General features: G+C 37.3%; 7 protein-coding genes and 4 long non-coding RNA genes across 22 annotated transcripts in view; 5 read left to right on the top strand and 6 right to left on the bottom strand.

Moving 5' to 3' along the window:
* Positions 1-938: 938 nt before the first annotated feature.
* LOC148766947 (uncharacterized) lies at positions 939-2,523 on the bottom strand. The gene is made up of 2 exons (XM_088825871.1): positions 1,201-2,523; positions 939-1,043 (listed from the first exon to the last, which is right to left on the bottom strand). Exons 1-2 carry the CDS (start codon positions 2,521-2,523, stop codon positions 939-941), a joined length of 1,428 nt encoding a protein of 475 aa, XP_088681997.1.
* Positions 2,524-3,010: 487 nt separating this feature from the next.
* LOC148766948 (uncharacterized) lies at positions 3,011-5,494 on the bottom strand. The gene is made up of 2 exons (XR_016034436.1): positions 5,049-5,494; positions 3,011-3,241 (listed from the first exon to the last, which is right to left on the bottom strand). It is a non-coding gene; the product is annotated as an uncharacterized LOC148766948 (long non-coding RNA).
* A 12,416-nt stretch (positions 5,495-17,910) lies between these two features.
* LOC105973371 (uncharacterized) lies at positions 17,911-18,321 on the top strand. Its single transcript, XR_016034305.1, has 3 exons — positions 17,911-17,943; positions 18,031-18,112; positions 18,208-18,321. It is a non-coding gene; the product is annotated as an uncharacterized LOC105973371 (long non-coding RNA).
* A 1,027-nt stretch (positions 18,322-19,348) lies between these two features.
* Positions 19,349-20,769, bottom strand: LOC105973567 (uncharacterized). 4 transcript variants are annotated; one of them, XM_088825692.1, is made up of 3 exons: positions 20,151-20,755; positions 19,962-20,000; positions 19,349-19,731 (listed from the first exon to the last, which is right to left on the bottom strand). In XM_088825692.1, the coding sequence occupies exons 1-2, from the start codon at positions 20,589-20,591 to the stop codon at positions 19,962-19,964; spliced, it is 480 nt and encodes a 159-aa protein (XP_088681818.1). In that variant the 5' UTR covers positions 20,592-20,755; the 3' UTR covers positions 19,349-19,731. The 4 variants fall into 4 exon arrangements, 2 of the variants coding, with proteins under 2 accessions (XP_088681818.1, XP_088681817.1); XM_088825691.1 differs by having other exon boundaries at positions 19,966-20,000; positions 20,151-20,723; XR_016034464.1 differs by lacking the exon at positions 19,962-20,000 and having other exon boundaries at positions 20,151-20,769.
* A 692-nt stretch (positions 20,770-21,461) lies between these two features.
* LOC105966740 (carboxyl-terminal-processing peptidase 3, chloroplastic) lies at positions 21,462-24,407 on the top strand. 2 transcript variants are annotated; one of them, XM_088825398.1, is made up of 9 exons: positions 21,462-21,588; positions 21,709-21,797; positions 21,935-22,087; positions 22,193-22,279; positions 22,378-22,527; positions 22,635-22,689; positions 23,003-23,066; positions 23,654-23,704; positions 24,220-24,407. In XM_088825398.1, exons 1-6 carry the CDS (start codon positions 21,576-21,578, stop codon positions 22,674-22,676), a joined length of 534 nt encoding a protein of 177 aa, XP_088681524.1. In that variant the 5' UTR covers positions 21,462-21,575; the 3' UTR covers positions 22,677-22,689; positions 23,003-23,066; positions 23,654-23,704; positions 24,220-24,407. The 2 variants fall into 2 exon arrangements, with proteins under 2 accessions (XP_088681524.1, XP_088681523.1); XM_088825397.1 differs by having other exon boundaries at positions 22,378-22,689.
* LOC105973566 (uncharacterized) lies at positions 23,441-27,677 on the top strand. The gene is made up of 9 exons (XM_088825872.1): positions 23,441-23,485; positions 24,220-24,293; positions 24,383-24,402; positions 24,561-24,889; positions 25,166-25,269; positions 25,980-26,075; positions 26,380-26,455; positions 27,394-27,444; positions 27,561-27,677. Exons 1-9 carry the CDS (start codon positions 23,441-23,443, stop codon positions 27,660-27,662), a joined length of 897 nt encoding a protein of 298 aa, XP_088681998.1. The 3' UTR covers positions 27,663-27,677.
* LOC105961467 (AT-hook motif nuclear-localized protein 7-like) lies at positions 27,672-35,464 on the top strand. Of its 4 annotated transcripts, XM_088825404.1 has the most exons (15): positions 27,672-28,312; positions 28,553-28,602; positions 28,991-29,069; positions 29,411-29,472; positions 30,179-30,264; positions 30,828-30,895; positions 31,004-31,136; positions 31,409-31,456; positions 31,530-33,115; positions 33,198-33,312; positions 34,006-34,067; positions 34,162-34,201; positions 34,292-34,349; positions 34,456-34,498; positions 34,951-35,464. In XM_088825404.1, exons 9-14 carry the CDS (start codon positions 33,110-33,112, stop codon positions 34,460-34,462), a joined length of 288 nt encoding a protein of 95 aa, XP_088681530.1. In that variant the 5' UTR covers positions 27,672-28,312; positions 28,553-28,602; positions 28,991-29,069; positions 29,411-29,472; positions 30,179-30,264; positions 30,828-30,895; positions 31,004-31,136; positions 31,409-31,456; positions 31,530-33,109; the 3' UTR covers positions 34,463-34,498; positions 34,951-35,464. The 4 variants fall into 4 exon arrangements, with proteins under 4 accessions (XP_088681530.1, XP_088681527.1, XP_088681529.1 ...); XM_088825401.1 differs by lacking the exon at positions 31,409-31,456 and adding an exon at positions 30,464-30,687 and having other exon boundaries at positions 31,530-31,685; positions 32,718-33,115; positions 33,198-34,067; positions 34,155-34,349; XM_088825403.1 differs by lacking the exons at positions 28,991-29,069; positions 31,409-31,456 and having other exon boundaries at positions 28,553-28,618; positions 29,137-29,472; positions 34,155-34,201.
* A 12,698-nt stretch (positions 35,465-48,162) lies between these two features.
* LOC148766949 (uncharacterized) lies at positions 48,163-57,014 on the bottom strand. 4 transcript variants are annotated; one of them, XR_016034304.1, is made up of 5 exons: positions 56,813-56,993; positions 49,545-49,606; positions 48,753-48,838; positions 48,330-48,553; positions 48,163-48,189 (listed from the first exon to the last, which is right to left on the bottom strand). It is a non-coding gene; the product is annotated as an uncharacterized LOC148766949 (long non-coding RNA). The 4 variants fall into 4 exon arrangements; XR_016034303.1 differs by having other exon boundaries at positions 56,639-56,992; XR_016034302.1 differs by having other exon boundaries at positions 48,753-49,606; positions 56,813-57,014.
* Positions 57,015-59,627: 2,613 nt separating this feature from the next.
* On the bottom strand, positions 59,628-61,290 carry LOC148766950 (uncharacterized). 2 transcript variants are annotated; one of them, XR_016034299.1, is made up of 4 exons: positions 61,025-61,290; positions 60,743-60,937; positions 60,594-60,636; positions 59,628-60,141 (listed from the first exon to the last, which is right to left on the bottom strand). It is a non-coding gene; the product is annotated as an uncharacterized LOC148766950 (long non-coding RNA). The 2 variants fall into 2 exon arrangements; XR_016034300.1 differs by having other exon boundaries at positions 60,743-60,930; positions 61,025-61,272.
* A 359-nt stretch (positions 61,291-61,649) lies between these two features.
* Positions 61,650-62,168, bottom strand: LOC105973370 (CBL-interacting serine/threonine-protein kinase 14-like). Its single transcript, XM_012998394.2, has one exon. The coding sequence runs from the start codon at positions 62,166-62,168 to the stop codon at positions 61,650-61,652; it is 519 nt and encodes a 172-aa protein (XP_012853848.1).
* A 1,072-nt stretch (positions 62,169-63,240) lies between these two features.
* Positions 63,241-69,243, top strand: part of LOC105973503 (uncharacterized) — a 14,019-nt gene continuing 8,016 nt past the window's right edge. The window contains exons 1-10 of the mRNA XM_088825400.1: positions 63,241-63,386; positions 63,554-63,925; positions 64,093-64,223; positions 64,335-64,387; positions 64,489-64,949; positions 65,059-65,147; positions 65,276-65,338; positions 66,015-66,382; positions 66,488-66,945; positions 67,037-67,100. Coding sequence (XP_088681526.1) covers positions 63,881-63,925; positions 64,093-64,223; positions 64,335-64,387; positions 64,489-64,493 — 234 coding nt within the window. The 5' untranslated portion in view covers positions 63,241-63,386; positions 63,554-63,880 and the 3' untranslated portion in view covers positions 64,494-64,949; positions 65,059-65,147; positions 65,276-65,338; ... (1 more) ...; positions 66,488-66,945; positions 67,037-67,100. The remainder of the gene's footprint in view (positions 63,387-63,553; positions 63,926-64,092; positions 64,224-64,334; positions 64,388-64,488; positions 64,950-65,058; positions 65,148-65,275; positions 65,339-66,014; positions 66,383-66,487; positions 66,946-67,036; positions 67,101-69,243) is intronic.

Consider the following 69,243-nt stretch of genomic DNA (forward strand, 5'->3'; position numbering starts at 1 on the left):
TAGACCTAATTTCGAAGCGTCGCTGTAGACTATGAATTCTCCGACTTTCTGGGGTAGCGCGAGAATTGGTGCCGATGTGAGTCGAGCCTTTAATTCGTTGAAACTGGCGTCGCATTCAGGCGTCCACTGATACTTGACATCCTTTCGAGTTAATCGGGTGAGTGGAGAGGCAAGCTTCGAGAAATCTTTTACGAATTTGCGGTAGTAGCCGGCTAGTCCAAGGAAACTTCGAATTTCCTTAGCGTTCTTCGGAATCGACCAATTTGACACGGCTTCTATCTTGCTAGGGTCGACGGAGATTCCTTGTTCTGACACAATGTGACCAAGGAAAGCCACACTCGAAAGCCAGAACTCGCATTTGCTGAACTTGGCGTATAGTTGATGCGATCGGAGGGTTTGGAGTACGGTGCGAAGGTGAGACATATGATCTTCTTGGGTTTTGGAGTAGATGAGGATGTCGTCGATGAAGACAATTACGAACTGGTCCAAGTATTGGTGAAAGACTCGGTTCATCAGGTCCATGAAAGCTGCGGGGGCGTTGGTTAAACCGAAGGGCATGACAACGAATTCATAATGGCCATAACGGGTTCTGAAAGCCGTTTTGGGGATATCGGATTCTTTGATTTTGAGTTGGTGATAGCCGGATCGGAGATCGATTTTCGAGAAGACCGATGAGCCTTGAAGTTGGTCGAACAGATCATCGATTCGAGGAAGAGGGTATTTATTCTTGATTGTAACTTTGTTGAGCTCACGGTAATCGATGCAAAGGCGAAGGGATCCATCTTTCTTTTTAACAAAGAGAACTGGTGCGCCCCACGGGGAATGGCTGGGTCGAACATAGCCTTTGTCGAGTAATTCTTGGACTTGATCTTTCAGCTCCTTCAATTCCATCGGGGCCATACGGTACGGTGCTTTGGAAATTGGCGTAGCGCCGGGAATCAGATTGATTTCAAACTCGATTTCTCGATTGGGTGGAAGTCCGGGAATGTCATCGGGAAATACGTCGGGAAATTCTTGGACAGCTCGAATGTCGGAAATTTGGGCTTTGGAATCGGATTCGGATTTCAGAATATCCACTAGGTAGCCGGAATGACCCTTGTGAATGAGTTTAACTGCTTTGATCGCGGATATGATTGAAATCGAGGGTTTGGGTTGACTTCGGAATTTTAGAGTTTCGCCGTTCGGAATAGGAAAATTGACCGTTTTTGAGGCACAGTCGATTTGGGCTTTGAATTTAGTTAACCAATCCATGCCTAGTATAACTTTGAAGTTTTGGATCGGTAGAAGGATTAGGTCGAAATTCATGGGTTGAGTATGAACTCGGATTGGACAATTTATTATGACTAGGTCAGAGCACATCTCTTCGCCGGAGGGAATGAGAATTCGGTATTCGTAGTTTAGTCGATTTGGTTCGAGATTTAAGTGCGCAATTATGTCTTTCGATATAAAGGAATGAGTAGAGCCGGAATCGATAAGAGCGTCAATGGGTTCTTCGAGGATAAATATGGTACCTGCTATCATAGACGGGTCTTGCTCGATCTGTTCCTGAGTCATGGCAAACACTCGACCGGGGACGTTCGGTGGAGGTTTCGGGCAGTCCTTTACCATGTGTCCGGGCTGATGGCATCGAAAGCAACTTCTCGTTCCTTGAATGCATTCTCCGGAATGACTTTTTCCACACTTTGGGCAGGTTGGCCTTGGCGGCGGTGGCGGTGGTCCGGTCGGTGGGCGGAGGGGCTGCGTTCCCTTTCCTCGGAATGGGCGGTTGCCAAAGTTGTTCTTTTTCCACGGGCGTTGAGTAACTCCTTGTGGTCGGCGGCTGTTTTGAATGTCTCGTTCGTCTTGGGCAGCCATGAGTGCTTTGTCTACGAGTTGGCGGAAAGTCGAGGCGTCGGACATACGAATGTCTCTACGGATTTCTGGTTGGAGGCCGCGAATGAAATGGTTCTTCTTTTCCTCGGCGTCTCGAGCGATGAATGGAGCGTAGAGGCAGCCACGTTCGAAACGGCGGATGTATTCGATCATTGGTAAGTCGCCTTGTCGGAGTTCGAGAAATTCTTTGAGTTTGTGGGCTCGTACGTCTTTCGAGAAATATTTTTCGAAAAATTGGACTTTGAAATCGGTCCATGGTAAAGTTTCGAGGTTCGTTCCTTCCTTGATTCCTTCCCACCAGTGACGAGCTTCGTTTCGGAGTAGGAATATGGCACAGTGCACGCGGTCGCGGTCGGTCATTTGCATGTAGTCGTAGATGACTTCGAGAGATTTGATCCACTCTTCGGCTATGGTGGGGTCGGTTTCACCGTGAAATTCGGATGGGTTCATTCGGAGGAATCGTTCGTATATGGCTTGAGGCGCATTATTTTGAGGCGGGTTTTGGTTACGTTGGAGAAGTTGTTCGATTTGGCGTTGGTGGTTTTGGGCTTGTTCCCGGATTAAGTTAGAGAGATCGTTAATGGTTTGATTGGGGTCTTGTGGTTCATTGGCGGGATTGCTCGGGTTTGCTCGGGTTATACGTCTCGCCATTATTTCTATATTAATTATCATTAATAAGTAAAGCAAATAAAACACATAAAGAAAATAATACACATACTTTACCGGATGGTCCGAGCTTCGCGTCTCGAGTAGTCTCTAAACCCGTGAAGTTCGTACGAGTATCTATGAACCATGCTCTGATACCACCCTCTGTAGCACCCCCCTTCTAGACGGGCGATAAATCGAACCGGTTTATCGGAATATTTATCAAACTAGCGGAAGCAAAGGATCTCTTTGTAATTTTTGGATTGGGGCGAAAATGCAATTATTAAAAATAAGTTCTTTTGGGTAATTTAAAAACTTTGCATTTTCGAAAACTTTCTTTAGGTTACTTTAAAGGTTTCGGAAACGAGTTTCGAGGGGAAACTTTTCGTTCGAGTGCTACAGTATTACTATCGGTTTCGGTTCGAGAAGAAATCAGAGTTTAGAAGGGTTATTTTGGTGAATAAATCGGAATTCACTAATGGAGGCGTGAAAATAGCAAAACACGAAACTTACGATATTATAATAGGGGTTAAGTACGATTTATACCGGAAAATGAGTTCAAAAGGTACGAAAAGAAAATGTTACGGTTTAATATTACATCACCAAAAGAAAACCCCAAAATACATGGCATCGTTCATAGGTCCTCGTACGTCTTCCAAAATCCCGGGCAAGACCTCGATCCGCTACTCGACCCATCCCGGTTGAGGATTACAAACGCTACTACCTGCAATTAAAAGACATCTATATGAGCTATAAAGCTCAGTAAGAAATCCGAGTAAATATCGAACTTTGGAAATACGTTATACATAATATATAATATTATATACCCATTCTTACCCACGTTCCGTACCACAACACAAGACAATAAAATCACATAACTCACGAAAACACAACATTCACACAAAATCACTTACTTATGCAAAATGACTAAAATGCCCTTTTTGTAAAATCATGAAAAACACATTTTTCGTTTTATCGGATCCGTGAAAGATTAATTTCTGTACCTGGATAATAAACCTGTTACGAGCCCGTTTTCACTAAGTGGGGATCAGACCACTACACACATCATCCTAGTTGGATACCGGCCCACTATATCCGAGTTGTTTATTACCCGATATTCCATTAATCTTTCAATTTAAAAACCTTTTAATGCAACTTTTCGAAATCATGCTTATGACCCACACATAACATCACAAACATCAATCAAGTGCCACAAAGTCACACAAATATCACAATTTACCACACAATTATAATTTGGGCAAGAATCCCCAAATTCACACATATAAACACACAACCACACACGGCACACACCACATGCACATTCAGCACACACACACACACACACACACATATTCAGCACACACACATGCAGCCAACACACTAAACATCACCATTTAATATGAAACCATGCTTGTAAAGTAAGCACCCCTTTTTACCTTTCATTAAATGAACTTATCACCACATCTAGGTAATAATCCATTCCAATAAATTCTCACAGCATTAATAAACACATCCATGCAGCCATTTAAGGTACACAATCCAAATCTCATCACTCAAAGTCATTAAATCAAAGACATGAAAATAAAAGCACAAAACATAATAAATGACATGCAAGTTATCCTAATTTCGAAATAATAGCAACTAGTTCCAAAAATTCTCAAATTAAATCCTAGGACTCCTAAATGACTAAATTTCCAGATTCTGAAATAAATTTGAATTTTTACAAAGTTTCGAATTTTCTTGAAATTAAAAAAAACTAGGAAAATCCCTTTTTCAATTTAAAAAAAATCCAAAACTCTAACATAACTCTAATTAATTTAAAAACTTGTTAAATAAAACTTTTTCCTATCTAATACTTGCTGAAAAACAGATCCACACTTTAAAAATGAGAGATTTTTCGGAAATTGCAGTTTTGACCCAAAAGTTTCGAGATTTACACATGCAACCACACTAGAAGTTCAAAATCAACTTTTTCATGAAAACCCCTAACAAATCTGAAATTCCACTTTACTAGATGCAGAAAATGAAGTTGAAAAGTCACTTTATGCAGAAATTTTCGGAAATTGCATAATTTGCCCAAAAATTTCTAGATCTACACATGCAAGCCTAATAGAATATCCAAATCAACTTTTTCTTACAAAAATTCTTTAAATCCGAAATTTTAGTTCAATAAATGCTGGAAAACAGTTTTGAAAACATTTTTCGGACAGACCTTACAAAAATTACAGATTTGGCCCAAACTTTCGAAGATCTACACATGCAACCACAAAAAGTTAAAAATCTCATTTTCTTGAAAACCCCCTTTTGAAATCTGAAATTTTTAAGGCTTTTGGCCAATAAATGCTGTATCTAACCACTATCAACATAGATGATGCATGCAAGAACAAGAATTTAACAAGAACACTCATTTTTCCATTTTTCTTCAAAAAGCCCTAAATTTTCGAAATCTTCCCCAATCTTTTAAAATTTTATGAAAATCATTTCAATACTATTGATGTCCCTTAATTGCAGCAAGAAATCGAATTTCTTACCTTAAAATCGAAGGGAAGAAAACAACCGAAAGAAGAGATGCACTCCAACACCGAAAGCTAACCAAGGTACTTAGATTGTAGAAGAGATTGAGTTGGTTTTCAAATGAGATGTATATTTCTTTGATGAGTGGTGATCTAGGCTGCTCCATGGCCGTGGTTAAATAGGGGAATTTTCAAGGGATTTTTCATTTTCTTTGAAAAACAAGAGATGAGGTGGAAGAAGGAGAAGAATGGAGGTGGTGATGTTGCTACGGTGGAGAAAAATGGAGAAGACAAGTAAGGGGTTGAGGTGTTGGAAGAAGAAAGATGAAGGGTGTCTTTTGGGTTACTTTGAGTGTGGGTTTAGAGAAATGATTAGGGGGTGCCAAGTGTAAAGGCATGCATGCTTATCACTAATTATTTTATTTAGAAATAAACACAACTTGCATTAACTACACACACATTTACACGGCCACACACATATATATATATGCAGCAAGTATTATTAGTATATATATATATATAATCACACTTTATAAAATATAATTCACATAAGTCACGTAATTCACGAAATTCCTAGAATTTTAATTTACGAAAATTTAAATCATATAATCACACGTATAAAAACGCATGTAATTATTTACGTAAGTAGCATAATTAAATTCACGTAATGCATATAATCACGTAATAATATTTCCTAAGGGTTCTCGAGTTAGGAATATTAAATCTCGGGTTAGAAATATTAACCTCGGGTTTTAGGGTTTTCGGGTTTTGGAAAGGTGGGGTGTTACAACTACGTTATGACTTGATCCCACTCGGGGTACGTAGGCAGCTTAGATATTCTCTAAGTTCAGTCATTTCCTTAAAAAAAAAAAAAAAAAAAAAAAAAAAAAAAAAAAAATTCTATCTTTTTTTCCTTTGAACTACGTTATGACTTGATCCCACTCGGGGTACGTAGGCAGCTTAGATATTCTCTAAGTTCAGTCCTTTCCTAAAAAAAAAAAGAAAAAAAAAACCTTTCTTTTTTCCTTTGAACTACGTTATGACTTGATCCCATTTGAGGTACGTAGGCAGCTTAGATATTCTCTATGTTCAGTCCTCTCCTAAAAAAAAAAAAAAAAAATCCTATCTTTTTTCCTTTGAACTACGTTATGACTTGATCCCATTCGGGGTACGTAGGCAGCTTAGATATTCTCTAGGTTCAGTCCTCTCCTAAAAAAAAAAAAAAAAAAAAAAAAAAAAAAATCCTATCTTTTTTTTCTTTGAACTTCGTTATAACTTGAGCCCATTCGAGACATTGAAAAAGAAAGCAAGCTGCTTGAAAACGAAAAGACGGTAACAACCTTAAAGAGCAATCGATCTGTGGAAAGCTTTGTGTGAAGAGAGCAATGGCCTTGAAGAGAATTCAACCCAACGAGTCCACGGTACAACATAGGAAGACGACGAAAGATTTGATAGCATAAGAGATAAAAGCCTCGAACAAAATAATTAGTCTACGTCGGCAAAAGTGGTGAGTCATCTATCTGCCGCTTGTGATGAGTCGTCAAAACATTGAAATATTTGCACAAAGAAGCTCGCTAGTGGATGTGTCAAACCTTGGAACATTTGCACGAAGAAGCTCGCTTGTGGAGATGCGCCAAACTTTGGAATAGTCGCAAGAAGAAGCTCTCTTGTGGTGAGGCATCAAACTTTGAAATATTTGCACGAAGAAGCTTGCTTCCGGTGATACCCCAAACTTTGGAATAGTCTCAAGATGAAGCTCGCTTGTGGTGAGGCATCAAACTTTGAAATATTTGCATGAAGAAGCTCGCTTGCGGTGATGCGCCGAACTTTGGAATAGTCTCAAGAGGAAGCTCGCTTGTGGTGAGGCATCAAACTTTGAAATATTTGCACGGAGAAGCTCGCTTGCGGTGATGCGCCAAACTTTGGAATAGTCTCAAGAGGAAGCTCGCTTGTGGTGAGGCATCAAACTTTGAAATATTTGCACGAAGAAGCTCGCTTGCGGTGATGCGCCGAACTTTGGAATAGTCTCAAGAGGAAGCTCGCTTGTGGTGAGGCATCAAACTTTGAAATATTTGCACGGAGAAGCTCGCTTGTGGTGAGGCATCAAACTTGGAAATATTTGCACAAAGAAGCTCGCTTGTGGTGATGCGCCAAACTTTGGAAAGTCTCGAGAGGATGCTCGCTTGTGGTGAGGCATCAAACTTTGAAATAGTCACAAGAGGAAGCTTGCTTGTGGTGAGGCGTCAAACCTTGGAATATTTGGACGAAGAAACTCGCTTGCGGTGATGCGCCAAACTTTGAAATAGTTGCAAGAAGAAGCTCACTTGTGGTGAGGCGTCAACCCTTGGAATATTTGAACGAAGAAACTCGCTTGCGGTGATGCGCCAAACTTTGGAATAGTTGGAAGAGTAAACTCGCTTGTGGTGAGGAGTCGAACTTTGAAATATTTGCACGAAGAGACTTGCTCGTGGAGGGCAGGAACAATCAAGAGCGCGCCTTCATTCATGGATTGATACTCAACGTTGATGATTCTCCTATGAAAAGTGGACTCGTGAAACCTTTGCACATCTACCATCAAGGAGGCATGAACATGTAACAAAAAGCGTGCCTTCATCAGTGGGTTGATGCTCGAATCGCCAATTTTTGAGAGAGTGCCTATGCTTGTCCCCAAGAATCACCTGGCCGGTGAGCTGCATGTGCTTGTCTTCGAAAATCACCGATTGTGGAGAGCCACAAAACAAGTATATACCCTTGAAGTAAACCCATTGCAAAACCTGTCCAAAACAATTCAAAAGAAAGAGCGATTAGTTTGACGAAAAGAAGGGTTCAATAAATTCAATGGAGAATTCGAAGAATTCGAGACAGCTTGTTCGAAAAAAAAAAAAAGAGAGAGAGAGAGAACAAAAGGGGCAGAAAACAGATAGTTGGCGGTCGTCGGATTTGTGAAAAAAAAAAAACGAGGGGGTGCCTCCTTTTATAAGCTAGAAAATAAACTATCCCATTCATGTTAGGATTGAGATTGTCCAATCACAAGGAGTTTGAAATCTATTTGGATAAGGATAATAGGTGTTTGAGTTGAGAAAATTAAGTTGCAAAAGAATTCTTTTGCAGGAATAAAACGTGAAGTGCTTGGACTATATCTTGCCGCGCACAGAAATCGAGTTGCAATTGGAGTTGCATTCAAAATCTGATTTTGAGTGGGCCCATATATAAAAAAAAAAGAAAAAAGAAAAAGAAAAAATTGAAGTGGATTGTGCTTCTCGTCTAGAATGCAATTCCAATTGGAATTCTATTTGCTTCTGCAAGTGGGCCCAACTAAGTTTGATATGCAAATTGAGGAAAATAAAGCATTAAAATAGCATATTGATCATTCCCTGCAAGAGCAGCCGTACATTTTCGGCTTGAGAAATTCTAGTGACCCGATTTAATAAAAAATATGCGGGCTAAAATTTTATCCATATGGCTTTACGTATAACGTCTATAAATTGAATACATGTGGGGTATATTCATGAAAAGCCCAAATACATCTATGAATTATCCCGATATTCACGTCTTATTTACTTCAAGTCTCGTCTCACAAACATTCAATATGTTCTTCGCCGAGACTAGAAGTGGGGGCATTTTGTAGACGAATAAAATTTAAGCCAATTAGATGGATAAATTATAGGGCAAATTGCACTTCACCCCCTTAAATATTGCCGTTTTTGCACTTTCCCCCCTATAAATAGAAAAACGAGACTGTCCCCCTTAGAAATATATAAGTCGGTGCACTTTGCCCCAAGTCTCGATTTCCAGGCTAATTCTCGCCGGATTTTAGTAACTAGGAAGGGTATACTTGGAACTTGCTTAATGGTATTGAGAGCTACAATTACCTGGAGCAGAAACATGTATGGTGTTTAGGAGTAGGACTATATGTTGTACTTTCTATGTAGTCAATGTACTGTAATTTTCAATTGATGTAATGTACTTGAGTTTAAATTGTTAGTTTGTGAAGTGTATGTAAACTTGAATCATAATTATTAGTTTATGTAATATAATGCGTTCTTTATTTTGACAAAAAAAAAATTCTTAAAAAAAACAGACAGGAGCTTGAACAGAACAGTAGCTTAAACCATATAATATTGGACAAAATTAAAATGTGCCAAATGTGATTTGCTTGACAAAAAAGTAGCAGACTTGGCGAGAATTAGCCTGTATACCCTTCCTAGTTACTAAAATCCGGCGAGAATCAGCCTGGAAATCGAGACTTGGGGCAAAGTGCACCGACTTATATATTTCTAAGGGGTATAGTCTCGTTTTTCTATTTATAGGGGGGAAAGTGCAAAAACGACAATTTTTTAGGGGGTGACGTGCAATTTGCCCTAAATTATATATGGAATAAAGTTTGATCCAATGGCATTTGTGTAATTATACATAGCCAAAGGACTTAGATGCCAATTGAAGACCCGTATATTTGCGGTCATGCATATATTTTTATCAATTATATATTTTGGAATTTAATTAAATTAATTTCCAATAGATAATTGATATTAAATATATATTGGCCAATAAAATTATTTCTTCTCTTCCAAGTTATAAGAGATAAATATCAATTAATTATTGGCCAATAGAATTGTTTCTTATTCCCCAAGTTACAAGAGATAAATATCAATTTAAATCAGGCCAATCAAATCGCGCCATGTCATCAAGAAGGCCCATTAAGGAGTCTTGTCCTACCACTATAAATAGGGACCCTCCCTTCACAATTCAAGGACACAACTGAAGGAGCAAAAAGCGTAGGAGCAAAATTCTCTCTACAATTCAAGAAGCAAGGAAGAAGAATTCGTAGGAGGTAAGTGTTGGTCGAAAACCTACACGCAAGTGCACGTATCGTACAAGTAATATAGTGGACAATTAAGTCCGGATATCGAACCCACAGAGAATATTTAATTATCTAATCCTAGACGCTAAATTCTACCAATTATTATCAAGCCCACCCTACACAGTCGACTTTAAAGAGAATTAACTAAAATAAATTAAAAAGCAAATTAAAACGACAAAGCAAGAAAGCAAATTAAAAACGAAGATTTATCAGAGTAAACGAGCCTAGGATTTTATTCTTCCCCCTATGTGATTATTATTCCCCCAATTCCTTCAATTATGCAAGCAATTAACCCGGATTATTAACCTGAGATGCTAAAATAATCATAACCCGCTTCCGCGTGTATTACGATTCTAATACTCTAGATTCAATTACTATATTCCTATGCAATTAATTCTAGAACACAGCATTAAGCACAAATCTCAATACTGGCTACCTAAGAGATTAACTATATTCCTATGTTAATACCACAAAGGCTCTTCTACCACAGTTCTAATTATTAACCCGATCTTCCGATTCATGCGATTAACAATAACATAAAAGCGCATAAAGTGGCCAGTTTCATGAACTTAATAAAACAAGTAGAAGAAATAATCCGGAATTAAAACTTGCATAAAATCATATAATTGGGTTCATAAATCCCACATAGGGTTCCAAATAAAATCCCAGAAACAAGTAATTTAGCTACTCATGATTAAAGCAAAAACGCAAATAAAATAAATCATAGACGATAAATCTTTGCTTGGAGTCTTCGAATTCTTCGTCTTCGTTATTGCTTTGTTGCTCTTGAAATTGCGTCAAAAGATTGATCCCCAATTGTGTGCTTGACTTGGTCTTATATAGGGTGAAGAACTTGGGGAAGAAGGCAGTTTCCTTGTGCAATTAAAATTCCTTTACTGCGCAACTTCGGATTCTCGGACGGGGGTCCCATGATTTGCACTAAAACTGGGACGGGGGTCTCAGCATTAAATCTTCAGAATTTTGATATTTTCACTTTTGACCCATATTTTCACCAAAATTGCAGTTTTGACCCCATACTTTTCCAATTCTTCAATTTGTACCTACAATACAATAAATCAACTTTTTAAGCACCAATTATCATTAAAACACACCAAAAGCTCAAATAAAAAGATACGATAAAGTGTAAAAATATACACTTAACACACCCCCAAACTTGAACTTTTGCTTGTCCTCAAGCAAAATCTACCAATAAGCAAATAACTCAACGATAACATCTCATCACATAGATCAATGATCAACTTCACGTTTTCAGAACTTGTAATTATAATGACAATTTTTAGGCATTCGCAAGCTCAAAATTCAACAACACTTAGTCACTCACCATTACCAAAAACCACAATTCATACAATTGCTTCAAGCATCCAATATTTGCAAATTAAAGATAGAAAGAATTTATACTTACATGCATATGCTTGACTCCAAATACTCACCAAATTATTCTACTCTACTAATATCGAACATTAAGCTATTGGGATCATTGGGGCTTTGTGGCTTTCAATTGTTAGGCTCTTTGGTTCGAGGTAGGAAATATGTGTATATGTGGCTATTCTTCTTGAATTTAGGTGATTACGCCAAAATTTGAAAAATAGGCGTTTGAAACAATGAATTCACCTTTACGGACTTTAATAAACTCGATTCTCAAAAGTTCAAAAGTCTCCACTTTTGCTTTTGAGGCAATGGATCGAGTTTTCAAAAATAATTCAACAGCTAGTCCTTATTTCTCCCTTCTAGTCTCTTCTTGTTCTTCTTTTTCTTTTTTTTTTTCTTTTTTTTTTTTATATATATATAGAAGCATAGATATTTGTCTTCTTTTTTTTTCTTTTTTTTTTTTTGAAGAACAAGAAGGACCTTATAAAAATTTTCGACCGAACTCCAAGGGATAATTTTTTTCAAGAATCTCCACCTATTCTACCTTACACATTGGCTAAAAGAAAGAACACCTTTTCTCCGAGGCTCAAAACAAGGTTCTAAGGATAATCTCGATAAAAAGGTCGGCTTGAAAGGCTCAAACGGTTCAAAGAAGGCCCAAATCATTTCCCAAATCACTCACTACTCAATACTTCGTATCATAAATTTCCTAAAGTGAGTCTTAAAACCGAACATAACATGATCTAGCACAAATTAATTCCAAATTTAAAATACAAAACATTCAACAAAAGCAATGCACAAAATGTGATTCCTAGCAATAATACGCTTCTAAGTCCCGTTGAATCGAAAGCTAAACAAACATTAAATCCTTATCACATAAAACAAGCAATTTCATCATCAAACATTGATCATCTCTCATCATCATAAATCATAGATGCACTCGACTCAAGCAATTTTTTTTTTTTTGTTTTTTTTTTTTTTTTTATATTCCGGATAAAACGATAAAAGCAATAAAAACAAATAAAACCTAATGCATGCAAACTAAAACAAATAAGCACAAAAACATGTTTTTCACCCCCAAACTTAAAATTTTCGTTGCCCTCAACGAAATTAGCACAAAGTTTTAAGGATAGAAAACACCTGATTTATTCGGAGTCGATGTGATCAGGGTGCTCCTCTCTCGCTCTCTCATGCTCCTCATCATAGGAAAGCTCTCTCGCTCCATCTTCATTCGGAATCGTCGATCGGCACGGGAGCTTGAGGCTTCGGGGTCATCTCGGGCTTGAGGAGCGGCTTTGGAAGAGGAATCGTCGTTTTGGTGGCACTTTTCTTGCCTTTTCCTTTGCCTTTAGAAGATGAAGCTTCACTTGTGCGGCTTCTTTTGTTGGAAAAAAAAGTTGGGAGAGAGGTTGGAATAGATTCGGTAAGAATTGGTTGACAATCGAACTCAAAATTTGGTTGGAGCAAATTATCGAACACCTTGTGGGCGTGCCTTGAAAGAGTAGATGTTGAAGAATTTGGTTCGATTCTCTAGCCTCCATTTGTGTGTGGGAGTTTGAGAGAAGGAAAGAGGAGGGTTTAGGAAATAATGGGGGAGAAAATCTGATTTTTTAACATTTAAAACGCCCCAAATAGGTTCGGACGGCCGTCCCGTTTTTTGTGCAAAATTTCGGACGGCCGTCCGAAATTTTTTCTCCTTACTGGTTGTGGGACGGGGGTCCCACATTTACACCTATTTGTGGGACGGCCGTCCCACAGGCAGTGGTGCAAATTTTTTTTTTTTTTTTTTTTTTTTTTTTTGGACGGCCGACTCGACCCTCGATCACGTTTTCGACCCTGAAAAGTAAAATTCAAATAAATTAATTAGAATGCATGCCTATGACAATAAAAACGAAACGAAAAATTAAAGAAAACTACGAAAAACAACAAAGCTCGGGTTGCCTCCCGAGAAGCGCTAAGTTTAAAGTCTTCAGCCGGACGTTGCTTCTTTATTTTCAAGCAAAAGTGACCGAAGTCACTTGGCAATCTTCACTCGCTTCCCAATACGGTTTGAGCCGGCTCCGTTTTACGTTAAACTTACGATTTGAATCTCGCTCCTTTATTTTGACCACTTCGTGAGGAAGAATTTCTTGGACAATAAATGGCCGCGACCACTTTGATTTGCGCTTCCTTGGAAATAACCAAAGACGGGATTTGCACAATAACACCAATTGTCCTTTGTGCAATTCCTTTTTGATTTTCTCCTTACGACCACAATAGCTTGACTCATCCTTCTCTCGTGACTTGCTCGAGCCTTTGGGTGGCAACATCTTCCTTGCATTCTCATTGTCGTTAAGACCTCGACTCGCATGACTTTCTCTCGGAGGATTTAAAAGTGAGTCCATGAAATAAACTTGCTCCGTCCTATTCCCGTTTCCGCCATCATCTCCTGCACTCAAAGATGCTTTCCCATTGTCCAAGATCGAAACATCAAACTTTTCATTATTTGTAAAATCCATAAGCTCAATAGCAAAACAATCATTATTATCACATGGATTTTTATTAGCACTAAAAACATTGAATTTGATTGTTTGATCATGCACAGTCATTGTAAGATCACCACTAGCACAATCAATGAGAGTTTTCGACGTGGCTAAAAACGGTCTCCCTACGATAAGAGGTATCTCCCTATCCTCATCTATATCAAGTATAACGAAATCAACAGGGAAGATAAATTTATTAACTTTCACTAGCACATTTTCTAAAATACCTTTTGGGTAAACTAAAGATCTATCGGCTAATTGAAGAGTTATAGCCGTCGGTTCAATTTCTCCTAACCCAAGATTTTTAAAAGTAGAGTACGGCATAAGATTAATGCTAGCACCTAAATCAATGAGCGATCTAAAATTTTTACCTCCTATAGTACAAGGAATAGTGAACTTACCTGGATCGCCGAGTTTTTGTGGAAGAGGCCGAGTAAGAATTGCACTAATTTGCTCCGTGAGTTGGATCATCTCGTTCCCTTGCAATTTCTTACTTTTCTTCACGAGGTCCTTGAGGAACTTCACCCACTTTGGCATCTTTTGAAGTGCTTCAATGAAAGGAATATTTATGCGAATTTCCTTCAACTTGTCCAAAAATCTTTGATATTCGGCGTCGAGCTTCTTCTTTATAAACTTTTGAGGATAAGGAATTGGAGGGACTTGTGAAGGCACCGTCGATGGTGGCTCGTCATGAGATGATTCTTTTTCCTCATTCTTTTTCGGCTTCTCGATTACCGTGCTTCTCTTCTCTTTTCGTGGGGCTTCCTCCAATTGCTTACCGTTCTTCAAGGTGACTGCTTGGCATGTCACGACCTCGATCTTTTTCGTTAACAATCTTTGTGGATATGGGATTGGCTCGACCCATTCGGCTACAGTGACATGCGGCTTGATTTGAATTTCTTCCCTTTTTTCGCTCTTGACATCGATAGCTTGGCACGTCTCGAACTTTTGATTTCGAGGATCTTCCGTATTCGATGGCAATGCTCCCGGCGGGCGGTTCTCTTGCTTCAAAGCTAATTGAGCGAGTTGATTTTCCAAATTTCGCAACGAGGCTTGGGTAGCGGTCATGAATTGGGCCAATATCTCATCCGTGTTTGATTTTTGGGCCGGTGGATTGTTGCCTTGATAGCTTTGTTGAGGAGGGGCTTGATTTTGGAATTGACCTTGAGGTCTTTGATATCCTTGGCCTTGTTGATTTCCTCCATATTGCCCTTGTGATCTCCACCCTTGATTTTGAAATTGGCGAGGCGCGTTGTTGACGTAGTTCAGCGACTCCACATCTTGTTGGCATTGGAGTGTGTAATGATTTCCCCCGCAAATTTCACAACATGGAGACTCGACGGCTTGGACTTGTTGTGGTGGATTTGCTTTGATGTGCTGCAAAAGGAGTTGATTTTGTTGAGCAATTTGGGTCACTTGAGCTTGAAGGGCCGTAATTGCATCTAACTCCAACACTCCGGGAACTTTCTTGGCTCCACTAACCGTCCTCTCGCTTGACTTGGCAAACCGATTTTGTGCAATTTGATCCAACATGATGAAAGCATCCGGTATCGATTGACTCATAAAATTTCCCCCGGTTGATGCATCTAAGACGGTTCGTGCATTCTCGTTGATCCCTTGGTAGAAGATGTGGATTTGCCGCCATTGTTCGACTCCATGTGTTGGACACTGCCTCAAAAGAGTTTTAAATCTCTCCCATGCCTCGTATAATTGCTCGCCTTGCTCTTGGACAAAATTGTGAATTTCTCGTCGGATTCTCTCGTCCTTCTCGGGTGAGCTATAGACTTTCATGAAAAGGTTGAGGAGTTGAGGCCACGACGAGATAGAGTGGGGGGCTTGGGACATCAACCACTGGCGAGCTCTTCCTTGTAGGGAGTGCTTGAAGAGTATTAATTGAAGCGCCTCTTGGGAAACGCCGTTTTGACGGTGGGAATTACAGGTATCTAGAAAATTGACAATGTGAAGATGGGGATCTTCACCTGCCAACCCACTAAATAGCCCGTTATTTTGGAGCATCGTCAAAAGGCCTTGCTTGATCTCAAAATTATGCGCCTCAATGGGTGGATATTGGATGCTAGGGCGGAATCTGTCATGAGTCGGGATTATGTAGTCTTGAAGTGCCCGTGGACGAACTGCAGGCTGTGCTGGAAGTTGAGGGGGAGGGTCTTGGATTTGGTTTCCGTTGGCATTGAGTAAATTACCCGGTGCCCTGCGTTCTTCGTCCTCCATTATATTGTTTGCGCGTTGAAGTCTCCTAGCGGCTCGAAAAGTACATTCGATTTCGGGATCAAACGGTTCTCTAGCAAGATCGAGTCTCCTGCGCATACAAAGTACCTAAAACAAAAAATAAAATAAAACGAAAATTAAATGGGTGAATCGTGAAAATTGTTTAAATCTAAAGCTAGAATAAAATAAATAATTAAAATATTCCCCGGCAACGGCGCCAAAAACTTGTTGGTCGAAAACCTACACGCAAGTGCACGTATCGTACAAGTAATATAGTGGACAATTAAGTCCGAATATCGAACCCACAGAGAATATTTAATTATCTAATCCTAGACGCTAAATTCTACCAATTATTATCAAGCCCACCCTACACAGTCGACTTTAAAGAGAATTAACTAAAATAAATTAAAAAGCAAATTAAAACGACAAAGCAAGAAAGCAAATTAAACACGAAGATTTATCAGAGTAAACGAGCCTAGGATTTTATTCTTCCCCCTATGTGATTATTATTCCCCCAATTCCTTCAATTATGCAAGCAATTAACCCGGATTATTAACCTGAGATGCTAAAATAATCATAACCCGCTTCCGCGTGTATTACGATTCTAATACTCTAGATTCAATTACTATATTCCTATGCAATTAATTCTAGAACACAGCATTAAGCACAAATCTCAATACTGGCTACCTAAGAGATTAACTATATTCCTATGTTAATACCACAAAGGCTCTTCTACCACAGTTCTAATTATTAACCCGATCTTCCGATTCATGCGATTAACAATAACATAAAAGCGCATAAAGTGGCCAGTTTCATGAACTTAATAAAACAAGTAGAAGAAATAATCCGGAATTAAAACTTGCATAAAATCATATAATTGGGTTCATAAATCCCACATAGGGTTCCAAATAAAATCCCAGAAACAAGTAATTTAGCTACTCATGATTAAAGCAAAAACGCAAATAAAATAAATCATAGACGATAAATCTTTGCTTGGAGTCTTCGAATTCTTCGTCTTCGTTATTGCTTTGTTGCTCTTGAAATTGCGTCAAAAGATTGATCCCCAATTGTGTGCTTGACTTGGTCTTATATAGGGTGAAGAACTTGGGGAAGAAGGCAGTTTCCTTGTGCAATTAAAATTCCTTTACTGCGCAACTTCGGATTCTCGGACGGGGGTCCCATGATTTGCACTAAAACTGGGACGGGGGTCTCAGCATTAAATCTTCAGAATTTTGATATTTTCACTTTTGACCCATATTTTCACCAAAATTGCAGTTTTGACCCCATACTTTTCCAATTCTTCAATTTGTACCTACAATACAATAAATCAACTTTTTAAGCACCAATTATCATTAAAACACACCAAAAGCTCTCAAATAAAAAGATACGATAAAGTGTAAAAATATACACTTAACAGTAAGATTCTCTCTCTACATTCAAAGTGTTCTTCGTCATATTCGAGGTGTTCTTGAGCAAATTCAAGGCATTCTTCATCAAATCTAGCGTTCGATCCGAGATAACGGTGCCAAACCTTCGGATTAACCTTAATTAATTCAAGTCAAGATCACTGGAAGATTGAAGGGCCAAATCCATCAAGAATTTCAAGATCTTCAAGTCAAATCAAGTCAAAGTTCAACGTTCGATCCGAGATTCAAGTCGCAAGACCCTTGAAAAACGTTATTCAAATCCAAAATCAAATCCGGAGAAGATCAAGTCAACGACCCGACTCCGAAAATTCAAGTCAACTATATATTTTTCTAGAGAGAAGAATCAAAGGATTAAAATAGAGATTGTAACCCGCAATTTATTTATTTTAATTCAATAAAATCATCTTTGTTCAATTTTTCTTGTTTGTTTATATCGCAGATAAGAATTTGTTGTTACAGTAGCTTTTCCTGTTTCTCACAACCGTGAGGTAATATTTAAAAAAAAAGAAGTTATTTATTTATTTCACATTAATAAATATTATTTTAATCAGATTCTTAACTTTGTTTTGAAACAGGTGAATACTGTACAAAGAACACTTGTGGAGACATGGGGTTTGATTAGAGAAACCTTTATGGATCCAACTTTCAATCATCAGGGTAAGAAAGACCAAAATGCCCCTCGTCGAACTTCTTTAGTTTGATTAGTTTTGCGAGTGTTGAAAATGAATGTAGTTGTGTTCTTGAATCGACAGTTGACAACATTAGGATGAGAGCTTCGTGTTTGTCGTTTATCGGTTTTATCCTTGTCCGAATCAATGAACTAATAATTCGAAGGGGACTTATGTTTTACAGATTAGGACTTAAAATTAGAAGATGCTGCGTATAATAAAATTAAAGGGATGCTCTCGATGTTGGAGATCCTTTTACGCGCATAATCAGTCCTAAGGTATTTTTTTCGTGTCTTAATTAATTAATTAATTAATTAATTAATTCAACATTTACTTATGATCCATTTTTCGAACATTAATGGGATATATATATATATATATATATATATATATGGTCCATTTGATATACACCCCTAGAATGGAAAATATATAGGGATAAGTCCACCCCTAAAATTCTTCCTTTGAGATACACCCCTGGAGAGGCAAAAATACTATTGTGCCCTTAAATTTTCGCCCAACTGCATCAGTAATTTCGCCCCTGCATTCAGCATAATGCCCAACTGCATTTAGAATTCTGGGCCTGCATTCAGCATAATGCCTAACTGCATTTACCATTCTGGGCCTGCATTTATCAGCTATACAGATTTTTTTATTAAAAAAATATAAATGTTTATTTTATTATTATTTTTTATATATACCGTTGTATTTTTTAATTTTTATTATTTTTTTAATTTTTTAATTTTTTAATTTTGTTTTATTTTTTAGTTTTTTAATTTTTTTTATTTTTATTTTTTTTTAATTTTTTAATTTGTTTTAATTTTTTAGTTTTTTAGTTTTTTAATTTTTTAATTTGTTTTAATTTTTTAGTTTTTTAGTTTTTTAATTTTTTAATTTGTTTTATTTTTTAGTTTTTTAATTTTTTTTAATTTTTAATTTTTTTAATTTTTTAATTTGTTTTAATTTTTTTCAATTTTTTGATAAATTTACTGTACTGAAATAAATTGACTACACATGACTATAGTATACGACAGTCATCTATAGTTATATGTAGTCATGCACTATTTTTTACCCCAAAATTATGGTCGACCGATTATGTAACCCGTTGATTATATAAAAAAAACTTCATTTATACCAACAAATAAATTTACAATTTGAATCTTGTTATTATAAATCAATTAGTGCCCAACAAAAAAATCGAAAAACACAATCATTAACACCATCATCAGTATACATCAGAAGAAACGCATATCTTTTATATAAAAATATATAATTACATGCTACTAAACGTGACTATATATAATTACATGTATATGACTATATGTGACTATATATGACTACATGTATATGACTATATGTGACTATATATGACTACATGTGACTAACTATATGAGTATAGTCATGTATAGTATAATTTGAATTTATAGCTTCAAATCTCACTTTTCAACCCGACAACTCCGATCTATCGAAACTAGAACACTAAAAGCAGGCTCGGTTCGATCCCAAACCAAATAAAACGTAAAATAAAAAAAAGGAGAAAATCCACCCCCTATGAAACCCTTCCCCGTCGCCACACCTGGCCACCGCAAGCTCCTCGTCGACCGCTCAAAACTGTTGCACATAAAATACTAATACTATCAAATTCATTCGCCATTGAATCCTATACTGTTGACTTCATAAATATTAATAATTAAAAGAAATGTCAAGGCTCACAATCCACTCTCTCCAACACACACACATACCCTCACTTCCACACACTCACAACAGTTAACTATACAACAATTACATGCTAGAAGATTATGAAGGTATTTTCCTCAATACTCAATTTAGGAATGACATACTCACAGAAGCCGCCATATAATTGTATGTGCCACTGCAACCTAAAAATTAAATTCAACCAAACCAATCATAAAAAACAATCAACGATTCAATTTTTCGATTAAATATATACAAAATATTAATGAAAAAAAATGAGACCCAATTAGAATCACAGATCGAAAAATCACCAAATTAGCCTTGTTTTGTTTTACCGGAAAAATGGTTTTCAGAAATCGAGATCGGTTTTCGGGACTTCGGCGATTCTGAGAGCCCATGAAATTAGCATGATGAGAAACCCAGCAGCCAAAGAGAGCATCGATGTTAGCCATGGAAATGGGTACGCGTTCAGGCTCCACCACGTGGTGAAGTAAATCCCGATCTTCAGTTTTCTCGTCGCCTTCGACGATTCTAGAATCGGCTCCGATCGACGGCCTCGTACGCCTTGCAGATAACCAGAGAAGATCGCTCCTTCTCTCTGTCAGTAGAAGTGACTGGACCTTCGAGACGTGGAGCGGTTTGGAAGGGGAAATAGTGCAGCTCCGGAGAGTTTTCGCCGCCGCGAGAGGAGGCAACACCGGCGAGTGATGGCCAGATCTGGCCAGAGAGAGTAAGAAAGAGGGAGAGATGAAGAGGGATGGAAAGAACGGCGGCATGAGTTGGAAGAGAGAAGATTAGAAGGGTTAGGGCATATATTGAATTAAAACTAAAAAGGGTAAAATAGGTACTTCAAATTGTCTAGGGGGTCTCACTAATTAAGATTAGAATTTGGGTTTTTGACTAGAGCAGAAAAATTTGTTGGGCCTTCTTATATATATTTTCAAAACTAGGGGGTTATCACTCATTTCCCTATATATATATATATATATATATATATATATATATATATATATATATATATATATATATATATATATATATATATATATATATATGCCTAATTGGGTCAGCCCAATAGGCCTACAATTTATTTACCTATTGAGCCACGAGCCCAATATTGAAGACCACTATCACCGAGGCCCAATCACTGTCAAATAAGGTTTGGGCCCAACAATCTCATTTGAGGTATAAATAACGACATAATTCATTGATGAAAGGTACGCCCTATTATTTGAGTAATACTACTATTCGAATTCTCTCTACAATCACCGACTATCTTCACGTCTGACTTGAGCGTCGGAGGGGTTTCCGCCGGATCAACCCCCGGCCTAGTTCACGTATTCTTTGCGTAGTTCACGTATTCTTTGTTCGCAGGTATCTTAGGGCCATCTAGCACGTGAGCAGTGATCCACTTTGCTCTCCCAGCTCCTTCGATCTCAACTACTTAAGGTGATCTATTTTTAGCATCATCAATATATATTACATGCAGGAATATCAAAGTTTTAGAATAGAAAGCAACGGAAATTTGCAAGGTGTCGGCTTATTTATCAACGTTGAACCGCAGACCGTATTTCCGTACTTTTTTTTTTTTTTTTTATAATATCGAATATTGAGTTGCTTTATTTTTTTGGTTAATTATGAAGTTTTTTTTTTCCCAAGATTGACATGTAATTTTCTATTTTACTTTATTTCAAGTTGTTTTATCGTGCATAAAGAATAGCCCAGCTGCGAGAGCTGGTATACGCGAAGGAGATGAGCTAATGGAAATAAACGGTAATTTACATTAGTACTAAATAAACTAGAAAAATAGTTTATTGATGAATAGTTTTAATAAAATAGTTAACAAAATTTCTAATAATCGGATTGATGCTTTTTTTTTTTGGTGCGCAATAGGTGCAAGACTCGCCGGAGTGGCAAGTGAAGCAGCTGCACAAAAGCTCAGGGGACATGTCGGAACAACTGTTACAGTAAAAGTTCACACTGTAAGAACACTTCACTTGCATTTAAAAAATAAATATTGTTTTTCGAATAATTTTTTTTTTAAATACAATTGTAAATGTCGATTGTGAAAGCTGGTTAATTAATTTTGAACTTCATTGGTGCATTTATGTTTATCCAGGTTGATGACTTCGGGAGTTCTTATATCAGAGAGGTTAATATACCCCGTGAGGTAATCAAGCTTTCGCCGATATCGAGTGCTATAATTCCTCACAAATTGCCAGACGGACATTTATCGAAGACGGGATATGTGAAATTAGCAACTTTTTCTCAGGTATTTTATTTTCTCGAGCATTTTTTGAACTCATGAAAATCGATAGAAATTAGCCGTATTATTGACGAATGAAGGTAAAAAGGTAATTTCGATCGTGTTATATAGACCTCAGCATTGGAGATGAAGAATACGGTTCATGAGATGGAGAGTCAAGGTGTTCAATCGTACATATTGGATCTTAGAAACAATCCACTAAGTCTCTTCTTCTCGTTGTTTGAGCCGTAATTTGTTTTTCTTTCTTATTTTACTTTTATTTAGAAATGCTAATTCCGCCCCATTGCTATCTCAAGGGCGGTTTGGTAAAAGCAGGATTCGATGTCGCTCAGATTTGGCTCGACGGAACCGAGACTTTAGTCAACACTATCTATAGAGACCGGAATATGTTGCCAATAGACATGATCGATGGTCATGCTTTAACACGCGATCCACTTGTTGTCCTTGTAAGTTTGATTTCTACCTCCGGCCTTAACATCACTCCATATATTATTGTTCGGGGTGATACACGGGGAAGAAGAAATAGGCCGCTGTTTTTCTCTTCGGTTTACAGGAACGTTACTTACCGTGCTCTTCGGTTTGCAAGATGAAATAGGCCCCCGTTTCAAGTAAGGACTATTTCAAATGGTTATTTTGATTTTTGAGTAGATGTCTTTTTGTTTGCAGATCTTTTACCGTTTGTGAGAAAAAAATCCTTGTTCCGTTTTCTGAACTAAAAAAACATAATTGGTTTTCCGTAGTTGAGTAATTTGAAATTGCTCTTGTATTCTTACACTCGAGCACGTAGAATTGTAGTTTGGGGTGAACCCACCGTAGCAACCTACAAAATTGTGCCAGTTGTTTGCATTATCTTAATTGGTGTGGCTCACTATGTTTTGGAGGTAATCAGTCTTTTTTTTTTTTTTTTTTTTTTGTGTGCAGGTGATGCTTCTTCAGGCTCTATAATTAAGTTATTTAAATTATAGAATCAATCTTTGTTTCATACTATGCAGACTTTGCTCGTTCAATTATTATGATGAGATTTTTCTGTGCAACTTTTTTTGCAGATGGGGAACCATGCAGCGGGAACACATATACGATGACTGGAATTACTGAATATGCAATATAAGATATATTTACATGAACTTTTTCAGCATCCAAAAAAGAGATTTTATCTTGAAATTTTCTGCTATAGGATCTAGAAGGAATTTGTTCAGTTAGAAAGTCGATCTAGGAATACTGGCAGCAACATCTTTGGTATGCTTAATCTAGCCAAAGTCGTTATTCAGTGCCCTCATACTTTCGTCAACTATAGGTTCTAACACCTCAGCATCAGCAACAACTCATGCTTGCTTGGCAGAGTTTAACTTCCACAGCCCAATGATGTTGCCAGCACATGGTTGGGAATGCTTCTTCACAGCTGAGGTTAGTCTATCGGAAAGATGGTCTGTCTAATTTTTTTCATTTTCTAAATAACTATCGTGTTTCTTCCTATGTTTTCTTTGACTGCGAGGTACGAAGCCTTGCAATAAGAATGTAAACAAATGTTTCACTTTTGTGGGAGTGGGAGGTCTCTCACAGAAATTGGCAAATTGATCCAACCTGAGATCTCGTGTACTTCTGTACTTCTGGATATTAATATTGGTAAGAAACTACTATATCTAAATAAGGATAATGGTAGTAATAGATCATCAGCTGATTTCCTTATTGCAATGCTAATGAAATATTAAAATTAGCAACCTAAACTCGCAAATTAGTTAGTAATGCTTTGATATTTGTATCTTCGAATTAGGTGCTTCTAATGTCTGTAATATGGAAAACACCCAAATGGGAATGGTCTTGTCAGCATTTTTTTTAAATGGAAAGTTACATTACATTGAATAGTTTTGTAGTTGTCGCCCCGTCTAAATGCGTATGAGTTTTACTTTCATTTTCTCAGTGTAATTCGTGCAATCGCCTAATTGATACATGTTTACTGGCTATTTATGGTTTATAGCTGAAGTTTAATTGTTTGTGTTTATCTTTTCAGTAGTCGTAAGTTGCTGCTTCAAATTTGTTTTTTTTTTGAGTTCTTTGGTATTTTGATTGAAATTGTCGACTGCTTTACAATTAACCCTTGAATGGTTCTAATATTAAAATTGTGTTTTCCAATGAAACAGAGAGACATCGTATACACGGGAGACACTCTCAAAACTTCATCGTTAGCTATGAGCCGCATGCCGATGAAGAACAAGTAAAGTTTATTCTATAGGTATGTAGATGTATTTCTTCATTTCTCATTTAACCTATTTCCTCAATGTTTTGTTATTTATTTGCTTTCAGAAAAGTGGTATTGCATACAGGTATTCTCTATTTCATTTCACAATTTATACAACCTTTTTCTTGAAACCCATTTCTTTTCCATTTTTTTGGCCTATTTAATGCCAAAACTGTGTCGTTCCAATCTTCCGGTCCAATCAGACTTTCCAAATCTTCTCTTTTCCTTTTAATTTTGAAGCAGCTCGACGACGACACGCCTGCTTGGTTGTCCCTTTTCTTCTATTCCGCGCGCTGCAGAACGACGCCGTTTGGCCAACAATTGTTGACTTCTGCCGCCGCCTCGTTCGATGCCCGCCGTCGCCGCTTCGTTCGATGCCCGACGTCGCCGCTTCATTCGATGCCCACCGTCCTTGCCGCCAACGTCACTTCCGACCGCATCTTTCCTCCAATGGCAGGCGTCTCCACTTTCGATCACATCCAAAATTAGATTATCAATATATCATATCAAAGAGTCACCCCTCCGCAGATTTCTTCTTCGATTATCTCCTCCGTCGTCGTTCCACCATGACTCGTATCCTTCCGTAACTATTTTCTTTAACTTTTTTTTGTTTATGCATAATTAAGTATGAATATTTTCATTTTTCAGATCTTTGATTTTTTCTTTATTATATTTATATATATATATATATAACATATTAATTGAAAACACATGTTTTGATTTTCCGTTTTCTTTCTGAAATTAATTTCTTCTCGTTGAACTCCATTGAATTTAGTGCGTGTGTGTGTGTGTGTTTTCTGGCTCGGTTGTGTGTATACGTCTTGTATGTATTTCTTAACCGGAATAAACGTGGAAGTCAAAGAGACCGTCACAGAGAAAGGGCTAATGCTCGCACCACCGGCAAAGGAAAGGGTAAAGATGATGGCTTCACCCCTGAACAGCGCCGTGAAAGGTAACGGTCGTTTTTTATTTGACGTGCCTGGAACTGGTGAAATGATTGTGTTTTCATTAGAGTATTTAATCTTATCTTGGCTAATCTTATCTTCCCAACCAAACGAGGCCTTAATTTTCACAAGTAATTTAAGATAATCAATCAAGAAAGGCTGGGGGCTGCATAAATTCTTGGGAACATTGAAAAAATAGAATTCCAAACTAGATAGATTTTCATTGATTAATTTATATCAGCAAATCTACATTACTTATAATCGTCGAACAAATTCGGTAGCGGAAGATAGTTCTAAACCACGTAAATCGGAGGTACACACATCGTTTTTCCTTTAGTCTCGTACAGTCGTACTAAATGATTTATTCCATTGTGCCACTAAAATTAATACTCAATCTTGCCTCGTCATCCTAATAGTTTGTCTTCTGCATCAAGATCTATCTTCCGATTAAGCACCGCTTCACTTGTAAAATTTTGTTGTATTAAATTGCAACCCGTTATTTCATTTTCTTTTCTTTGCTAAAGTTCGCAAATTAGAGACGGTTAACTTTATCAGCTTCATCTGTTCGCTTCACTGAAAATTCCCAAGATGTGATTTTTTATTCCTCATCGTCTACATCTTTTACGAGCCATTAAACTCGTTTTACGAATAAAGAGTACAAAGGGTCTGTTTTATTTAATAATGTGATAACGGTTTAATTTACTTTTGGATGACAGAGGGATGCAAAGGAACTTCAAGAAAAGACAGCAAAGAATGCAGCACAGGCAGCAGCTGGAAGTGACGCTGGGAGTGATCCTTTTTATAACTTCGTTGTGTAATATTAAAAGACCAGTTCTATATGTTTCTTTTTCCTTTTCGGTTTTTTTTCTGCATGAAAGTGTAAGTGCCAAATTGCAATAATAGCCATGTGAAACATGATGGATTTTTGGGTGCACCGCCTTTTCTCCAATTCTCTAAATTCCTCTGTTATTGATTCTATTTTCTTCCTCCTCCTCTCGTCTGCCCCATCTCTCTTTCGAGCTTTATTGCCAACCCTTTCCCCCTTCTTTGCTCCCCTTACTTTTCATGATTTTGTTTGCAGCATGAATTTATTTTTTCATTTCCCGTGCCCGTCGCAGGTTGCAATTCGAAATTCCAACATCCACCGTCGAGATAAAGGATAATTCAAGTGGAATGCCCGTGCAGAAAGACAAGGTGAGTTTACTAAGTGCTGATTGCTGCCTTAACCATTAGTGCCAGAAATTTCTTTGCATGCTAATAGAGGATGTTTAATATAAGAGATGCGAGAAGAGAGGATTATGGAGAAATTTAACTATAGAGTAGAATAAAAATCGGGTTATTACATAAATTGATTGTTCAAACATCATTGAGGGAAATGGACATTAAATATTAGGATCATGAATGGGTAACAGAGATGCTGCTGCTTGTGCTATGCAAGGTTGGCATGTTCAAAAAGCTTTCTAATCGACCAACCTATGTTCGATGCTGAGGCACTTCAATAGAATCAGGCATATCACATAGAGCAAGGAATAGAGATACCAACTTTCACTGCAAATATTTGAAAAATGACATTTTAGAACGTAATTTTGAAAAATATAATTGTTATTATATTAATTAATATATATATATATATATATATATATATATATATATATATATATATATATATATATATATCAATGCCGGTGTGGATGAGTTATGTTCCATTTTAACTTTTACAATATGAATTGACTTTATTTTTTCGGCTCATTCCGTATCCGACATGTTGATCAGGCTCCCTCAAACAGAAGAGACCAAATGATGTGGAGCATTCAAATAAAGCAGCTCGAACTGATACATCTAAGCCATTAAGTTTGGCTATAATACGGTTAAAACTTGTACAAAGAACACATGCTGTATGTTTGCTTTGGGTATTCCTTTTAAGTCCTATCTGGTGTAAGGTTTTCATTCGCAATTGAAATTTTATGAATTGCTCTTCTTTTTGTAGATCAGTAACATCAGTTGTTGATGTTACCAGGATAATTGGGTGAAGATTAATGTACGGCAGACTGTATGTGTGCATCAAATATTCAAATGTTTCTCTTTATTAAAACTCACATGCACTAAGACAATTGACCGTATCTAATTTGCAGAAAGATTGTTTCGAGGTTTATGCCTTAGTCCTAGGGCTGTTACGTGAAGAGGTATGTACTCCCTTGCTGTGATATTCTGCTCTCTGTTAACTGAAGCTTTTCAGATTATTTGTTCTTTTCTGTTCACTTAAATCCGTGCGTGTATTCTCTGGTCTTCTGATTCGTAGGACTTTCTTAAAGCCTGTGCACCGACAAACTATAAAATCGTAGTACATGTTTTTGGTTTACTTCTCTTTTCTTTTGATAAGGGGTACTTCTCTTTTCTTTGATAAGCCTGTGCACCAACTCACCACCGCCGGTCAGCAACGCCTCTCCCTACCGCCGGTTCGATCGATGTTGGGCCCCAATCGTGGTCGGCGGCCTACAATATTCGCGGCAGCTATTGTTGACCTCCTTCTGGCCTTCCACGTCCTGCTTCCGTCGATGTCGGCTCCCTTTCACAATCCGTTTCTTGCGGAACGACGCCGTTTCGACGCTTAGAGATTGGCCAACAATTGTTGACCTCCGCCGCTGTCCGCCGCCGCTTCATTCAAGAACCTCCACCGCCTCTTTTACTATTATTGTAAGGTTCAAGTCCCGACACCAGGCAAGCCTATCTGATGTGTTTTCTTCAGCCTATTTCTTCCTCTTGTCTGCTTCACGTTTTCTTCGTCCTACGTGTTGCGTCTCCCTCTGTCCTCATCACCCCTACCCGCCCCTTCGTTTTTTCTGGCTCAGACCACAGATAAATCAATCTCAATTTCCTAAAACCCCTACTGCTCACATACCATCCCGACGCCCGCCGACCAACCTTGGCCAGCCGGTTGCCACGGCGACAGATAGCAGATGTTTGCGATCGGTCAACGTTTACAGTGTTTCGTTGCTGTTTTTTCAAGGAGAACTTCCAAAAAAATCTACGCCTTTATTGGGGATGTAGGAGGTATTCTACTAAATTCAGGTTGATTATTATTTGAATTGGGTTACAAGCGAGCTTTGTACACACCCTCTGAGACAGTCGGTTTTCCTGTTCTCTCAACTTTCACCCTATCGGTTACTTCTCTTCGATCATTTCTTAATATCTTTCGCTTGATTTATTTATTTATTATTATTATTATTTTTTTTTTAATTTACAACCTGAATTTACACATTTATCTATTCTTGGGCTTGCTTTTTCTTGCAGGTGTATGAATTGATTTTTCTTGTAGGCCTTTGGGAATTACGTTTATTTGGGTAATACTACTAATCAGTTCCTATATTTACCATTTAATTCGATTATTTTGCCATTTGTTTCCCTGTAATTTTTTGTCAATATTGATGTGGCTGATATTGGTTTCTTATCTTCACCGGTTATTTGTTTTGCTGAGGATTGATGAAAGATTGATTCATTGTAGACATTTACCATAGGTATCTTAACTATTACCAATAAGGTGTTTTAATTTTATTTTGATGCATGTTCTCTCCTTCGTTATTCCTTCAATGGGGGAGTCGGATTATTTTGGTATCATATAACTGTATATATATGGCAACGGCTGTTGCCAGTATTTGAAAGTCGTTTCCTTGTATCATAATTTTTTTACTGTACTTCGGGAATTGGAATCTTGAGGGCTTTGCTTTGTAGGTACTGATTGCCAGGTCAGTAGTCCTGGACTTGCTTTCTTGTGTTTCGGCTTGGTCTTGGTCTCTCTATTCATTTACAGGTTTGCCCTTTTTTTTTTTTTTTTTCCGGCTCCGGCTTGCTCTTGGTCTCTCTCTGTTCATATACAGGTTTCCCGCTTGTTGGAGAATTATATTATTATTTTGCTGGTGCCATCTACTTTTTACACCTGATTTTATTCGGGCGAGTGAATTCTGAGATGGAGATGAATTCAGCCACGTTTGTTGACGGCGCCACTCTGATGAGTAGCTTTGCGGCGACTTCGTTTGCTTTATGGCTCTTATATATATTTTTTTTTCTTACGATTTACTTTGGTTCGTTTAGGTTTTTGCATTTTTTTGATTATTTGAACTTAATGTCTTGTTGATATTTTTATGTTTGTAGAAATTGTACGACTCCCGAGGAAAAAATCAGCGGACATGGTACGACGGCCAGGATTTATAGAGGTAAAATTCTCATTTATTTAGTGCGTTCTTGTTTCTGTTACACAATGTACTTCTTTTTTATTCAGTCTATTTTTCTCGGTTCCGAAATTACGGATGTTTATTGTGCTCTCAATTTTGATTATGATTATTTTCAAAATATGGCTGCTGATGTTGGTTTCTTCAGCAGCCACCACCAGGTTCGCTTTGATGTATTTTTTCTTCACGTCACTTTTTCCTTCGAGTTCAGTTTAATCAGGCCCCTTAAAAGGCCTCTATAATTCTTCAATTCCTTAGGTGGATCTTGACTGCTTGTTTCTTCACATTCTTGGAACTTACTGACCGCCCTTAGCTGGCTCTTGGGTCCGGTTAACTGGTCATTATAAATAATATTCCGCAAATTTCCGGGATAAAATTCATTAAAATGGCTATTTTGATTAATGAGTATATATATCGTGTTGTTTGCAAATATTTTACTATTTGTGAGGATAAATTCTTTGGTCTTTTATTCTGATGATACTCGATCACATTGAACTATAGTTTGGAGTGAACCCCATAGTCATAGGCTGAAAATGGTGGTCGTTTTGTATTATCTCTCCAGGTCCTACTTGCTGCCTTCAGCTTCAGGTTGTACCTTCACGCTGCCAAACGTTTTCGCAAGTTTCCCAACGGAAGAACACGGGTAGTTAGTTGGCAGTCCTGATACTAATAGTTTTTAACTTTTTTATAGGTGTGGTAAGGGCAGGGAGTAGAAGCTGTGGAGGTCCGAGTCTGTTTGGATTTCATTCGTGGGGTTGACTACGCGCCTAATTGCCTGTAATTCTCTGCCCCATGTGGATGCGTATGCGTATGCGTTTAACTTTCCATTTCTGAATGCCAATTCATAAACATGGATAATTTCTGCATAGTTATTGGCTATTTGTGGTTTATGGAATTCGGTTTATAATTTGTATGTGTTTCTCTTTTCATTATTCATAAGTTGCTGCTTCAGTTTAGGCCCGGGATATGAATGCAGGGGGATAACGACGAATAAAATTCCTTAAATAGTGGAACAATCTTATACTGTCGTGCCCAAAATTGTGCTGGCTCAAACCTAGGGATATGAATGCAGGGGAATAATGAAGAATCAAATACTTTAAATAGTGGAACAATCTTATACGGTCGAACTTGTGGAAGAATTCCGCCACAGTGAAACCAAAAAACGTTGTCAATTTGGATCGCCAATTTTTGTCGTCGAAAGTACGCGTCTTAAGGGAACATTGGCTTTCGTTTTCCTCTAAATGCACATGTTTCAATATTCGTATCGATTTAGTTATCGTAAGTTCTTAATCTTTGTCAGTGTGACGTGAACTTTAACAAAAAAAATATTCTTTAATCAGGCGAATGGATGAACGCTTCAGCGGGACTAGCATTTACACCACATGTACTACACGTTGGAGTCGGAGAGGTAAGTTTGCTGCATTCCCTAATTAATTATCTCAATTTTATTCGGTAATCCGTCAATTTGCAGTAGTAATTTTTATGTTGCAATTATTAATTGCTAAGTCGTGTACAGGATATTGCGGCAAAAATACTGGCATTTGCACGACAGAGACCGAGATGTGTTATGCATCATGGCAGGTAGTGGATCGGTTTCTTCGGTGCCACTACGCCAGCCCACAACTTCTGGTGCCAATATTACGTTTCAGGTTAATGCATTTTCTACTCGTATACTTCTTTATACTAACCAAATAAATTTTTTTCGTTAATGAATTAATGGCATAATTGTAAATTGTGTGCCACTTTGGTTGCATATTTAGTACGTACTATGAAGCATCTATTTACCATTTTAATAAAGATGCTGATGTTTCTCTTAGAAGGTTTTGTAATAGAAAATTCCAATAATCGTGAAGCTTTAAACTTTTGTCCGGCTACAACTTCATTTTTAATAATTTAAATAGACTTTTTTTGTTTCGTGAAGCTTTGAAGTTGAAGGTTATTTTTCAGTCCTAGATTGTCCATGTTGATTGTAAGTAATTACTTTATGGTCTGTCCTTTTGTTCGAGCTATCATTATTTTATTTTCTGACTTGCTATTTCTAGATAAATAGTGTCGTTTTGAGATATTGTGCTTGTCCGATTCGTACTTTCTCTCGGAAAGCGGTGGGCGCCGCATTCGGACAGGTGCTGTGTAGTCCTGATGGCCATATGATTGGAGGTGCCATAGGTGGTACTCTTATTGTAGCAAACCCTGTGCAGGTATTTGGTCTATCTACTTTGTTTTTCTGTTCAAAAACGGGTTAGTTTTCTTAGGCATTGTTTGGTTCATAAGATAAGATTAACCAAGATAAGAATATTAAATAATGTAATGAAAATTCGATTGTATTATTGGACCAATAAATAATAATGTATTGGTCACCCTATGCCCGCCTGCGTTTTGCAGCAGGGTTTTTTTTTCCCCAAACCGCTGCCTAAAACGCAACTTTGTTTTGCAAACTTCTTTCCGCGCTCCCCTTCTTGGTCAGTGGTCGGCGGCCTACAATTTCTGGCGCCACCAGCAGCAGCTTGTCGCATCTTTGCCACGTTGTTTGATATTCGCCCGCCACCTCCTCTTTTTTTTTGAATATTATCCTGCATCTTCGCCACCTAAGTTTGCTGTACAGCCCCCACCTCCTTCTCTCTGCCACCTGCGACTATTGACTCAATTCCTTATTCTTTTGCCATATCAAGTTCCCATGATTTTATGTAAATTTTCTGCTACGTACATTCTTTGGGCTTTCGAAGCTATTTCAAGATTGCCACTTTCTGCTATTATGGGTTCCATTTTTCATGTTTTGCTTCTTTCTTTTCGATGGGTGTTTTGTTGGAATTAATTAAATCACAATTTTTTTTATTATGCATAGTAAATTCTATCAGTGGGAGTGGGGTTCTGGATAACCTTTGTTTTACGTATTTTCTTTTATCATCATAATGAATTCACATTGACATTGTCTAGAGGTGTAAATTTCGGCGGTTTTGCTTTGTTCGTTAACTTTAAAGAATTGATTTACTTTTTAAGTTTCAGTTGTCATATTCGGTTGCGATGGAAAGAGTTCATTCAGGCACGATCACAGTCTTGGTTTGTACCGCCTTTTGGTTAATTTAATTACGATGAATATTACCTTTTCTTTTTTGTCTTGTGGAATAACTAAGTCCTTTTGCTCGTCAAATAGATTCCAGAGTGTGATTGGAAGCTTATACTTCAATTTGTTTTCTTTTATTGTTTGTTGTGAATTATTCCTTATTTTTCAGTTCGAGATCGGTTCAGAGGATTCTGAATTGAAGCCCTCGTTTTCATCCTCTAGAGTACCACACCAGCTGGGAGAAAAGTGTTACATTTATTTTCATTATGGTCTGTTTTAAAGTTTGCTGGCTATAGATAGTTCATTTGCTGATTTTACTTGTTTCGAAGAGTGTTTGCGTACTATCGGCGAGACAAGATTTGCCCCCCGCAAAACATCGCGCCGTCCACTTGCTCTGCAACCCAATACTTTCCGCCGAAGCGCCTCCCACCAAACCGCTCCAGTTTGCCGCCTCAGACGTTTAAAGCACCTGTGCTCTCGACCTTAACCTCGCTCCATATATTATTGTTGTCGGTGATTAATGGGAAAGATGAACTGTGCTGCTGTTTCTCTTCGGTTTACATGAACGTTCGTATTTAAAAAAAATTGTTTTCTTGCAGTAATTTTCCACTGAATTTTCTTATTAACTAGTGGACATATCGCCTGGCAGGTATGCTCATGTTGTCGTGCTCTACGTCGTGCTCTACCGGCTGCCTGCTGCATACTTACTGAAGTAAAACGTCAGTGTGTTCGCAAATACAATCGGTTGCCCAATTTAATTACAGGTATAATTCCTAAATTTTTATTTTGTGCATGTGCCGAAATTCATTCACCAAAACATATGCCCTGAATATGTTGAACTTTCAGATTTTTTGACGTCTTAGTTCTTATTCAGGCTTTTGTGCTGCTACCTCAGGTCTTCCCTTCAATTGGGAACTTGTGCTTCTGCTTTATGGTTGTAGGCATGGTTATGGTGATCTATTTACGTTGTTGTCGTAATTTTATACATTATTAGTACATGCACAACATATAGCAAAGAGAATGAATTTACACTATAGAAATATTGTACTGGGATGGTATGGTTCTATGGAGATGAATCAAATAGGCCCCAAAAAAGAAAATGGACGAGGCCCCAAAACAAAAAATGGCGACGCTAACAAAATAGTCTTGTTTTAGTTGATTTGGATCTATCATCATCTTTTTCAGTTCACGGATCCGTTGTCGAAGTGAACCGATGTTCTTTACAATTGATGTCAATAAAATAACTATTATTACTCGTATATACATTTCTTCTTGTTTTGTTTGGTAATGATGCAGCTATTTTTATGTGCCTAATTCGAGTTGCAAACTTGTTTTCCTGATATCTATCAGTGTTTACTCATATTTAAACACTTCATTTTTTGCACAGATTAAACACTATCCATTATGTTGTCTTTTGTTTCCTTGATTGCTATTTAACAGGAGTTTTTTTCATAAAGGAACTATGAAGCAAGACTATGCAGAGGTTTCTACATGGATTTGTCTTTGTTGTAGTGAAATGGTAATTATTTTCCTTGTAAATCTTTAAGAGCTGCGATAAATAGAAATTTATATCTTTGATTGCTATTAACAGTAGTTTTATCGTCAGTGATTAGGATGTGGAATGTTCACCTCTCCACTTCTCATTATCGCGAGGTATTTTACTTTTTGTTTTTTTTCTTTTCTTCCCCATTTTGTACTGGTTTTCTAGATAAGAATGGAGCATCCCGGATTTTGTATTCGAAGCTGTTTTCCCATTTCTTTGCGGATTCAGAGCAACTTCTCAACAATTTGCAATTGCCCTGTGAGTTTCATTTTCTTTCTCTCTGTTTTGTTTTTGCTTTCCCGTTGGTCATAATGTTTTTCTTTTTCTATTAATACCAATTTCCAAATTACCTGGTCAATAACAGGTTGTAGATTTTAACGAGGATGCTCGTGTTCACCACTTCAAAGGTAGCAAGCACTTCCAGATAATAATTTGTTGTCTTTGTTGTTCCGTTCTTTTTGTGCGTGTGTGCTTTCCTTATCGTGGAGGAATTTGATGTTTTTTCTTCTGTGTTTTTTATCTATTATTTGATATACTCCAGAAAAATAACGGCAATTAAATTTCCCCACTTCGGTGTTTTTTGGGTTTCAATAACCACCATATATGCCCATAGGGTCAAGATTTGATGTCTTGCCTTCAGAAACTTATGTAAAGAGAAGAACTCCAATGGGGGGGGCGTGTTCAACCTTATTTTAATTAGAAGTTATTAATCTCAAAGATGAAGTTGTCTATTTGGACATGATATTGCCTGCTTTAGCACTGCCAAATTATGTTCTAAAGTTAGCTGTGTTAGTAGTTGTGCCTAATGAACTATCGATGTGCTACTAATATGAAATGTTCTTTTTGGTTTAACTAAAAGGCCCAATTTCCTGAACATAGCCTCGGTAGAAGCAAACCCAACTAATAAGCAAGCCCTTGGTCACCGAGCCAACCTCGTCCAACACCATTTACGAGAAGGTGCGGTCGTCTCAATCATATATTGTTTCAGGCAGGACAATTTCGGCGAGGAGGAGGTGTGTATCTTCAGCCAGAGAGAGCGGAAGTACCCCAATGGCGAAAAGTCAAATCAGGCCTCAAAGTCGGGATAATGGAAAGCCACTGGTATAGGATAGCACCAGGTTTTGTTTATTACAAGATATCAGAAAAACCGAGTTACTTTGGGTATTTAAGAATTTTTCTTGCTCATTGAGTAATTTTGATTTTGTTTTTGTTTTTGTTTGTTTAGCACCTTGTCTTGCTCGTTGGCATATGGTTCTAAATAAGCACATTTCTTTATCCAATATCATTTTTTTTAGATGTATAGGGAGTTGCAGAATTAGTACATTTCTGTAACCAATAACATAATTTTTTGAAATGTATAGGGATTTCCATAATTTTTGTTTCCGTTATGCTCTTTTATTATTTACAATTTATTCTTTGAAACTGTAATTGGTTATTGTTTTTTCGCTATTAATCTGCAAGAGGGAACAAGTTCTTCAAAAACTTTTGCATGTGTTGTTGCTCCTTTATCTGGAATTGCTTTCTTGTGTTTTGGCTAGGCCTTTGTCTCTTGATTCATTTACAGGTTTGCCCTTTTTTTGTGTTCCACCTTCGGCTTGCTCTTGGTCTCTCTGTTCATATACAGGTTTTTTGCTTCTTCGAGAAATACATTCATTTGTTTCTGGTGCCATTTACTTTTTACACCTGATTTTATTTGGACGAGTGATTTCTGAGACGGAGATGAGTTCTGCCACGTTTGTTGATGGCGCCACTCCGAAGAGTAGCTTTGCGCGTCCGACGACTTCTTTTGCTTTACGGCTCATATATATATTTTTTTGTGTTACGACTTACTTTGGTTCGTTTAGCTTTTTCGTATATGTCTTTCTTCGAGAATTACATTCATTTTTTGCTGGTGACATTTACTTATTACACTTGATTTTATTCGGCCGAGTGATTTCTGAGATGTATATGAGTTCGACCACGTTTGTTAATGGTACCACTCCTCTTCTTACTTTGCGTCCACTTTAATCAGGCCGCGTAAAGGGCCTCTATAATTCTTCAAAAATTGTTAATTTCCACTTATACAAATGCACAAGGTACAAAGTAAATTGAAATCAAATACCAGTAGAAAGGTGAAAGCAACAGTCACCTTTTGGCATTGCTAAATCGACGATCGTCACAGCTCCGAAAAGACTCGTACGACGGTCTTTTGCTTCCGGATAGCACCAAAGCATTCCGGTGAACTCCATTAGAATCTCTCGACGAATCCTTCACCACCTTATGCGCATCACGAAAAATGCAAACACCCGCAGAAATAGCTTAATTATCAAAACGACGACGATCGGAAATCTCGTTTGAGATGAAGAGTAATTAATACAGGATTGCAAAATTAAGTAGTCCACAGTCATGGATAACGAAAACAAAAAGGGGCAGATTTACATGAGTCTCTAAGCATACTGTAAACGATGTTCCTACACAATCGAAATCGAATGCAAATATTAATTAAATCGAACAATTTAAAGAGGCAGCAATACGGAGAAAAAACGAGGAAGAAAAGAAACAGACAATTCTTACAAATTGAAGCTCTATTAATGGTGATACAAACATGATTATATCAACACCTTAAAACAGATAAGAACGAAAAAAAATGCAACCCTTTTCAGCAATTTGAAATAAAACCTGGGAACTTAGGTGGCAAAGAGAAGAAGGAGGTGGGGGTTGCACAGAGAACTTAGGTGGCGGAGATGCGGGATAATATTAAACAAAGATAGAGGGCGGCGTCTGCAATTGGTTGAAAAAAGAGGTGGGAAGTGATGTTGGCGGCAGGGGCGGTGGGCATCGGACGAAGCGCCAGCGGCGGACGTGGAAGCGGCGAACGGTGGAACGGTGGAGGTCAACAATTGTGGCCAGATGTGGAGGCCCACCCTGAAACGACGCCGTTTTCAAGCAATCGGATTAAAAGAAAATGGAAAAAAGAAGCAGAGGCGTCGCGGTCGAGCAACTTGGGAAGAAAAGGGAAAAGAAAAGAACGCGGCCAGCTGATTGGAGAGGAAGACGAGAACAACGACGTTTGGTATTTAAATAGGGCAGAAAAAAAGCAAAAAGAAAGACATAAAAAAAAAGGGGACGATCCCCATATATATGTACTTATATATATATATATATACTAGTGTAGAGCACCGCGCAATGGGCGGTGCCGGGTGCCTCGGGTGAATACAAGAACTTATCGTATTATGTTTTTCGATATACTTTCATAAATCGATTTTTAGGCTGCATCTTTTTTTATCTTTTTTTTTACGATTAGGTAAAATTTTGGTGGAGCGACTGGGAAGATGGAGTAAGTATAGGGGTGATTCTTCAATTTTCAAAACTGTGTCGGACGGGAGGTGGATTTGTTGTCTTAAATATCAACAAATCGATCAAATTTTACGATTTACGATTTATGAAAACTTTAAAGGTATTATATTATTTATGATAAACTTGTGATAATAAATGTGGCGAATATTTTGGATATTGAAATCAAATTTGTAATTAGGGTGGAGCGGCTAGGAATATGGAGTAAGTATAGGGGTGGTTCTTCAATCTTCCCAACTGTTTCAGCCAGAGATGTGGATTTTCGGAAATTACAACTTGATTTCCACTTGGGGGCATTTCCGGTTTAAATACTTTAAAATGGTATATAATATAGGGACCAAAATAGTAATTATAACACGTTTATTATAAATAATATAATAAATTATTGTTTTCTTAAATCGTAAATTGTAAATCGTAAAATTTGATCGTTTTGTCGATATTTAAGATTTATTTTAACATTTGAATCGACTTAGGTATGAATAATTGAATCGTAAGATTTGAATCGTAAATCAAAAGATTTTAAACTCGGTATTGTGAATTTTCGTAAATTCGCAATACCGAGTTTAAAATCTTTCGCATATTCCTATGATTATTATTTGAATTGGGTTACAAGCGAGCTTTGTACACACCCTCTGAGACAGTCGGTTTTCCTGTTCTCTCAACTTTCACCCTATCGGTTACTTCTCTTCGATCATTTCTTAATATCTTTCGCTTGATTTATTTATTTATTATTATTATTATTTTTTTTTTTAATTTACAACCTGAATTTACACATTTATCTATTCTTGGGCTTGCTTTTTCTTGCAGGTGTATGAATTGATTTTTCTTGTAGGCCTTTGGGAATTACGTTTATTTGGGTAATACTACTAATCAGTTCCTATATTTACCATTTAATTCGATTATTTTGCCATTTGTTTCCCTGTAATTTTTTGTCAATATTGATGTGGCTGATATTGGTTTCTTATCTTCACCGGTTATTTGTTTTGCTGAGGATTGATGAAAGATTGATTCATTGTAGACATTTACCATAGGTATCTTAACTATTACCAATAAGGTGTTTTAATTTTATTTTGATGCATGTTCTCTCCTTCGTTATTCCTTCAATGGGGGAGTCGGATTATTTTGGTATCATATAACTGTATATATATGGCAACGGCTGTTGCCAGTATTTGAAAGTCGTTTCCTTGTATCATAATTTTTTTACTGTACTTCGGGAATTGGAATCTTGAGGGCTTTGCTTTGTAGGTACTGATTGCCAGGTCAGTAGTCCTGGACTTGCTTTCTTGTGTTTCGGCTTGGTCTTGGTCTCTCTATTCATTTACAGGTTTGCCCTTTTTCTGTTTTTTTTCTTCCCAAAAGAGAATTACGAAACAGATACCTCCACTGCACAGGAAGAAAGGAGATGGCCATCAAACAATGAATTATTCGAACGCGTGATTCCAAGGTTATCAGTGGAGGTTGCCGGAGTCCGCAATCACACCGTGCGAGAAGCCCACAGCGCCGACTAAAATCAGAAAACTAATTAAATTACCGACCAATTGACGACGCCGGGTAGGGCTTAGCCCTTTAGCTTTACACAACAAAAAGGGCCATCTGTGCTGGGTTAGGAGTCAGCAACTGCACTTCGCGGAGAGGAGGAAGTGGCCGGAGAAAGAAGCGTCAACTATTGTAGAGGCGGAAAAAGCCGCGGTGAACGTATTATATAATTTCTACCTGGCTGTAATTTGGCTCCCCTGTACCACTGTCTTCAAAAATTGTCCTCATCCCAGACGATTTCCCCTCACCCCTCATCCCACACGATTTCTTGTGCGCCTCAGCCCAGGATCCGGTCTCATACAAATTTTTGCCGTCGGCGTTTGTTGTTGGTCCAGGTTCGTAGGCTGCTCTCTTATAAATTATGATAATTACTTAATATAATAACAATTATATTTTTCAAAATTACGTTATAAAATGTCTTTTTTCAAATATTTGCAGTTAAAGTTGGTATTTCTTTTTCTTGCTCTATGTGATATGCCTGGTACCCAAGACGGCGGAAAGATCTATTGAAGAGCTTCAGCATCGAACATAGGTCTGTCGATTACAAAGCTTTTCGCTAAATAAAACTCACCTCCACTGTAAAGGAAGAAAGGAGACGGTCATCAAACAATGAACAATTTTTGTCAATTTTGATGAGTTTTCTACTCCAATGCATCGAAATAAACCTGAACGAACAGTTTTCCACTTTTTGTAGTGAACTCATTCGTGCTACAGTTGTATTGCACAACAGCCATCAACATCAAATTTCTTTTTCCTACCGAATTCCAGAGATAAGGATCGATAACATTTCCAAACTATTACTGAACTATGTCATCCCTTCGATCAACCTTCAATGTCTCCTATCTTATGCCTACGGAAATGTGTATCCTGTATTTTTGCTATTTCTTCATTTCCTTGTTATGCTATTGTATATTTTCTAATGTCAAATTAGTCCTGCAACTTGTATTTACATATTTTGGATGTTCACCGGTGCTGAATATAATAATAATCAGTATGCAGTGGCAAGTCCAGGTACGTGTTACAAGGTGAGATTAAATTTTCGACATTTACGGCACAATATGGAGCATAAAATCTTATGACTTACGATTCAATTCATTTATATCTATGTCGATTCAAATGTTAAAATAAATCTTAAATATCAACAAATCGATCAAATTTTACGATTTTTGGTCCCTATATTATTATAATTTTTTTTAATTCTGATCCTTAAACGAGAAATGCACCCCAAGTGGGGGTCAATTTGTAATTTTTGGAAATCCACCCCCTGACTGTAGCAATTTTGAAAATTGTAGAATCACCACTATACTTACTCCATCTTCCCAGCCGCTTCAGCCCAATTGCAAATTTAACCCCAAAGTGGATTTCTCTTGCAATATCCGAAATATCCGCCACCAACGCAGTATGCTTCTACTCCTCAGCTATAATCGCGTGTAACTCATTTACGCAAATTCGCGATACCGTGTTTAAAATCTTATGATTTACGATTCAAATCTTACGATCAAATTCGTTCATACCTAAGTCGATTCAAAAGTTAAAATAAATCTTATATATCAACAAAACGATCACAGTTACGATTTAAGATTTACGAAAACTTTAATTTATTATATTATTTTTATAATAATTACAGTTTTGGTCCCTATATTATATACCATTTATAATTTTGGTCCTTAAACCGGAAATGCCCCTAAGTGGAGGTTAATTTGTAATTTTCGAATATCCACCTCCCTGGCTGAAACAGCTGTGAACATTGCAGTATCACCCCTATACTTACTCCATCTTCGGCTCCACCCAAATTGCAAATTTGATTCCAAAAAGTGGATCTCTCTTTCACTATCCAAAATATCCGCCACATTTACGAAAATTCGCAATAACGAGCATAAAATCTTATGATTTACGATTCAAATCTTACGATTCAATTCATTCATATCTATGTCGATTCAAATGTTAAAATAAATCTTCAATATCAACAAATCGATCAAATTTTACGATTTTTGGTCCCTATATTATTAAACCTTTTTTTTTTTTGGTCCTTAAACAAGAAATGCACCCCAAGTGAGGGTCAATTTGTAATTTTTGGAAATCCACCTTCCTGTCTAAAACAATTTTGAAAATTGCAGAATCACCCCTATACTTACTCCATCTTCCCAACCGCTCCACCCAAATTGGCAATATCCTAAATATCCGTCACTAACGCAATATGCTTCTACTCCTCCTCAGCTACAATCGCGTGTGACTCATTTACGAAATTTCGCAATACCGAGTTTAAAATCTTATGATTTACGATTCAAATCTTACGATTCAATCCGTTCATACCTAAGTCGATTCAAAAGTTAAAATAAATTTTAAATATCAACAAAACGATCAAATTACGATTTAAGATTTAATAAAACTTTACTTTGGATCTCTCTTTCACTATCCAAAATATCCGCCACATTTACGAAAATTTGCAATAACGAGCATAAAATCTTATGATTTACGATTCAAATCTTACGATTCAATTCATTCATATCTATGTCGATTCAAATGTTAAAATAAATCTTCAATATTAACAAATCGATCAAATTTTACGATTTTTGGTCCCTATATTATTAAACCTTTTTTTTTTTTGGTCCTTAAACAAGAAATGCACCCCAAGTGAGGGTCCATTTGTAATTTTTGGAAATCCACCTTCCTGTCTAAAACAATTTTGAAAATTGCAGAATCACCCCTATACTTACTCCATCTTCCCAGCCGCTCCACCCAAATTGGCAATATCCTAAATATCCGTCACTAACGCAATATGCTTCTACTCCTCCTCAGTTACAATCGCGTGTGACTCATTTACGAAATTTTGCAATACCGAGTTTAAAATCTTATGATTTACGATTCAAATCTTACGATTCAATCCGTTCATACCTAAGTCGATTTAAAAGTTAAAATAAATTTTAAATATCAACAAAACGATCAAATTACATTTAAGATTTAATAAAACTTTACTTTGGATCTCTCTTTCACTATCCAAAATATCCGCCACATTTACGAAAATTTGCAATAACGAGCATAAAATCTTATGATTTACGATTCAAATCTTACGATTCAATTCATTCATATCTATGTCGATTCAAATGTTAAAATAAATCTTCAATATCAACAAATCGATCAAATTTTATGATTTTTGGTCCCTATATTATTAACCCTTTTTTTTTTTTTTTTGGTCTTAAACAAGAAATGCACCCCAAGTGGGGGTCAATTTGTAATTTTTGGAAATCCACCTTCATGTCTAAAACAATTTTGAAAATTGCAGAATCACCCCTATACTTACTCCATCTTCCCAGCCCTCCACCCAAATTGCAAATTTAACCCCAAAGTGGATCCCTCTTGCAATATCCGAAATATCCGCCACTAATGCAATATGCTTCTACTCCTCCTCAGCTATAATCGCGTGTGACTCATTTAAGAAATTTCGCAATACCGAGTTCAAAATCTTATGATTTACGATTCAAATCTTACGATTCAATCCGTTCATACTTAAGTCGATTCAAATGTTAAAATAAATCTTAAATATCAACAAAACGATCAAATTACGATTTAAGATTTAATAAAACTTTAATTTATTATATTATTTTTAATAAACTTGTGATAATTACAGTTTTGATCCCTATATTATATACCATTTATAATTTTGGTCCTTAAACCAGAAATGCCCCCAAGTGGAGGTTAATTTGTAATTTCCGAAAATCCACCTCCCTGGATGAAATAGTTGTGAAGATTGTAGAATCAACCATATACTTACTCCATTTTCCTAACCGCTCCACCCAAATTGCAAATTGAATAAATCTCTCTTTCACTATCCAAAATATCCGCTATATTTATTTAAATTCGCAATAACAAGCATACAATCTTATGATTCACGATTCAAATCTTACGATTCAGTTAATTCATATCTACATCGATTCAAATGTTCAAATAAATCTTAACTATCAACAAATTGATCAAATTTTACGTTTTTTTGTCCCTATATTATTATACATTTTTATTTTATTTTGATCCTTAAACCAAAAATGCACCCAAAGTGGGGGTCAATTTGTAATTTTTGTAAGTCCACCTCCCTGGCTGAAACAATTTTGAAAATTGCAGAATCACCCCTATACTTACTCCATCTTCCCAGCCCTCCACCCAAATTGCAAATTTAACCCCAAAGTGGATCTCCCTTGCAATATCTGAAATATCCGCCACCAACGCAGTATGCTTCAACTCCTCCTCAGCTATAATCGTTTGTGACTCATTTACGAAAATTCGCAATACAGAGTTTAAAATCTTATGATTTACGATTCAAATCTCTACGATTCAATCCGTTCATACTTAGGTCGATTCAAAAGTTAAAATACATTTTAAATATCAACAAAACGATCAAATTTTACGAATTACAATTTAAGAAAAAAATAATTTATTTTATTATTTATAATAAACTTGCGATAATTACATATTTGCTCCCTATATTATATACAAATTTTAATTTTGGGCCTTAAACAGGAAATGCCCCCAAGTGGAGGTCAATTTATAAAGTTTGAAAATCCACCTCCTTGACTGAAATAGCTGTGAAAATTGTAGAATCACCCCTATACTTACTCCATCTTCCTAGCCGCTCCACCCAAATTGAAAATTTGACCCTAAAGTGGATCTCTCTTTCAATATCCAAAATATCCGCCACATTTACGAAAATTTGCAATACCGAGCATAAAATCTTATGATTTACGATTCAAATCTTAGGATTCAATCCATTCATATCTATGTCAATTCAAATGTTAAAATAAATCTTAAATATCAACTAATCGATCAAAGTTTACGATTTTTGGTCCCTAAATTACAAAAAAAAAATATTGTTTTTTTTTTTTTTTTTTTTGGTCCTTAAACAAGAAATGCACCCCAAGTGGGGGTCAATTTGTAATTTCTGGAAATCCACTTCCCTAACATAATCCGTTTTGAAAGTTGCATAATCACCGCTAGACTTATTCCATCTTCCCAGTCGTTCCACCCAAATAGCAAATTTAACACCAAAGTGGATCTCTCTTGCAATATCCGAAATATCCGCCACCAACGCACTATGCTTCGACTCCTCAACTATAATTGCGTGCAACTCATTTATAAAAATTTGCAATACCGAGTTTAAAATCTTATGATTTACGATTCAAATCTTACGATTCAAATATTCATACCTAAGTCGATTCAAATGTTAAAATAGATCTTAAATATCGACAAAACGGTCAAATTTTGCGATATACGATTTAAGAAAACAGTAATTTATTATATTATTTACAATTAACGTGTTATAATTACTATTTTGGTCCATACATTGTATCCCGTTTTTGGTTTTGGTCCTTAAACCCGAAATACCCCCAAGTGTAGGTCAACTGGTAATTTCCGAAAATCCACCTCTTTGGTTGAAGCAGTTCTGAAAATTGTAGAATCACCCCTATACATAGTCAATCTTCCTAGCCGCTCCACCCAAATTGCAAATTTGACCCCAAAGTGGATCTCTCTTTCAATATCCAAAATATCCGACACATTTATGAAAATTCGCAATACCGAGCATTAAATCGTATGATTTACGATTCAAATCTTACGATTCAATTCATTCATATCTATGTTGATTCAAAGGTTAAAATAAATCTTAAATATCAATAAATCGATCAAATTTTACAATTTTTGTTTCCTATATTATTATACCTCTTTTCAATTTTGGTCCTTAAACCAGAAATGCACCCCAAGTGGGGGTCAATTTGTAATTTGTGGAAATCAACCTCCCTGGCCGAAACAATTTTGAAAATTGCAGAACCACCCCTATACCTACTCCATCTTCCCAGCCGCTCCACCCAAATTGCATATTTAACCCCAAAGTGGATAACTCTTGCAGTATCTTAAATATCCTCCACCAAACCAATATGCTTCAAGTCCTCCTCAGCTATAATCGCGTTTGACTCATTTACGAAAATTCGCAATAACGAGTTTAAAATCTTATGATTTACGATTCAAATCTTACGATTCAATCCGTTCATACCTAAGTCGATTCAAAAGTTAAAATATATCTTAAATATCAACAAGACGATCAAATTTTACAATTTACAATTGAAGAAAACTTTAATTTATTATATTATTTATAATAAAACTGCGATAATTACAGATTTGGTCCATATATTATATACGTTTTGGTCCTTAAACCAGAAATGTCCCCAAGTGGAGGTCAATTTGTAATTTGAAAAAATCCACCTCCCTGGCTCAAACAGTTCTGAAAATTGCAGAATCACCCTTATACTTACTCCATCTTCTTATCCGCTCCACCCAAATTGCAAATTTGACCCCAAAGTGGATCTTTCTTTCAATATCCAAAATATCTGCTAGAATTCGCAATATCGAGCATAAAACCTTATGATTTACGATTCAAATCTTACGATTCAATTCATTCATATCTATGTCGATCCAAATGTTAAAATAAACCTGAAATATCAACAAATCGATCATTTTTTACGATTTTTGGTCTCTATATTATATACCTATTTCGCATCGCACGCGCCGTCATTCAGATAGCCTTTACGGAAGGAAGAAAAGTTAACTCCTGATTAATCAGCTTTCGTTAACACAGAAACGAGTTTGTATTTTGACAATCATTTGTGCACCAGCAAATTCCATTGTTTCTAAGGGAGTGGACCCCCAGCACCCTCCGTAGACAACTTCAAATCGTCACTTTCCATCGCCACATTCGACACAAATTTTACCTAATCGTAAAAAAAAGATTAAAAAAATGCAGCCTAAAAATCGATATATGAAAGTATGTCGAAAATACATAATACGATAAGTTCTTGTATTCACCCGAGGCACCCGGCACCGCGCATTGCGCGGTGCTCTACACTAGTATATATATATATATATATATATATATATATATATATATATATATATATATATATATATATATATATATATATATATATATATATATATATATATATATAATTCATGTACGTACACTACTTTTCTCCCATCCTCTACTTTACTTCACTAGCCCTTGATTTATTGTTTATTTATTTATTAACTAATTATTGTTATTGATTAACTCAAATAATTAGGGCAAATTACCAAAACCCCCCTGAGGTAAACCTAAATAACGAAAATCCCCCCCATGTTCTCGTAATTACGAAAACCCCCCTTGACTAACGGTTGACCGAATTTTTTTAACCGAAAACGTGAAATGTCTATTATATCCTTCTGTTAAATATGTAAAAAATAAAGGGCAAATTACCAAAACCCCCCTGAGGTAAGCCTAAATAACGAAAATCCCCCCTGACATCCCTTTCAGTTGATGATTTATTGCTTTTATAAATTTATTTATTACTTTGTAATTTGTATTGATAATTTGATATTATAATTTTTTTATTTTTTTTTATTTATATATTTTAATTGATTTTATTTATCCAGAGGAGTATTCATACGGATTTATGCTTTTAGCTTGAATGATGCATGGTTGTATTTCTCGAATTGTAAAATATTTAATTTTATATATAAAAAATAATTAAATTTTGAAATCTCATTCATTGATTTTTTTTAATCCAATAAAAATACATTGTACATTCATAATGATTGATTATATTTGGGTTTAATTTAAGAAAAATAAGTATTTTGTACATTCATAATGACCCCTCATTCCTAAGGTTAATTTCGTGTACAAGGGCAAAATTGGTATTATCGGAGGAATATTCGGGAGAATCAAAAAGATTCTATCGAGTCTAACACCGTTAGAGCGATTTGTAAGACGTCTGCATACCTCAGGGGGGTTTTCGTAATTACGAGAACATGGGGGGGATTTTCGTTATTTAGGCTTACCTCAGGGGGGTTTTGGCAATTTGCCCTAATAATTAATAAATAAATAAATAATTTTCTTGGCAAGTAACCTAATTTGTATCCTCAATTAGACGAAGGTTGGGGAGACCTGAATTTTGAAAAAGAAATAAAGTTAGGTTTTAGTTGGCTCGTAAAAAAAAATGTTGCAAAATTGTTAAAACGAAGTCACGCAGTCGTTAATACTCTCAACAAATTAATTGAAAATTATCCTTTCTTATTCTTATAATTGTAAATATGAGTATTCTTTCACCATTTCAATAGGTGTGTGAGTTGTTACTTGCATAAATTTTATAAATAATTGCGGCTATGTATCAACGACTTTTGAGCTATCCGATTTTTTCCTGAAAAAATATAAGTTATGTTACTAATTGGGGAAATAAGAAGGGGCAGTTTCCGAACTCTAGACCTATACTCTAATAGTAGAGGCTATCAATATTAGATTTTTGTGTCAAATATGAATATATATATATATATATATATATATATATATATATATATTGATTTTGTCCGTAGGTCTTCGTCTTCCTCAAGCCAGTTCCATCCGTACTCCGGTGGATAGACCTGCAACGCCGGGAGGGGTTCCCGGCGGGAAAGCTCCGACGATCAAGTTAGTGATCGGAATAAAGGGAAAGGCGTGTATGTAATGTAATAGTAATTAGTGTATATATTTCTCGTGTGTGTGCTTATGTTGATTCTCCTATTTATAGATGAGGAAAGCTTGGCCTTCAAGGCTTTCCTTTTTTAGGGTTTCTCTTTTCCCCCAAGTCATGTATCTTGGACCTGTATTGTCCTGGGCTCGCCTTACCCCGTTTTGGTATTGGGCTGGCGAGTTAAGGTACTCCCACGTAGTTCCGAGGTTCGCGCCATACGACGACTTCGCTCATAGTACCGAGCTAAGTCATCATGGGTTCTTCATTATGGGCCTATCATATTGGGCTTACCCTAATGGGCTTACACTTATTTGTTATATGTCGGACTAGCCCGTATCATATATATATATATATATATATATATATATATATATATATATATATATATATATATATATATATATATATAGCTTACTTGTCAAGTTTTGCAAAGTGGATAGGAAAATCATATGGTATAAGTGGGATGGACACAATGATTTTTTGACCTTTGGAAGGTTGACAAATTGTCCAATACAAACTCATGATACCTTTTTATTTAGGGTAAATTACAAACACCCCCTGAGGTATGGTCAAATTACAAAACCCCCCTCTTGTTTGGATAATTACATCTACCCCCTCAACTATGATTTTTTCTTACACCTCCACCCTTATGGTGCCAAATTCAACATAATCATCTAGTCCCGCTGAAGCGTTCATCCATTCGCCTGATTAAAGAATATTTTTTTTGTTAAAGTTCACGTCACACTGACAAAGATTAAGAACTTACGATAACTAAATCGATACGAATATTGAAACATGTGCATTTAGAGGAAAATGAAAGCCAATGTTCCCTTAAGACGCGTACTTTCGACGACAAAAATTGGCGATCCAAATTGACAACGTTTTTTGGTTTCACTGTGGCGGAATTCTTCCACAAGTTCGACCGTATAAGATTGTTCCACTATTTAAAGTATTTGATTCTTCATTATTCCCCTGCATTCATATCCCTAGGTTTGAGCCAGCACAATTTTGGGCACGACAGTATAAGATTGTTCCACTATTTAAGGAATTTTATTCGTCGTTATCCCCCTGCATTCATATCCCGGGCCTAAACTGAAGCAGCAACTTATGAATAATGAAAAGAGAAACACATACAAATTATAAACCGAATTCCATAAACCACAAATAGCCAATAACTATGCAGAAATTATCCATGTTTATGAATTGGCATTCAGAAATGGAAAGTTAAACGCATACGCATACGCATCCACATGGGGCAGAGAATTACAGGCAATTAGGCGCGTAGTCAACCCCACGAATGAAATCCAAACAGACTCGGACCTCCACAGCTTCTACTCCCTGCCCTTACCACACCTATAAAAAAGTTAAAAACTATTAGTATCAGGACTGCCAACTAACTACCCGTGTTCTTCCGTTGGGAAACTTGCGAAAACGTTTGGCAGCGTGAAGGTACAACCTGAAGCTGAAGGCAGCAAGTAGGACCTGGAGAGATAATACAAAACGACCACCATTTTCAGCCTATGACTATGGGGTTCACTCCAAACTATAGTTCAATGTGATCGAGTATCATCAGAATAAAAGACCAAAGAATTTATCCTCACAAATAGTAAAATATTTGCAAACAACACGATATATATACTCATTAATCAAAATAGCCATTTTAATGAATTTTATCCCGGAAATTTGCGGAATATTATTTATAATGACCAGTTAACCGGACCCAAGAGCCAGCTAAGGGCGGTCAGTAAGTTCCAAGAATGTGAAGAAACAAGCAGTCAAGATCCACCTAAGGAATTGAAGAATTATAGAGGCCTTTTAAGGGGCCTGATTAAACTGAACTCGAAGGAAAAAGTGACGTGAAGAAAAAATACATCAAAGCGAACCTGGTGGTGGCTGCTGAAGAAACCAACATCAGCAGCCATATTTTGAAAATAATCATAATCAAAATTGAGAGCACAATAAACATCCGTAATTTCGGAACCGAGAAAAATAGACTGAATAAAAAAGAAGTACATTGTGTAACAGAAACAAGAACGCACTAAATAAATGAGAATTTTACCTCTATAAATCCTGGCCGTCGTACCATGTCCGCTGATTTTTTCCTCGGGAGTCGTACAATTTCTACAAACATAAAAATATCAACAAGACATTAAGTTCAAATAATCAAAAAAATGCAAAAACCTAAACGAACCAAAGTAAATCGTAAGAAAAAAAAATATATATAAGTGTTAGGTACAGGTTCTTCCAAACATAGCTATAGATCTGTAAAACACAGTTAGATAACACAGGAAGTAAAAATGGAACAGAAAGAGTATATAATGAAGAACGGCTCAGTTCCCTATTTCCAGTGTTCAACTGTAGATCCAAAGATCTGGTGGTAACACCAACCGAAAACAAGCACCAAGCACTGCCACTGATCGAAACCCTAGATCTGACCCCAAACCTCACTCCGAGTTGACTCACCAACACATGCACAGTCAACTCGGTGATAACTCACCCTCTCCACTCAGCACAAACCCAGATTTCTACACACACACAGTCGAAACCCTCACAGAAGAGGATTAAGACCAGAAATGAAGGGGTTTGAATAAAAGGTGAATCACACTTGTCTCTCTCTCTCACCACAGTATAAATACACGGAGTTTCAACGGTCTTCAGCATTAAATGTGCTGCGACGGTAAGGACACCCATTGTCCGGCCGGACCTGCGAAGGTGTCGCCGGAAAACGACAAGGGGTGACGATACACTGTAGAGAGAGAAGGGGACAAGGGAAGAGAGAGAAACGGCGCAGCAGAACAAAGCTGCTAGGGTTGAGAGAAGAAAAGAGGAGTGGGTAAATGGAGGGCTCAGATTGAAGCCCTCTATCCGACGGTCAAGATTTAGGGTTGACTGATCAGTGGGCTTAAGTAACATTGGGCCCGATTTCCCAAGTTGGGCTTAGAATTAATATAGCTATTGGGCCCAGATCACAACAGATCATTTTATGTGGGCTCAATACTTAACAATTCTCCACCTGAGACCAATAAAAGGATCAGTATGACACACACTTAATGGACTGGGATCATCATTGCCGTAACTGTGAATCTTAAACACTAATCACACAGATTGTAGTAGAAGATTCACACAGTATTTTTTCCACAAAGGAGGTAATCACCAAGATAAAACCAACACTTAACATCACATAGAAGTTAAGACAAAACAAATAAAGCAAGCAATCACATAGAAAGCATCAACAGACTTGCACAAAGCAAGCAGACAAACACATGTCTGTTTTAATCATGTTTTGAGACAATGTTCAAGATTCTCAAACATGATCTCAATTTTTCCACAGGCAGGCACTTAGTGCCCATGTCAGCAGGGTTGAATTCAGAAGGAATTTTCTCCAGGTCTATCTCACCTTTTTTCACCACTTTTCGGATGAAGTGGTATTTGATCTCAATGTGTTTTGTTCTGTCATGAAAGACAGGGTTCTTGCACAATTGTATACCTGATTGGCTGTCAGAAAAAACAACAACTTTACCCTTCAAGAAGCCAATTTCTGAGAGAAGCCCTTTCAACCAGAGAGATTCTTTTATAGCCTCTGTGGTAGCAATGTATTCAGCCTCTGTGGTAGAAAGGGCTACAATGTTTTGAAGTTGAGATTTCCAGCAAATACAAGAACCACACAAAGTAAACACATAAGATGTGGTGGACTTCCTATTATCTCTGTTATTAGCATAATTAGAATCCACATAACCACATAAGACAATTCCTTTTTCACACTTAGAAAATTCAATCCCTGTTCTAGCAGATCCTCTTAGATATCTCATTAGCCATTTCACAGCCTCCCAATGAGGCATGCCAGGATTAGCCATATATCTACTCAAACAGCTAACAGCATATGCAATGTCAGGCCTAGTACTTACCATTAAATACATTATAGAACCAATTGCATTTGCATAAGGAACAGATTTCATATCACAGATTTCAGGTTCAGTCTTTGGGGACTGTTCCTTACTTAGCAAGAAATGAGCAGCTAGAGGCACAGACACAGACTTGGCATTTTTCATGGCAAATTTATCTAATATCTTTTCAACATAGGCAGATTGGTTCAGAAACAAAGAACAATCTTTCCTATTCCTGATTATGTCCATTCCCAGAATCCTCTTAGAGTCACCAAGAAATTTCATGTCAAAGTTTTCACTTAAGCATTTATTAACATGATCAATAGCCTTTAAACAGGGACTAGCAATAAGCATATCATCAACATAGATCAATAGGAACACAGGAGATTGACAGTCATCTTTGAAATACAAGCAAGGATCAAATTCACTTCTTATAAATTTCAAAGAGAGCATGCAAGAGTCAAATTTTTTGTTCCACTGCCTAGGAGACTGTTTAAGGCCATACAGAGACTTCTTCAACAAACAGACATAATCAGGTTTATCAGAATCAACAAAACCTTCGGGTTGAGACATGAAAATTTGCTTATCAAGATCACCATGCAAAAAAGCAGTTTTAACATCCATTTGCTTAAGTTCCCAATCAAAATGAGCAACTAAGGCAAGCAAAATTCTGACAGTGGTGAATTTAACAACAGGAGCAAAGATTTCAGTATAGTCTATACCCTCTCTTTGTGTAAAACCTTTAGCTACAAGCCTAGCTTTATATCTAACAGAATCAGATTCATGCTTGACTCTAAACAGCCATTTGCATTCAATCAAAGAGCACTTAGCAGGTTTTGGGACAAGAGTCCAAGTATGATTGACATGCAGAGAATTAATCTCCTCTTTCATAGCAGATAACCACATAGCAGAATCTGGAGAAGTTAAAGCATCTTTGTAGCACTTAGGTTCATTCCCATCTAAAGCATCAAACACATTGAACACAAAAGATGCAAGCTGAAAATTATCAAGATGATGAGGTTTCCTAATTTCTCTTCTAGGTCTATCCCTAGCAAGCTGATAATCATGCAAATCATCAATTTCAGGCAAATCAGACTCAACATTTTGATCAAACACATTTTCAGGCACAGAAGATGAATCATCATCATCAACAATATCAATTTCCTCACTCTCAAGAGGAGATTTCTCCACCTCAATTGGAGCAGAGGGGGGAACAATAAATGAAGGCACAGGCAAACAAGGATATTCATTTTCATTGAAAACAACATTTCTACTAATGATAGTTTTAAAACCATGTTCATTCTTTAGCCAACATCTATAACCTTTTACCCCTTCAGGATATCCAATAAAAACACATTTTAAGGATCTAGGTTCTAATTTATCAGTTTTATGGTGCACAAAGGCAGAACATCCAAAAACTCTCAAATTAGACAAATCAGCTGGTTTCCCAGTCCACAAAGTTTCAGGCAAATTTCCAGACAAAGGCACAGATGGAGATCTGTTAATCACATAAGCAGCTGTTAAGACAGCTTCACCCCAAAAAACTTTTGGCAAACCAGATGCATGCAACATGGATCTAACCCTATCCATTAATGTTCTATTCATTCTTTCAGCTATGCCATTCTGTTGAGGTGTATATGCAACAGTCCTATGTCTTCTAATGCCAAATTCAGCACACAGAGAATCAAATTCATGATTGCAAAATTCAGTGCCATTATCAGTTCTAAGGGTTCTAAGTTTCTTGTTAGTTTGATTTTCAATAAAGGTTTTCCAAGATTTGAACTTATCAAAAACATCAGACTTTTGCACAAGCAAGAAGACAAACACTTTTCTTGAAAAATCATCAACAACAGACAAGAAATATCTGTTTCCACCAGGTGTGGAGACAGGTGCAGGACCCCAAACATCAGCATGAACATATTCAAGGATTTCAGTACACTTAGAAGTATTAGGGAAGGGAGATTTAGGGAATTTCACTTTAGACTGTTTACCCATAACACATGAATCACACAAAGGCATATCAACAACAATGTCATCACTCAGATACTTGTTTTTATGCAAGATTCCTAGTCCCTTACTACTGATGTGACCTAATCTTCTATGCCAAAGATCAGTCATGTCATGCTGGACAGAATTAACATGTGAAACAGATAATGCAGATGCAACATACATATTGTGCATTCTAACAGCTTTGAAAGAAATTAAACCATCATGCATAATATTCATGACCCCATCACCCCAAGTACCCTTATACCCAGAATCCTCCAAGATAGCACAAGACATCAGATTGCTACTCAGTTTAGGAACATGTCTCACATTTTTCAGTTTAAGCACAAAACCAGATTGAAATTTCAGACATACAGTTCCTATACCTAGCACATGCCTTTTGCTGCTATCAGCCATGGACACAGAGCCATTTTCCAATTTAACATAGGAGGAGAACATGCTTCTGTGAGGTGTCATATGATTAGAGCAAGCAGAATCCATTAACCAGTCATTATCAGTCAAAGATGCAGACACAGAATTCACAAAATCAAGATACTCATCAGTAATCATAAACACATCACCCATGTTTTCAGCAACTTGGTTAGCCTGTTCATTATTAGACTTAACTTCTTTCTTAGGTTCAGCACACCTATTAGCATAATGACCAGACTTGCCACAGTTATAACACTTCCTATGTTTGAGCTTGTTCTTACTCCCTACTTTACCCTTATCAAATTTTTGGAAGTTTTGGTTACTGGAGGTAGAACCCTTGTTTGAAAACTTGTTTTTATGCTTGTTTTTCACAAAGTTTACATCACCCAAAGACTTGTTACCTTTGTTAGTTTTCAAATCTAGTTCCTTACTTTTCAAACCATTTATCACAGTGTCAAGAGTCACCCTGTCTCTGCCATACTTAATAGCAGATTTGACATCACTGTAAGAATCTGGAATAGCATTTAGAAGAACAATGGGGGTATATTCATCAATGGTTTTATCCCCAGTTAACTTTATGTCTTGCACAAGTTTTGTAAAAACATCAAGATTTTCATCTATATCTTTGTGCAAGTCAAGTTTAAATCTAAAAAACTTTTCCAGTAAAAACATTTTTGAGGGTAAAGAGGTTTCAGTATAAAGCTCTTCTAACTTATCCCATAAATCCTTAGCAGTATCAAGCTTACCTATCTTTCTAATCACAGAGTCAGATAGGTTCAGAATAATCAGGGAGTAAGCAAGTTCATCAAAATCATCTTTCATTTCTTTTGTGGTTTTATCATCATAAGTTTGAGTTATAGCCTTAAAACATTTCTGTTGGACTAAAACACCTTTCATTTTCTGTTTCCATATAGCAAAGTCACCCTTACCATCAAAGGTAGCCACAGGATAAGAATTCATATTCACACAGAAGAGAAACAGACAAGGGCTCAGACACAAGTAAGAGGCACACTAACAAATAAGCTGCACACAGACAGCAACAGAAAAGAAAACACACAAGCTGCACACAGACAGCAACAGAAAGGAAACACACAAGATGATCCCAGTAGGCCCAACAGAGAGCCAAGTGTTGCAGAAGGCAACAAAGTAACCAGTCGAAGGCAGGGCTTTCTCAGACTATTCCCCTTCCCCAGATTCCTGCGACACTAAGCGGTCCGGACAAGGGAAGTTTGGAGTGGCAAATAGTATGAGTTGGCCCAGAAGGTACCAAAGTAACCGGTCGAAGGCTGGGCTGTCTCAGACTACCCCCCTTCCCCAGATTCCTGCGACACTAAGCGGTCCGGACAAGGGAAGTTTGGAGTGGCGAGTAGCCTGAGTTGGCCCAGAACACTAGAACAGCGGAAGCAAGTTTTGACCACACAAGGTCAACCACAGGTTTTCCAGGATTTTACCCAGAAACAGAGTGAGTGAGTCACAGTAGTTAAATCCGTAGCACGAGTCTGCAAAAGAACGAGTGTCCAACTGATGCTCTGGTACCACTGTTAGGTACAGGTTCTTCCAAACATAGCTATAGATCTGTAAAACACAGTTAGATAACACAGGAAGTAAAAATGGAACAGAAAGAGTATATAATGAAGAACGGCTCAGTTCCCTATTTCCAGTGTTCAACTGTAGATCCAAAGATCTGGTGGTAACACCAACCGAAAACAAGCACCAAGCACTGCCACTGATCGAAACCCTAGATCTGACCCCAAACCTCACTCCGAGTTGACTCACCAACACATGCACAGTCAACTCGGTGATAACTCACCCTCTCCACTCAGCACAAACCCAGATTTCTACACACACACAGTCGAAACCCTCACAGAAGAGGATTAAGACCAGAAATGAAGGGGTTTGAATAAAAGGTGAATCACACTTGTCTCTCTCTCTCACCACAGTATAAATACACGGAGTTTCAACGGTCTTCAGCATTAAATGTGCTGCGACGGTAAGGACACCCATTGTCCGGCCGGACCTGCGAAGGTGTCGCCGGAAAACGACAAGGGGTGACGATACACTGTAGAGAGAGAAGGGGACAAGGGAAGAGAGAGAAACGGCGCAGCAGAACAAAGCTGCTAGGGTTGAGAGAAGAAAAGAGGAGTGGGTAAATGGAGGGCTCAGATTGAAGCCCTCTATCCGACGGTCAAGATTTAGGGTTGACTGATCAGTGGGCTTAAGTAACATTGGGCCCGATTTCCCAAGTTGGGCTTAGAATTAATATAGCTATTGGGCCCAGATCACAACAGATCATTTTATGTGGGCTCAATACTTAACAATAAGAGCCATAAAGCAAACGAAGTCGCCGCAAAGCTACTCATCAGAGTGGCGCCGTCAACAAACGTGGCTGAATTCATCTCCATCTCAGAATTCACTCGCCCGAATAAAATCAGGTGTAAAAAGTAGATGGCACCAGCAAAATAATAATATAATTCTCCAACAAGCGGGAAACCTGTATATGAACAGAGAGAGACCAAGAGCAAGCCGGAGCCGGAAAAAAAAAAAAAAAAAGGGCAAACCTGTAAATGAATAGAGAGACCAAGACCAAGCCGAAACACAAGAAAGCAAGTCCAGGACTACTGACCTGGCAATCAGTACCTACAAAGCAAAGCCCTCAAGATTCCAATTCCCGAAGTACAGTAAAAAAATTATGATACAAGGAAACGACTTTCAAATACTGGCAACAGCCGTTGCCATATATATACAGTTATATGATACCAAAATAATCCGACTCCCCCATTGAAGGAATAACGAAGGAGAGAACATGCATCAAAATAAAATTAAAACACCTTATTGGTAATAGTTAAGATACCTATGGTAAATGTCTACAATGAATCAATCTTTCATCAATCCTCAGCAAAACAAATAACCGGTGAAGATAAGAAACCAATATCAGCCACATCAATATTGACAAAAAATTACAGGGAAACAAATGGCAAAATAATCGAATTAAATGGTAAATATAGGAACTGATTAGTAGTATTACCCAAATAAACGTAATTCCCAAAGGCCTACAAGAAAAATCAATTCATACACCTGCAAGAAAAAGCAAGCCCAAGAATAGATAAATGTGTAAATTCAGGTTGTAAATTAAAAAAAAAAATAATAATAATAATAAATAAATAAATCAAGCGAAAGATATTAAGAAATGATCGAAGAGAAGTAACCGATAGGGTGAAAGTTGAGAGAACAGGAAAACCGACTGTCTCAGAGGGTGTGTACAAAGCTCGCTTGTAACCCAATTCAAATAATAATCATAGGAATATGCGAAAGATTTTAAACTCGGTATTGCGAATTTACGAAAATTCACAATACCGAGTTTAAAATCTTTTGATTTACGATTCAAATCTTACGATTCAATTATTCATACCTAAGTCGATTCAAATGTTAAAATAAATCTTAAATATCGACAAAACGATCAAATTTTACGATTTACGATTTACGATTTAAGAAAACAATAATTTATTATATTATTTATAATAAACGTGTTATAATTACTATTTTGGTCCCTATATTATATACCATTTTAAAGTATTTAAACCGGAAATGCCCCCAAGTGGAAATCAAGTTGTAATTTCCGAAAATCCACATCTCTGGCTGAAACAGTTGGGAAGATTGAAGAATCACCCCTATACTTACTCCATATTCCTAGCCGCTCCACCCTAATTACAAATTTGATTTCAATATCCAAAATATTCGCCACATTTATTATCACAAGTTTATCATAAATAATATAATACCTTTAAAGTTTTCATAAATCGTAAATCGTAAAATTTGATCGATTTGTTGATATTTAAGACAACAAATCCACCTCCCGTCCGACACAGTTTTGAAAATTGAAGAATCACCCCTATACTTACTCCATCTTCCCAGTCGCTCCACCAAAATTTTACCTAATCGTAAAAAAAAAGATAAAAAAAGATGCAGCCTAAAAATCGATTTATGAAAGTATATCGAAAAACATAATACGATAAGTTCTTGTATTCACCCGAGGCACCCGGCACCGCCCATTGCGCGGTGCTCTACACTAGTATATATATATATATAAGTACATATATATGGGGATCGTCCCCTTTTTTTTTATGTCTTTCTTTTTGCTTTTTTTCTGCCCTATTTAAATACCAAACGTCGTTGTTCTCGTCTTCCTCTCCAATCAGCTGGCCGCGTTCTTTTCTTTTCCCTTTTCTTCCCAAGTTGCTCGACCGCGACGCCTCTGCTTCTTTTTTCCATTTTCTTTTAATCCGATTGCTTGAAAACGGCGTCGTTTCAGGGTGGGCCTCCACATCTGGCCACAATTGTTGACCTCCACCGTTCCACCGTTCGCCGCTTCCACGTCCGCCGCTGGCGCTTCGTCCGATGCCCACCGCCCCTGCCGCCAACATCACTTCCCACCTCTTTTTTCAACCAATTGCAGACGCCGCCCTCTATCTTTGTTTAATATTATCCCGCATCTCCGCCACCTAAGTTCTCTGTGCAACCCCCACCTCCTTCTTCTCTTTGCCACCTAAGTTCCCAGGTTTTATTTCAAATTGCTGAAAAGGGTTGCATTTTTTTTCGTTCTTATCTGTTTTAAGGTGTTGATATAATCATGTTTGTATCACCATTAATAGAGCTTCAATTTGTAAGAATTGTCTGTTTCTTTTCTTCCTCGTTTTTTCTCCGTATTGCTGCCTCTTTAAATTGTTCGATTTAATTAATATTTGCATTCGATTTCGATTGTGTAGGAACATCGTTTACAGTATGCTTAGAGACTCATGTAAATCTGCCCCTTTTTGTTTTCGTTATCCATGACTGTGGACTACTTAATTTTGCAATCCTGTATTAATTACTCTTCATCTCAAACGAGATTTCCGATCGTCGTCGTTTTGATAATTAAGCTATTTCTGCGGGTGTTTGCATTTTTCGTGATGCGCATAAGGTGGTGAAGGATTCGTCGAGAGATTCTAATGGAGTTCACCGGAATGCTTTGGTGCTATCCGGAAGCAAAAGACCGTCGTACGAGTCTTTTCGGAGCTGTGACGATCGTCGATTTAGCAATGCCAAAAGGTGACTGTTGCTTTCACCTTTCTACTGGTATTTGATTTCAATTTACTTTGTACCTTGTGCATTTGTATAAGTGGAAATTAACAATTTTTGAAGAATTATAGAGGCCCTTTACGCGGCCTGATTAAAGTGGACGCAAAGTAAGAAGAGGAGTGGTACCATTAACAAACGTGGTCGAACTCATATACATCTCAGAAATCACTCGGCCGAATAAAATCAAGTGTAATAAGTAAATGTCACCAGCAAAAAATGAATGTAATTCTCGAAGAAAGACATATACGAAAAAGCTAAACGAACCAAAGTAAGTCGTAACACAAAAAAATATATATATGAGCCGTAAAGCAAAAGAAGTCGTCGGACGCGCAAAGCTACTCTTCGGAGTGGCGCCATCAACAAACGTGGCAGAACTCATCTCCGTCTCAGAAATCACTCGTCCAAATAAAATCAGGTGTAAAAAGTAAATGGCACCAGAAACAAATGAATGTATTTCTCGAAGAAGCAAAAAACCTGTATATGAACAGAGAGACCAAGAGCAAGCCGAAGGTGGAACACAAAAAAAGGGCAAACCTGTAAATGAATCAAGAGACAAAGGCCTAGCCAAAACACAAGAAAGCAATTCCAGATAAAGGAGCAACAACACATGCAAAAGTTTTTGAAGAACTTGTTCCCTCTTGCAGATTAATAGCGAAAAAACAATAACCAATTACAGTTTCAAAGAATAAATTGTAAATAATAAAAGAGCATAACGGAAACAAAAATTATGGAAATCCCTATACATTTCAAAAAATTATGTTATTGGTTACAGAAATGTACTAATTCTGCAACTCCCTATACATCTAAAAAAAATGATATTGGATAAAGAAATGTGCTTATTTAGAACCATATGCCAACGAGCAAGACAAGGTGCTAAACAAACAAAAACAAAAACAAAATCAAAATTACTCAATGAGCAAGAAAAATTCTTAAATACCCAAAGTAACTCGGTTTTTCTGATATCTTGTAATAAACAAAACCTGGTGCTATCCTATACCAGTGGCTTTCCATTATCCCGACTTTGAGGCCTGATTTGACTTTTCGCCATTGGGGTACTTCCGCTCTCTCTGGCTGAAGATACACACCTCCTCCTCGCCGAAATTGTCCTGCCTGAAACAATATATGATTGAGACGACCGCACCTTCTCGTAAATGGTGTTGGACGAGGTTGGCTCGGTGACCAAGGGCTTGCTTATTAGTTGGGTTTGCTTCTACCGAGGCTATGTTCAGGAAATTGGGCCTTTTAGTTAAACCAAAAAGAACATTTCATATTAGTAGCACATCGATAGTTCATTAGGCACAACTACTAACACAGCTAACTTTAGAACATAATTTGGCAGTGCTAAAGCAGGCAATATCATGTCCAAATAGACAACTTCATCTTTGAGATTAATAACTTCTAATTAAAATAAGGTTGAACACGCCCCCCCCATTGGAGTTCTTCTCTTTACATAAGTTTCTGAAGGCAAGACATCAAATCTTGACCCTATGGGCATATATGGTGGTTATTGAAACCCAAAAAACACCGAAGTGGGGAAATTTAATTGCCGTTATTTTTCTGGAGTATATCAAATAATAGATAAAAAACACAGAAGAAAAAACATCAAATTCCTCCACGATAAGGAAAGCACACACGCACAAAAAGAACGGAACAACAAAGACAACAAATTATTATCTGGAAGTGCTTGCTACCTTTGAAGTGGTGAACACGAGCATCCTCGTTAAAATCTACAACCTGTTATTGACCAGGTAATTTGGAAATTGGTATTAATAGAAAAAGAAAAACATTATGACCAACGGGAAAGCAAAAACAAAACAGAGAGAAAGAAAATGAAACTCACAGGGCAATTGCAAATTGTTGAGAAGTTGCTCTGAATCCGCAAAGAAATGGGAAAACAGCTTCGAATACAAAATCCGGGATGCTCCATTCTTATCTAGAAAACCAGTACAAAATGGGGAAGAAAAGAAAAAAAACAAAAAGTAAAATACCTCGCGATAATGAGAAGTGGAGAGGTGAACATTCCACATCCTAATCACTGACGATAAAACTACTGTTAATAGCAATCAAAGATATAAATTTCTATTTATCGCAGCTCTTAAAGATTTACAAGGAAAATAATTACCATTTCACTACAACAAAGACAAATCCATGTAGAAACCTCTGCATAGTCTTGCTTCATAGTTCCTTTATGAAAAAAACTCCTGTTAAATAGCAATCAAGGAAACAAAAGACAACATAATGGATAGTGTTTAATCTGTGCAAAAAATGAAGTGTTTAAATATGAGTAAACACTGATAGATATCAGGAAAACAAGTTTGCAACTCGAATTAGGCACATAAAAATAGCTGCATCATTACCAAACAAAACAAGAAGAAATGTATATACGAGTCTCGTTCTTTTTCCCCTTTCTCTTCTCCTCCTTCTGCCGCCGCACCGCCACCGCTGCTGACCGCCGCTTTCATTGATTTCGACGACCCTCTTCCAACCATACATATGAGGCTGCAACTTTCTTTTCCCCTGCCCCTGCCCCTGCCCCTGCCCCATCTCTCTTCGGAGATCGCTCACCCTTTCCCCCTTTGTTGAGGTACCAATCCATGAATTTATAAACATATGATTGATGATAAACATGAATGTTATTTAAGATTGTTTACTTATATATGTTATATTCGATTTGTTTAGAGAAAATTGTGGTTGATCATGAATCTGCATCTATAGACTATATGTCTGTTTGTTAGAATTTCAGAATTTTAATATGTGGAGCTTTGTTGGACGTTGTCGGTCAACGCGCTCAGACTGAAATCGAAGACCTTCAGATTGCCGTTCTCGTCCAGGAGAAGATTCTCCGGCTTCAAATCGCGGTGGGAGATGCCGCGGAGGTGGCAGTAGCTGACGGCGGAGATCAGCTGCTGGAAGTACTTCCGGCTGAGATCCTCACAGAACCGGCCCTTGACGACCTTCGCGAACAGCTCGCCGCCGTTGACGAAGTCCAGTACGAAATAAATCTTCGTCCTGGTGGCGAGAACCTCGAACAATTTGACGATGTAAGGGTGGCGCAACCGGCTCATGGTCGAAATCGAAATCTCGCGTTTTATGTGCGCCATTAGATTAACATTGTTGTTGAGCTTGCTCTTGCTCACCACTTTCACGGCGACGCTCCGGCCGTTGGAAATATCCCTAGCGTGGTACACTTTCGCGAACGCGCCGCAGCCTAGAAGCTTCCCGATCTCGTACTTTCTGAACAACGCATTCTCCGCCGATAAAGCCATGTTTGCGGCGGAAGACTGCCGCGACTAGGGACCGGAAACCGAAAACTCGTCGTTTCCCGGCATCAGTGCGCAATAATTCAGAGACCGGAAAAAACAAATTTCGATTTTTTTTTTTTGGTGAAGATTAGGTTTTAGAAAAGGGATTGGTTGTAAGGTTCTATTCTACAGCTAATAATAATTGGGCGGGGGATGAATTGTGTCCGATATTGCAGTAAGTGGGGGAGAAAGAGTATGAATGGATATCGGACCACTATTTAGTCTTGCTTGAGAAAATATCGGGTAACAAGTTTCAAACTTCTGCCTACTTTTATCAATAACAATATTTTTGTTCGTTGTTTTTCATTCATATCTTGCCTTCATTGAACAAAGAAGTAAATTTTCTTTATTGCTAACGGTTTTGACTCTTATTGAATTGTTCAAATGTATAAAGGCATATGTTGATCAGCATATATAAATTGAATTTCTTTTTGTAGGACATTTCAGCATATTTTTTTGTCTTTAGCTTTCCTCGTCCAGATATTTAATTGGTAAATATGCTTGCTTAGTTACCTCTTATTGTTAATCGATGCAGAAATTATTGAATTTGCTCGACCGGCTGTTACTGGCAATTGCTTACCTACGCGGCTACACTCCAACTTTATTCAAACCAAATTTGGTGTGAGGGAGGACTATTTGGCAAGTTTTCATCTATTTTCGTCTTTTCGAATGTAAAATTAAAGTAATCATACTGACGGTTGTTTATTCGCTCTCCGTAGTGGCAGATGGTAGATCATCAATGCAGAATTTTGGGTTGTTCTTTCTTTAAGGCTGTTTATAGCCTGTGTTTGCATTTTTCGTGATGCGCAGAAGCTGGTGAAGGATTCGTCGAGAGATTCTAATGGAGTTCGCCGGAATGCTTTGGTGCTATCCGGAAGCAAAAGACCGTCGTCGGAGTCTTTTCGGAGCAGTGATGATCGTCGATTTAGCAATGCCAATTCTTCCTCATGCTCTTCGTCATATGTTCTCCATCTGTTTTCCCCCAGCCATTTCTCCGCCTACAATCGGAAAATTCCAGTTAACTAATTTTTGCAACCCTAGGTTGATTCGCGTGCTCGTCAACGGTTGCGAGTACAGAAACCTCTGTATTAATGAGTCAACTCAGCCGTAGAAGCAATTGATTGAGAAATTTATAAAATGGCGAAGCCTCAAGTAACTATCACTCTCGGCCGCTCCGGTCAGGTACTCATGTAATTCTGCCCCTTTTTGTTTTCGTTATCCATGACTGTGGACTGCTTAATTTTGCAATCCTGTATTAATTACTTTTCATCTCAAACGAGATTTCCGCTCATCGTCGTTTTGATAATTAAGCTAATTCTGCGGGTGTTTGCATTTTTCGTGATGCGCAGAAGGTGGTGAAGGATTCGTCGAGAGATTCCAATGGAGTTCGCCGGAATGCTTTGGTGCTATCCGGAAGCAAAAGACCGTCGTCGGAGTCTTTTCGGAGCAGTGATGATCGTCGATTTAGCAATGCCAATTCTTCCTCATGCTCTTCGTCATATGTTCTCCATCTGTTTTCCCCCAGCCATTTCTCCGCCTACAATCGGAAAATTCCAGTTAACTAATTTTTGCAACCCTAGGTTGATTCGCGTGCTCGTCAACGGTTGCGAGTACAGAAACCTCTGTATTAATGAGTCAACTCAGCCGTAGAAGCAATTGATTGAGAAATTTATAAAATGGCGAAGCCTCAAGTAACTATCACTCTCGGCCGCTCCGGTCAGGTACTCATGTAATTCTGCCCCTTTTTGTTTTCGTTATCCATGACTGTGGACTGCTTAATTTTGCAATCCTGTATTAATTACTTTTCATCTCAAACGAGATTTCCGCTCATCGTCGTTTTGATAATTAAGCTAATTCTGCGGGTGTTTGCATTTTTCGTGATGCGCAGAAGGTGGTGAAGGATTCGTCGAGAGATTCCAATGGAGTTCGCCGGAATGCTTTGGTGCTATCCGGAAGCAAAAGACCGTCGTCGGAGTCTTTTCGGAGCAGTGATGATCGTCGATTTTGCATTGCCAAAAGGTGATTGTTGCTTTCACCTTTCTACTGGTATTTTATTTCAATTTACTTTCTAGCTTGTGCATTTGTATAAGTGGAAATTAGCAATTTTTTTTTTATGATTTGTTGATTCAGAATGAGAGTGGGTGTCAGTGCACGGAGCTACGGGTACAACAGCCGTTTAGACGGTAATAGTTAATTTCGTAAAATAGATGCTCCCTCGTGTTAGCTTTTTTCGTCTCTTTTTAATCAATAAATTTCATGGTGTATTTAAATTTTATTGCTGTAGATTGAAGAGGTCTTCGCCTGAAACTAACACGCAAGAGAATGTCAAAGCATATAGAGCTCGAAAACGAGAGGCGTAAAAAGATGGAACTACACGACAAGGCATCAAGAGCTACACCACCTTCTAGAAGGGCTGCTGAAACACAACCGATAGGTTCAACGATTAAAAATTCTTATGCTTCTTGGAATTCAAATGCAGCGAAAACGAGATCCCCCGAAAGAATTCCAAAATATTCTGGTGGATTTTCTAACAACCCCATGAATTCTGTTGGTCAACTGCCTCATGTACCATCAATTAGGCCGATAGATGCTTCAAGAGAAGAGCATTTGTCGATGAGGGATGCCTTGGAATCTTCTAGGCCAGATTTACCTATATTCACCACTCCGAGAGGTTTTCTGGATAATGGCAAGATGGTCACCGATCTTCCTCCAGCAACAGGTGGCATGTCCAGACCTATTTACCAGGTAAAAATCTATTTTATCTCATATTCCGTTTACCTCGACTCCTCTGTTTTTGTTTAGCTCTGTTTTGGTGATTTTTTCCTTATTTTAAGATCATGCATTGTTGAAGCAGGTGAAAGCGATGAGGCAACTACAACTTAGAAAATTGAGGCGTGTGGCAAACAAGCAAATGTGCCGCAAACCGCTGTAGCTGAATTTATGGTTTGTGTTTCGTTTGCACAATTTTTCTTTTTACCTTTAATCAAATGAGGTCTGGTATCGATTGTTTAATTTATGCTACGATTCTCGACTGGAATTTCAACTAATGAATGTAAACACTTTCATTGCAGATCTGCTTGGGGGGTCTCGTGTGCTGATCATATTAATACGTTAACCTCATTTTACATAGTCTGGTAAAACATATTAGAATTCAGCTACGCTCTATGATTCCATGTTCTCTTCTGTATCACAAAATGCTGCTTGTTTATTTAGTACAGGTTGGTACTTTTGAAATTTTCTTATTAGTTTTAAGTGTATCATGTTGTATTACTGTTATTATTAGCTGCAACAATAAAAGGTTTCTGATAGTTATGTGAGTATTAGTTTCTCTGATTTTAAGCACATTAAAAGTGACATCTTCGCTAGGTTAATCTCATTTTACACTTCTAATTCTATAATAAAATATAAAGACTTCACTAATTTGTTTAGGTATGTAGTTGTTTTCTTTATTTATTAATATGATATGACTATATATATACCTAGCCTCTTTTGTCAGTGTTGCGACTCTAATCTATAAATTCATTATTTTGTTTTTCAATTTTGCATTGTTTTCTCTGGGAATCCGAGTTTCAAACATGTACATGAGTTAGGTTATCTATGTATAAGTTTTATTATATTGGTTTATAGGTGGTAATCTGGGTACATGTGGTTGCCTTGTATTATGATTTTTCAGAATCGTTGCCTTTGCTTCTAGGTTTATCAGTTCTGTTCTTTTTCTGTGTTTACATTTATTACAGCAATATTCATTTTTTATTAAATCGTTTCCTTCCATAATTTGGTTTTAATTTCTGATAACGGCATTATGCGCAGGCCTTTGTGTGAGCATCATTATTCAATCACTCAACAATTCGTGCAGGGGTGTTCTTCACGGGGCGCACAAAGCCGGACAAATATTTGCGGATGAAGAAAATATTTGATTTAACACAGGAAAAATTTATCGTCGTCCTCATCTTCCACCTCCAATCTTTTTAAATCCCACAGTTACTTTCTCATGTTGCTTTGTGCAGATAATAATTGATTTCAGTTATGATTTCAGAGCGCATTTTCCGTAAGCATGATGCTCTTTTGTTTTTATTGCATGCCACACATCCAATTAAAAGCAGGCAATTAATAGCTTCAAGCAATAGGACCGTGAAAGAATGAGCCCTAAAATGGGGAAAATTGACATTCATTATGAGGTTCTTTTACTATTCATTATCAGGCTTTAACCATTTGCATTTGTTTTCTTGTTGTTTGTCTTTTTTCCAAATTTGGAACTAATATTTCTATTTTGACTTTAATAGGGTCAGCCATGATGCCTCCTTAATGCATCATTCTAAACTTACATTGCCAGCTCAAGGTGATCTTACGAGGGAAAGTATTTTTACGTGCATCGTTGATATTTCCTCGAAAGTGTTCTTCTATTTGGTTTATTCTTTTTTGTTTATTGTTTGGTACAAATTGCTATAGATGGGTGGTTCTTTTGACGCTAATATGTTGGATTTTTTTTATAGGCTCCGTTTCAATTCTTGATAATTTGGAACCATTGCTCCTAATCAAAACGACTGTTAGATTTCTTAGGGCCTCGTTTGGGAACATTCGATGGAGCTTCATTATATTGTCTATCATGCCTAATCATGATTGCCAAACAAGGCTTAAGAGTACAAAATCATCATTTTTGTTAATCCTTGCAGCTAAAAGAAAAGTTGGAGAAACGTCGATTAATGAAATCAGCTCGAGATCCCACGAAATTATTACATTGGTATATTGTGATTTTATTTAATTTATTGTTTATTTATTCGATAACTTTTGTCGCAGACTATTGAAAGCTGTTCTCGTGACTTTTTTGGAAGGGACAATGCGAGCACTCTTACAGCTGCTGTGGTGTGAAATTTATCTAACAACAAAAAAATAAAGGTATAGCATTATTTAATGTTTTCTAATGGGGGAGTAATTTTATTTGAAACACGTGAATTAATTTCACAATGTGTTTTTAACTTTTCTTAACTTCTAAACTAAATCTTAGTTAGTGGGCTTAGTAGGGTTAAGTAGTGCTTAGTGGATTTAATTATGGGATTTATCTTAACTTCCTAACTAACCCACTAACCCATTATCTTGAGTGCTCTTATGGTTGGTTTTCTTGCAGATCATGGGCTGAAGAGTGGAAGCTTGGCAAGTCTATAAATACCAAACTCAAGACTCAAGATTATTACAGATTTCGAGGAAACAAAAAAATAGAGCTGAAGTTTTAATCTCGAGAATTTTAGTGTGTTTTCTAGGATCTGTTGTACGTACTATTTATAAGTGTACATTCTTTGAAATCTAGAATTTTTGATATCTTTCTTTTAGTATCTAGATTTGGTTGTAAGAGTGATCTTGAAAAAGATTCACTCATAAGGAAGAAGTTTTCGCACTCTTCTGTTTGTATTCTTGGAATACTGATTTTAATATATTTTTCCGTCCTGTAAAGGACAAGTTCACAAGTCTTTACTTGTGAACATTTTTAATTCTGAGTATTGTCTTTTAATCTTTAGATTTCCGCTGCATGTTGTCTCAAGTGTCATAACATTTTAGATAACATCTCTGTATAATACGAATTCGGGACCATAAATTCTTTCAATTGGCATCAAGAGCCAACACTTGACGTATACTAAGTGTTTGTTCCTATTTTCTTTACAGAAACGAATTCGTGATGGATACTCAGATGACTGCTTCTATGCGACCTCCTGTACTTGATGGCACGAACTACACCTACTGGAAAGTCAAGATGAGGGCGTACATCAAAGCCATTGATGAGAGAGCATGGAGATCTATTCTCACTGGATGGAAGCCACCAACTATCACAGATGTGGACGGAGATGTTTTTCCAACTCCAGAATTACGGTGGACACCAGACGATCTATCAAATGCTAACCAAAACTCAAAGGCGTTAAATGCAATTTTCAATTCAGTAGATTTAACAATGTTTAAATTAATCTCTGTATGCACTTCTGCAAAGGATGCTTGGGAAATTCTTCAGCTACATTGTGAGGGATCAGATAGTGTCAAAAGAACCAAGCTCAGATTACTCTCTTCCAAATTTGAGAGACTGAGAATGGAGGAAACTGAAACAATTTCTCAGTACAATGAGAAGCTGATTGACTTGGCTAATGAATTTCAATCCTTAGGTGGTCCTTTGAGCAACGAGACACTAGTGAATAAGGTATTGAGAACTCTTCCAGAAAGGTTCAGCATGACGGTTACTGCTATTGAGGAGGCTAAAGATACATCATCTCTATGGCTGGACGAATTAATAGGAAGTCTCAAGTCCAGAGAGATGAACTTCGAAGATCAAAGAAAGGAGAAAGGAAAGGCTATCTCAAATGCACTCCAGGCAGAATTAGAGAAGGAAGATGTTGCTCCGGAATATGATGATGATGCAGAAGAATGCCTCAATAATGTGGCATTTCAGATTCAGAAATTCAATAGGGCGTTCAGACGAAGTGGAATCAAGCCCAGGCAGTTATTCTCAGAAGGGTCTCCACAAAATCGACAAACTCATCCCCGGAACAGATCTATTCCACAGAGAACATTTCCTCAAACACCTTCTCAAAACAATTTAAAAAATTCTTCTTTTATTCGTTCAAATTCTGAACCACCTAACTTGGATCATATTAAATGCAGGGCCTGTTCAGGATTTGGACATTATGCTAATGAATGTGCAAATACCTTGAGAAGGAGAGGAATGAGTTTGATTTGTGCTGTCAGTGATGAGGAGGAAGAACAACCTGAACAGACAGAAGAACAGCAATCCTCTAAACAAGCTCTTTCTGTCAGATATCTTACTGGAAGTTCCACTGAAACAGAATCCCAAGGAGTCTCCCTGGATGCTGCAACACTTTCTGAAAAACTTTCAATTTGTGAGTTAAATACTGATCAATATACATGTTTAAACTCTATTTCTGTGAATGCAGCAGAATCCAGTAATGAAGCAGTCAGTGATGATGAAGAAATGTGTAAAAAGCTGATCAGAAACTTGGAGAATAAGACTCAAGCTCTAGATGCAGCCAACAAGGAAAAT

Source organism: Erythranthe guttata, chromosome 11, assembly GCF_056151865.1.
Source record: "Erythranthe guttata isolate IM_541 chromosome 11, IM_541, whole genome shotgun sequence".
Taxonomy (NCBI): Eukaryota; Viridiplantae; Streptophyta; class Magnoliopsida; order Lamiales; family Phrymaceae; genus Erythranthe; species Erythranthe guttata.

What these genes read in the sequence shown, in the direction of transcription:
- LOC148766947 (XM_088825871.1), bottom strand. Translation starts at nt 2,523, where the DNA reads ATGGCGAGACGTATAACCCGAGCAAACCCGAGCAATCCCGCCAATGAA. An exon ending in TCGACTGTGCCTCAAAAACG is followed by an intron (nt 1,044 to 1,200) that starts GTCAATTTTCCT and finishes CCGATTCCAAAG; the next exon opens with CCCAAATTTCCGACATTCGA.
- LOC105973567 (XM_088825691.1), bottom strand. Translation starts at nt 20,591, where the DNA reads ATGCCGCCGTTCTTTCCATCCCTCTTCATCTCTCCCTCTTTCTTACTC. An exon ending in TTCTGAAAACCATTTTTCCG is followed by an intron (nt 20,001 to 20,150) that starts GTAAAACAAAAC and finishes TTTAATTTTTAG; the next exon opens with GTTGCAGTGGCACATACAAT. An exon ending in ACAATTATATGGCGGCTTCT is followed by an intron (nt 19,732 to 19,965) that starts GTGAGTATGTCA and finishes TATGTGCAACAG; the next exon opens with TTTTGAGCGGTCGACGAGGA.
- LOC105966740 (XM_088825397.1), top strand. An exon ending in TTACAGTAAAAGTTCACACT is followed by an intron (nt 21,798 to 21,934) that starts GTAAGAACACTT and finishes ATGTTTATCCAG; the next exon opens with GTTGATGACTTCGGGAGTTC. An exon ending in AATTAGCAACTTTTTCTCAG is followed by an intron (nt 22,088 to 22,192) that starts GTATTTTATTTT and finishes CGTGTTATATAG; the next exon opens with ACCTCAGCATTGGAGATGAA.
- LOC105973566 (XM_088825872.1), top strand. Translation starts at nt 23,441, where the DNA reads ATGATGTTGCCAGCACATGGTTGGGAATGCTTCTTCACAGCTGAG. An exon ending in GTCGTCGTTCCACCATGACT is followed by an intron (nt 24,890 to 25,165) that starts CGTATCCTTCCG and finishes AACCGGAATAAA; the next exon opens with CGTGGAAGTCAAAGAGACCG. An exon ending in CCTGAACAGCGCCGTGAAAG is followed by an intron (nt 25,270 to 25,979) that starts GTAACGGTCGTT and finishes TGGATGACAGAG; the next exon opens with GGATGCAAAGGAACTTCAAG.
- LOC105961467 (XM_088825401.1), top strand. Translation starts at nt 30,870, where the DNA reads ATGTACTACACGTTGGAGTCGGAGAG. An exon ending in TACACGTTGGAGTCGGAGAG is followed by an intron (nt 30,896 to 31,003) that starts GTAAGTTTGCTG and finishes AGTCGTGTACAG; the next exon opens with GATATTGCGGCAAAAATACT. An exon ending in GTGCCAATATTACGTTTCAG is followed by an intron (nt 31,137 to 31,529) that starts GTTAATGCATTT and finishes TGCTATTTCTAG; the next exon opens with ATAAATAGTGTCGTTTTGAG.
- LOC105973370 (XM_012998394.2), bottom strand. Translation starts at nt 62,168, where the DNA reads ATGGCTTTATCGGCGGAGAATGCGTTGTTCAGAAAGTACGAGATCGGG.